Here is a 72,089-nt window from a genome sequence, read left to right on the forward strand (position 1 = left end):
TGCAGAAAGTGATCAAAGAACACAGGCTGGCTTTGCTGAAGGACTCTAAAACTTGAATAGATGTGCCTTTTTGGTCTTGCGGTCATTTCTTTGTCATTTTTTTAATGCCTTCTCTTTTCGTAGGCCAAATGACAGACCTGATATTTACAGAGAGGGAGCTCGTCCAATCCCTGAAGGAGTACATTGAAGCAGAAGAGATGAAGCTTGAAGCTGTGAAGAGGTGAGTCTTTCTCTAGAATATATGACTACACGTGAACCCGTGACTCAGTCATTTGTGTGTTTCTGTCCATCTTTTGGCTTCAGCTGGGCTAATAAACTGGATATGTTGACCCGTGTGTCCACGTTGGACCCTGAGGGTTTCCTGGCTCACCCGGTGAACGCCTACAAGCTGATGAAGAGACTCAACACCGAGTGGTCCGAGTTAGAGAGTCTGGTGCTGCAGGACCCGTCAGATGGTACAGCATTAAACCAATCAGCCCCAAGAATTTATAACCGCTAGGGGCGTTTTAGGCAACAACACCTCTTAGCTGTTATAAATTCACTGTAAACCACGTCTTCACTGGGTTTTTATTGCTTTTATAAAACGGTTATTCCATATACATAGTACGGTTTCACAGAATAAAACAGAGCAAATAAAGTGTAATGATATTTATAAAAACAGTATTCTTCCACCAAACAATGTAGTTCCTCAGAAACAGTTGTGGTTGCAACTAAGTGGTTGCCGAGCAACACACAGAAGTAAACAAAGGTGTATGTTACTTTGTAGCATAATTTACAACAGCTTCGAACACGGCTCAGCCAATCAGAATCAAGGACCGGAACTCTCCGCTTTATAAATCAGCGTTTATCACAAGTCATGGAAGGTTTAACGTTGAGAAAGTACTGAGGAATGTTATAGTCCAAAAAAAAAAAGAATTCTGGATTGGACAGTAGATTTATTATAGTATGTTTTTTTTTTACACTAATTTTGTGGAATGTTTGGTGTTTTACAGTTTTATCTTTTGGCACTATCTGTTAAGCCTCCTTTTAAGATATGACAAGAGTTTTATGCTGAACAAGTGTTGAACATGTTTGATCCAGTGTAAGGTAGAAATCCCAGAAAAAAAACCTTATAACTATATAAAAAGTTGTATAGATTATTTGTACATAGTTTGGAACATTACGATTTTTTAAAAGAGCTGTTTTCGATTTAATATAGTTTAATATGTTTTATTACAGTCTTCATGTGTAAGGTAAGGAGTAAAATATCTCTTAACTCTTAGGATCTGTGTTATCTTTTAGTCTACTTAAGATTGAGACCATTGTACCCCTCACCCCGAGATTATTCAAATGATACCAAACATGACTGTAAACTTATTTGCATTCATGTAAAACATTATACTATTGACCATTCTGAGTGAACCAAGTGGAGGGAGGAAGGGGACGAGAAGGAACTTCTCGAGAGAGGCGTTTCCTGCACCTCCACTCTGTGGGGCGTCTCGAAGATGCACGTGTATGTCTGTATTGTCTGTTTCCACAAGCAGTACTCTATAGGAAATCTGTTCGTCGTACAGTTAAACTCATTATTCAAAAATATTTGACACATGATACTGCTGTTGTCCGATGAGAAAAAAAACAGTGTCTCTAAAAAAAAAAAAAAGTAATCAATTGTTCTCAAGTCTTTATTTTCAGTGAACACCAGATGCCTTGAAGTCATGTGTAATAAGAAGCTCTTATTTTTGTCTTTTCTTCCGAAGGCTTCATTTCAAACATGTCTGTGCACAGACAGTATTTCCCGGATGAGGAGGACGAAAAGGGGGCAGCCAAAGCATATCATACGCATGCACAACAATAAAAAACACTACTAAAAAATTCTCTCCAAAGGCAAACTGCCAGGTCAGAGGCAGTACTCCGGTAACTCCAACTCTTGTTTTCATTTCATACAAGGCTCCTAGTCCTAGTGATAGCAGTTCAAGAGATAAACTGTCATTGCAAGACTTTCAAAGGGGAACGAATCAAACACACCATCACTATCAGTGGGTTTCTGAGACTTCAGTAAAACTGAGGCAGTTGTTTTGCATTATATTTGTAAATGCATGTGCTTATTTTATCAGTTGTACTTTTTTGTAACTTTGAAATCGGAACGCTACCTTGATTTGGGATTAGGGGCCAAGCACTATGTACGTAGGCACCTGTTTTCTTTACTGTCTTCATGTTCTTCCTCCTCCACCATTGCTCTTGAGTCAATGGCAGCCCATAGAAGTGCTTGCAGGCAAGTTATGAAATTTGGCGCACTGATATAACACAGTCTCAGCATTAATCACAGCAACATTAAAAACGTATGAGCCATAATTCCTTGATTGAACCTGATTCCTTGTCTCAAGATGATTCGATTGCATTGACTTAATTTTCCATTGCAATTGCACTTTTTTTGAACTCCTCCTAGAATGTCGGTCCAATTTTTGTGAAAATCGAACCAGATTATCTTCAGGCCATGCTGACAAAATGTGATCAAATTCAATTTGATTAGTCAAAACTGTTTGTGAATAACACTTAAACAAATTTGATACATTTGTTGGATGTGAAGCTATATCTCAGCAACACTTCAGTGTATTCAAACCACACTTGGTGTGTGATCTGACATCCGTGACCTGGGGGTGTAAACTTTTGAATTACAGTTTGTTTCAGAAGTTAAATTAATATTATCTTGCACATAAACTATTAAGTAGAATTGTATGTACCCCAGTGCTTCATGTGAATTGTCAAAGTGATTGTTAGTTAATTGTTAGCTTTACAATCCGGTTAAAACTTTATTTTTAAAGTTTTTTTTTTTACTCAAATTCTTCAATTCTTTTTTATGGAAAATTGCATTATTATACACAATTTATCTGTGTACATCATTCATTTTTCAAGCTTTCATGTGCCATCAGAATAATTTCCCTTCCCTCCTGCAGTGACAGTTTTCTTCTTTAGATTAAGTTGAAGCACTAAATAACTAAAACTAAACAAACTGATGCTAAAATTGTAACTTAATAAATACATAAATAATAAAAATGACAAGCAACATAATTACTACAACTTTAAAATTAATGAAAGCATTTATTTCTTGAAATAAAATAAGTACTAGCTGAAATGTGTAAATAAGTATAATATATATATATAAATATAAATTATTTCAGCTAGTTTAGTTAGAAAAGTTTAAGTTAAGTTTTGAAGTACTAATATAATTAAGATTAAATAAATGGACACTGAAATCGAATTTAATAAGAAATATGTAGACAGAATGTATATGAAGTATTTTTTTTTGCCGTTTGTCCATTTTTAATGAGCTTTGACTGTTGTACAGTTTGACATTAATGACAACAGACCTCACAGTGATATGGCTGGGATCAGGTTTGTACAGTTTGACAAGCAATAATCATAAAGGACCATTATAAATCATATAGTGTGCACATGACTGTCCGATATGATATCCATTGTAAAACCTGTGATAAATGAGGTGGCGTTGTGTCCGCAGGGGTGCGCTACAACGCTGAGCTGACAGTGGATGACTGCTTTGACATGGGCAAACTGGCCTACAATGAGAATGACTATTATCACTCAGTGCTGTGGATGCAGCAGGCGGCGTCAGACAGATGGACTCGGGAGAAAGACGCCAAGACCCCAAAGCTGCTATATTCTGGATTATCTGAGTTACTCCGTCTATCAGATGGGTGACCTGCCACGAGCCATCGAACTCACCCGACGCTTGGTGGCCATCGGTAGGCCATGTCTCTCATGATCTTTTGATGACACTAGATGATCATTAGGAAATATAATAGCCACATGAAACTCTCATATACAGGCTATTCTACTGAACTGGTGCAAACTGCTACCCCACAACCAAAAAACCCATTTAAAAAGCATTTTTAGATGTTTACAAAGATCCTTCTATTATGTATTGAAACACACAGTAATATTTAAAATATTAGTAAGCTTTTTATATATAAAAAAGTAAAGCTTAAATATTGACGTAATATTTTTTATTTTATTCCATTGTTGTTTTTTAAAATTCTTTTTGATATTATTATTGTTATTATTTTTTTTTTTTTTAGTTTGGTTATGGTGTTAGGTTAAGAAAAAAAAAATTAGTAAATCATGAAATTTTTGATGTCACTACCAAAACTGATTTTGGCCAAGATTGATTTTAATTACACCCCTTAATTAGTGATCAGGAAATATTCCTGTGACCCACTCTCTCATAGCTGCAAGGTGTGAGTAGATGTGATCGTAAATGTGTTCAAAAGTCCGAAAATTAGTGTGTGGCTTTAAGGAATGTCATTACCGAATACCTTTTGTCTGCAGTTAAGCACACTTTTTCAGTGTTATTCCATAGCATTTAGTTTTTATGTGTACAACTGTTCAGAACTGTACTAGAAAATCATGTGCTCATGAGCATCTTTGAGCTAGGTTCAAAAGTGTCTGAAATTGTCACTACCTAAAAAAAAAAAAAAAAAAAAAAAAAAAACATTTGGAAAAATTTCGGTAGTGAACATCGTTTTTTTTTTTTTTTTTTTTTTCGGGTGTTTGGTTCGGTTTGTTATTCCCTAAACAGTCACGACCGAAGCATGTCATCATTGTTTCAGGAGTGAAAAAAGGGATTTTAGTACAGTTATGCAAATTTTTAGTATGTTTTAGTATGCGAGTTATATGATGTGGTCGATACCAAAGCATTACTATAACGACTGAAAATGTGCAGTCAGTATGGAAACATGGGGTGTTTTGTCAAAAATAAAGTAGATGGAATTATCAAGATGTTATGATAGTGTTTGGTTCAATGCATATTCAGACTAATACATCCTTAACTTTGAAATCAGTATGATCAACTTAAATCACACTTGAATCATAAATCACACTTGCAATATTGTTAAAATTGATTTACCTCTAAAAACTTTTTAATAAAATAGCAAAACATATATTTACAAGGTAGATGTAGACAAAATCTTAATGTAAGTGTGTGTGTGTGTGTGTATATATAAAAATATTCCAAAACGTTCTAAAAAAATCACAATGTGATCCTGGACCACGAAACCAGTCATAAGGGTCAATTTACGAAATTGAGATTTATACATCATGAATAAATCATATTTCCATTGATGTGTGGTTTGTTAGGAGGACAATATTTGTCTGGGATACAACTATTTAAAAAATCTGGAATGTGAGGGAGCAAAAAAATCTAAATTTTGAGAAAATCACCTTTAAAGTTGTCCAAATGAAGTTCTTAGCAATGCATATTACTAATCAAAAATTAAGTTATGATATATTTACAGTAGGAAATTTACAAAATATCTTCATGGAACATGATCTTTACTTAATATCCTAATGATTTTTGGCATAAAAGAAAATATTATAATTTTGACCCTTACAATGTATTGTTGGCTAGTACTACAAATACACCCCAGAGACTTAACACTGCTTTTGTGCTGCAGGGTCACATATGAGAATTAACTGCACAATTACTAGAAATGTGTACCTTAGATATTTAAGAATTTGTGTACACACAAAATTTGTGGAAAAAATCAAGATGTTTCCAACTCTGACTTTAAATCAGTTCTGTAGAATGGTCCATATATATATTACATGGAATCCAAGAGAAACATCTGATGCTTTTTTTGTATTGTTTTTTTTTTTGCTGTATTTCTCAACCTTTTCGAATTGCATATCCTGTGCTGTGCATGCACTTGCAGACCCCAGCCACCAGAGGGCAGGAGCAAACCTGCACTACTTTGAGCGGCTGCTGTCTAAGGAGCTGAGGGACCGGGGTCAGGGCCAGCAGGAGCCCGCAGACGAGAAGCCCATTCAGCTGGACACTTATGAGCGCCCCAAAGACTACCTGCCCGAGAGAGAGGTGTACGAGGCCCTCTGCAGGGGAGAGGGAGTCAAAATGGTGAGCGGAGCTTACATCCCAAATGCACAGTGAGGGAATTTATTGCCCTTTTCACTTGATTGCTTTTGTAAGCCTTATCATTTTGAGTCATTTACAGTGTCTCTTCTCTTAAAGTCTCTTCTGCTCACAAAGGCTGCATTTATTTAATTAAACATGCAGTAAAAATAGTGAAATATTATTACTCTTCAGAATAACTGTTTTCAATGTGAATATATTTTATAATATAATTTATTTCTGTGATCAAAGCTGTATTTTCAGCAACATTACTCCAGTCTTCAGTGTCACGTGAGACTTCAGAAATCATTCTAATATGCTGCTTTGCTGCATTTCTGTTTTATTATCAATGTTGAATACAAGGTTTTTTTTTTTTGTCTTTTTTCTTTTTTCTTTTTTTTTCCTGCTTAATAATTTTGTGGAAACTGTAATACACTGCCGTTTATAGGTTTTGGGTATGTTTGATTTTTTTTTTTTTTAAGGCATTCATTGAATTGATCCAAAGTGACAGTAAAGATATTTATAATGATGCAAAAAAATAAAAAATAAAATCTATTTTAAATAAATGCTGATTAAACTTTTTTCAACAAAAACGTATCACAGTTTCCACAAGTATATTAAGCAGCTAAAACTGTTTTCAACACCGAAAATAATAAGAACCATTGTTAATAAGTTTAAATGCTAATATTTCACAATATTAGTTTTTCCTGTATTTTTTTTTTAATTCCAAAGACAAATGCTATTGTTTGTACAGAGCTTCTTTTATTTTTAGATTCGTAAACCCTCCCCAACCAACCCAAAACAGACTGTCTGTTATAGATAATAATAAAAGAAAATGAAAATAAAACAAAGCTGCAGTAGTTGAATAATGACAACAACAACAACAACAAAGAAAGTATTTGGATACTACATTCAGGTATAATACAGTATCATTTCATTATAATGAACAACATAAACCCTACATAAGGGAGGGGTGAGAATAAGAAGAAATCACAATAACAATATAAATCCCATTACTCCCCAGGAAGTACATTTTATATTAGAGAAATATGATAATAAGGGTTGCCAGAACACAAAAGAGAATTGATGGGAACCTTTAATTGAATATTTAATCTTTTCCCAGTGTAGGTATAACATCATCTCCTGAAGCCATTGTGATGCTTTAGGCACATTTGTAGATTTCCAGAGCTTTGTTCCTCTGAAAATACCACTCCGAGCTCTTTCTCCCGTCTTGTCTGTGCCTGCACTTTTTAAAGATGTGATGGACTTTGGCAGAGTTCCTTGAGATAAAGAATGTTCAAACATATTGAGGAGGAGTGGAGATAATTTAGCAGAAAACTTATATATTTTGATGGGAAAGCGATCGGGGCCCGGGGCCCTGCCGCTCTGCAATGCTGATATGAACTCAGATGTTTCCTGCAGCTGAAGGAGTGTGATCTAAGTTCTAATGAAATAGTGGGGACATTTATTTTATCTAAAAACTCTACCAGTTTAGATTGATCCTTAGGTGTTTCCGATGTATAAAGACTAGAATAAAAGTTCATAAAAATGTTGTTAATTGTAAGGGGATTTAGATTGATCACACTAACATGTTCACACACTCGTGGCTGTAGTTTCGAATCGTTGTGTGTTTTAATGTTGGTTTCAGATGCAACATAGAAAACATAGAAATGTATTTATCTAAATAAATACATGTAAATATAAAAATCATCATAAATAAGGTAGGCTGTTATACAAAAACGTTTTAATTTTTTTTTTTATTTCTCTTAATTTCCCTACAGACTGAAAAGAGGCGTAGCCGACTGTTCTGCCGCTATCAGGATGGCAGCAGGAGCCCGCGGCTGCTGCTCAAGCCGATGAAGGAGGAGGACGAGTGGGACAGTCCTCATATCGTACGCTTTCTGGAGGCCCTCTCTGATGAAGAGATCGAGAAGATCAAGGAGCTGGCCAAACCTAAGGTGAGTGTGCAAACCCTAGACGGACAGATGGACTGTATATGTGACCCTGCAGCACAAAACTTAAGTGTCAATTTTTTCGAAATTGAGATTTATACATCATATAAAAGCTGAATAAATAATCTCTCCATTGATGTGTGGTTTGTTAGGAGGACAATATTTGTCTGAGATACAACTATTTGAAAATCTGGAATCTGAGCGTGCAAAAAAAAAATCTAAATATTGAGAAAATCACCTTAAAGGTTGTCCAAATGAAGTTCTTAGCAATGCTTATTACTAATCAAAAATTAAGTTTTTATATATTTAAGGTAGGAAATTTACAGAATATCTTCATGGAACATGATCTTTACTTAATATCCTAATGATTTTTTGCATAAATGAAAAATGGATAATTTTGACCCATACAGTGTATTGTTGTCTATTGCTACACACACATATATATATATATATATATATATATATATGTATATGTATATATATATATATATATATATATATATATATATATATATATATGTAATATGTATATATATATATAGTATGTAATGTATACTATATCTAATATATATATATATATGTGTATATATGTACATGTATATATACTATGTGTGTATATGTATAATATATATGTATATGTATATATATATATATATGTGTATATATGGTATGTGTGATATGTATGTGTATATATATATGTATGTATATATATATGTGTGTATATGTATATGTGTATATATATATATGTATATGTATATATATATATGTATATGTATATATGTGTATATATGTGTATATATGTATATATTATATATGTGTGTATATATATATATATATATATATATATATATATATATATATAGATATTGTATATGTATGTGTATGTATAATATGTATGTGTATGTATAATATGTATGTGTATGTATAATATGTATGTGTATGTATAATATGTATGTGTATGTATAATATGTATATGTATGTATATGTGTAGTGTATATGTATGTATGTATATATGTCTATGTATGTATGTCATAATGTATATATGTATATGTTATGTATGTATATATGTATGTATGTATATATATATTATCTGGGTATATATGTATATGTATGTATATATGTATATGTATATATATGTATGTATATATGTATATGTATATATATATGTATATGTATATATATATTATCATCACACAAACCATATAAGCCTATTTGTGCTTTTATTTCTTTTTTATTTGGCGCCAGCTAAATCGTTTGTTCTCAAATTATTATTTATAATGTGCAGTAATAGGCTGTTTTGAAAAAGCAAGCTGAGTGTTGATTAGAATTTTAAGATTGAGAAATGAATTGCATGCATTTGAGCACGTCACAGAGATAAACAAGATGCTGTAAAATAAAATAAAATGCATGAAAACAATTGACAAAGGAGCACTATTTACAAACAAATCTAATTTTCTGTAGTGTGTAATCCATAAACTTAATTTTTCTTTTGACATTTGGTCTTAAAGGGAACAGCAGCATTGATTTCCTAATAACCCCACTAAGCTAAAAATCCACTGAACCTCATATAAGGTCTTAGCTGATAGCTTATAGATTAAAGTTGCTATGAAACAAAAGTAGTGACAGATTATTTTTGCAAAGCTAAATTCTGAGTTGTTCTCTGTAGCTTGCGAGAGCCACAGTGAGAGACCCAAAAACAGGCGTTCTGACGGTCGCCAATTACAGAGTTTCCAAAAGGTGAGCACATCTCACACACCGCTGTTCATTAATGCTGTTCACGATCATAAGGTAACAAGGGCTGGGCTGTATTGTATTTGCAGTATGAAGTACATGGCAGTAGATATATATGCATGAATATTGCATATGCTGTATAATATTGCATCTTGTTCCCAGTTGCTGATATTTAGAACAATCATTTCATTGAATTTCCAGCAAAATAAGTATATTATGATATGCCTTTACTGTGATGTAAATGGTTTCATTCTGTGATTTGGTCATAGCTCTCTCCCGTAGGTAATGCATTAATAAGTGCACTTATCTGCTATTGTAATGCAGCTGTTGAACAGAATTTGTTTTCATTATTTTCTTATTTTCTGGTGTGTCTGCAGCGCGTGGTTAGAAGGGGAAGATGATCCAGTGATCGCTCGGGTCAATCAGAGAATAGAGGACGTCACTGGATTAACTGTAGACACTGCAGAACTTCTACAGGTCACTCATCCAAAATACTCCAGAACATCACACACACGAGCCGCGGTCTTCATAGGCTTTAGTCTCATGCCACATAATATGATATGATATAATGTACTGTAATATAATATTGTATAGTATAATATAGTAGGCATGCAGGATATTGGATTTTTGCCGATATTCAATATGCCCATATTTGTCAACTCCTATTGGCCGATACCAATATATTTCCTTTTGTTTGGAAACAGCACAAAATCTCTCCTGTGCAGAAATTACAAACAAAATATTTTTAATTTTGGTTAGTTTTTAACAACAGCTTATTTGTTAGAATTAAATAAACAATAATGAAGGTTTTTTGACAGTACATTGAAGCTTTGAAAATAACTATAAATAAACTATATATCAAATGCTGCATTTTTTCCCCCCAGAAAGATGCAGTGTTAACCCTAAGATTTTATTTTAAGATTTAACATTTGTTGATGGTCTAATCACTAGCACACCCTGAGCACATGTGAGTTGACATATTCCTCTTATCGGCAAGACATATCGGCATAATTTTTAATATCGGGCCAATGCCAATATTTACATTTAAAGCCATTATCGGCCGATTATGATATCAGTCCGATAATATCGTACATCCCTATAATATAATATAATACAGTAGAATGTACTTCTCAAATGAATAATAATGCCATTTTTAAAACTAAATTTCAGAAATACTCACAATTTTCTGGTAACAGTAAACATCTGTTGTGCAGTACTTTGTTCCCCAAAAAATTAAAAGGAATTTTTACATTTTAATTTGATTTACATTTAAGAAGTTTAAATTAATCATACAAGTAGTGCTGTCAAATGATTAATCGTGATTAATCACGTCCAAAATAAAAGTTTTTGTTCATATAATATATGTGTGTGTACTAGGGCTGTGGGATTATTCGAAATTGAATTGCAGTCGTGATTTGAGACATTGGGGTTTTGCTAATCGCAAAGCCTGAGATGTGGATGCGATATTTCTCTGTTCCAGAGCACATGCATGACTGCAGCCTTGAGTGACAGCTTTACTAACCAATAGAGTGAGAGCATCTCCGTTCTCCCCAATCAGCTCTGCTCTAGCCGACTGCGTAAACACCCACCATTAAAAAGACAAATCAGAAAGCAGGAGAGAGAGAGTGTGTGATTATGGCGTCTACAGGGTCAGAATGATAGTTGGTAAATTAATACTAAAGAAAAACTTATGTAATATGAGATTACTTTGGCTTCGAAATGACAGACATCAAGCTAAAAAGGTAAAATTAATTTGCAAGAGCTGCGCCACAACACATCAAGAGCTCCCTTATCGGTTCGGGTTTTCAGTACTGGAGAATAAATAATACATTCTTAGATGTTTTTATTAGTACATGAACATTATCTTGCACATTTTATCTCCCCAGCAGATTCTAATTTGAAAGAAGTTTATAATGCATGTGCCTGAGTCTCTGAATGCTTCTCATATTCGCTCCTCTGTGCCGCGTCTCACGGAGGAGCCGTTTACACTCGCCGCACACACGCAGCCTGTCTCGTAATGCTCAGTTTATACTCCCGCGGCTCCACGAGCGCATCTGGCAGTATGGACGAGATTGATGCACGCGTGCAACCTGTGGCAAGTCGCGCCAGTGTAAATTCAGTCTAACTGCTTTGCTAATTTCACTTGGATGAAATGAAACATTCAGCACACTTGTTCTTAAAATCCCAAATGCTTAAAAAATTATAAATCAACCTATGTAATACTTTAATAATTGACTGAAGTAAAACAATTATTTATTTGCACAAAATAAACTCATCTTTTCTGTGAAATTTAGTGATTAAGTAAATTCTGTAAAAGTAGTAATACCATCATAATGTAATAACAATAAAACAATAGAACCCCTCCCAAAACACAATAGAAAATGTAATGGATTTAAGGGTTATATATACTGGGAATTATATTGGCTTTAAAGTAAACTATGATGGTGTCTACTGGTATTTGATGGATTCTATTGGTGGGATGTAATATAGCAGATGGGAAACAATAGAACAACAGTAATTCCTCTTGAAATAATGCCCAAAACACACTACAAAAAGGAACGGATAATGGGTAACGATACCCATACTGTGCTGCATACTTGACAAATTAAGCTGAAGCTTAACTTAGCAAAATTAAAATCCCCAATCAAATCGCAATATGTCAAAAAAATCACAATTAGATATTTTCCCCAAATCGCACAGCCCTAATGTGTACTGTATATGTATTATGTATATATAAATACACACACACGTGTATATATATTTCAGAAAAATGTTACATATGTTTTATGTTTATATAATGCTTATATATTAAATATATACATGTAAATATTTTCAAAATATATACTGTATGTGTGTTTATATATACATAACAAATATACACAGTACACACACACACATTATGTAAACCAAAACTTTTACTTTGTATGCGATTAATCACGATTAATCGTTTGACAGCACTAAATATAATACAATATAGATTTTAGAGACAGTATTCCATATTATATTATAATATGGAATAGTGTATATAGAGTAATACACATTACAATAACAGCAATAAAATTATGTATAAAACATTTGTCAATTAACAATTTGGATTATTAATATTCAGTCATATCTCCATGTCCATTTTTCTCACTTTAGTCTGGGGATCAGTTCTCACTATTAACTAACTATTAGCTGTGACTTTTTTCCTAATAAATGTCTAATTTGCTGCCTATTAATAGTAAGGTAGTTGTTAAGTTTAGATATGGGGTGGATCTAAAATATGATCACGCAGAATAAGGCATTAATATTTGCTGTGTAAGTACTAATAAACAGCAGATATGCTAGTAATATGCATGCTAGTTAATAGTGAGAATTGGTTCTTGATATGTTACAGATTTTTGATGCACATGATTTACTTCGCACTCAATGCTTATGTGAATAGTGAATTGTGTCTGTGACTCTGTAACTGAATTTGTGTGAAAAGGGTTTTCTTATAACTTCTGTTCCTGTAGGTGGCTAACTATGGCGTTGGAGGTCAATATGAGCCACATTACGATTTCTCAAGGGTAAGAGCTTTGTGCAAGAACTGCATCATTCCATCAATCCTGTGGCATGATATTTCACACCCGAACAATCAGTGGCATGTGCATGAAGAAATATTAGTGACAGTTTTCATTAAGAACAATACAATGTCATATTGATATTTCTCTGATAATTAAGAAAACTTTTATATCAGTGGGGCGTTTTTAGTGTCAGTTGACACACAATATCCATTTCTCAATTTTTTCCATATTTTGTCTGTAAAACAAAAATAATATAATATAATTATAAATCATTATTATATTATATAATTATATAATGTAATTTAAATCATTAGTATACAGTCTGTGATATCTCCACATGTCAGTTATTTAAAAAACTGATTATTTATAAACAGTGTTGGGAAAGTTACTTTCAAAAAGTAATTAATTATTATTACTAATTACATCATCAATATTGTATTTAAATTACTAATTACTCTGTCTGAAAAGTAACTTAGTTACTCAATAATTAACGTAATTATTCAAATCGCTAATTAGGCTACATCTTAAAATCCCTATAAACCTAAATAGAAATTAAACTCTTTATTCTTTCAATTTGAGTCAAACATAGAATAGTTTAGCCTTTTAGATTTAAAACAACTGTAATACTTAAAACATTTTTTAACCTTTTTTAAAATATTATTATAAACATGCATATTATATATATATAAATAAAAAAAAAAAAAATAAATAAAAATATGTAACCCTCTTTGGTTAACAAATAGAAATACTCTGAATAATAACATATCCGAATAACAAAAAAGCTTAAGAAATGTTAAACAATACATTTCAGTTTGGCAAGATGTTCAGGAAAAGCCCAACTAGTAAAATCTGTAAAGGTTAGGGCTGTGCAATTGATTCAGATTCAGATATCTTTATTAGTCCCCAAGGGGGCAATTCAGTTCTACAGCCAGCCCATCCAATGAGGGTTAAATTAGAATTATTAGCACACTCGTGAGTTCATTAACATCATTACAATAGCATTCGATTGTCATGCGCATCTCGTCAGTAAAGCCGGTCCCATGATTAGTAGTAAATCTCCATCACCTGCTTTCAGATTGAGCAGCTTTCACTACGCAGAGCCGTATTTCACTGACAATTAGGCAAAATCGCCCTCATAATCGTAGATGAATCGCATTCGATTTCGAACGCAATATCGCCTAGTTTGTAAGTGAAAGCCGCTCAATCTTACAAAATGCATTCAAATATTTCTAGGATTAACTGTATTCACTATATAATTACAATAGTCAACATTATGTACAGCCTTGCTCTGAGCGGGACTCGAACCCGCAGCCGTAACATAAATAGCGGCCATTCCGGCGGTCTTATGTAAACAAATGACGATGCAATTTTGAGGCATTTCTAGGTACGCATGCAAATAAGCATATAATCCACATAACGGGTCTGATAAACATATAAACAGCTGTCGTAAACTATCATAATCACATTAATTCACACAAAGGAATAGCAATTGCTGAATCTTTGTACACACGCATACAGTATTGCCATTTATATCTGAAGTCTGTGATTAACTTAAACCGCAACAATACACAAATGTATTAATAATAAAGATAAGAACATTTGAACTTACTTCAAGCTGCACGCACAAACTTGAAATAAACTTGTGGAGAACACTCATTAGCTCCGCACTGAACTTTCTGACTTCTTTTTCCTTTGGCGGAACTACTTTCAGATGAAACTAAAGCTTTACTGATTTGAAGTTTCAGCTGTCAATTAAAAAACCCACCAGTAGCATTCACTGTCCATTGTTTGTTATCACAGTCCTTTACAACACTGTACATCGCTTTAGTTTCTTATGGATTACATAATCAGAGAATATTTGTTTTAGATTTTAATTTGTTCAATTTAAAAGTAGACACCTCAAGCTTTCCGATAGGCCTACGGGAAAGACTGTGACTACATAAACATTCATACGGATTACATAATCAGCCAAAATTCTTTTTCGATTTTAATTCGTTCAATTAAAAATAGACACTTCAAGCTCAGATATGGGAAAGACTGTATCTCGCTTTAGTTTCCTACGGATTACATAATCAGATAATATTCATTTTCGATTTGAATTCGTTCATTTAAAAGTAGACACAAGCTTTCTATAGATACATTTCTCATGTCTTTGTGTCAAATATTCGCTAAGTTTGTGACGTGTAGAAAGTTGCTCACGGAGATATAGACGGCAGAAATTGCACCCTGTTTGTTTTATTTTGCAAAAGCACAAAGTTTTGTTGTTATTGTCAGTGTACACAAATAAAAGTATGTCCTTTTTAGTTTCGATTGATTTTAGTCTTATCTGTATCTGAGTATTTAAGGTTTCTCTGTAAATCAAAAAAACAAAAAGAAAACGCTCTCGCGCACAGAGTTAAAAACACTTCACACAAAATTATTATCTTTAGACGGTAAATTTAGATTTCAAATTCAATATTGATTTTAGAACTTTTTAAATGATTTACTGTATGTAACACAAACACTTTATAAGTAACTGTAATTAAATTACCTAAAAATGAGCAGTAATCCCTTACTTTATTTTTTCAGTGGATAAGTAATTTAATTACAGTACACCCAACACTATTTATAAATAACAGAAGCATGGAAGTGGGTAAGGCCAAAATAAACTAAGTTATTATTGAAAGGTTTATTCTATTTAATGTTTTATGTGGGGTATAGTGTGTCACTTAATGGTGAATATCCCATTTTAAAATGTGTCCCAAGGGTATGTTTACACGACTGAAAACAGAAGTTTTTTTCCATTTCGCATTCTTGAAAGGTTTGCATGCAGATGATAATGTTGTCTAAATGATCCCTGTTCACACGGATCCACAAAAATGACTAAAACCACTGTATTATTCATGCCAGGCCAGTAGGTGGCGATGCCACTTTGTAAAGAAACACTACGCACATATGCATTCCTGTAGACCCAGCACGTAATGTGCATGATGTCACTGTTTTAACAAATTAGCATTTTTGTAGTTTACGCAGAGATGATAATGCCATCGTTTTCACAAATGAGCATTTTTGTAGTTTACGCAGAGATGATAATGCTATCGTTTTCGCAAATTTGCATTTTTGTAGTTTATGCAGAGATGATAATGCTGTCGTTTTCAAAAATTAGCATTTTTGTAGTTTATGCAGAGATGATAATGCTGTCGTTTTCAAAAATTAGCATTTTTGTAGTTTATGCAGAGATGATAATGCTATCGTTTTGAAAAATTAGCATTTTTGTTGTTTACGTAGAGATGATAATGCCATCGTTTTCGCAAATTTCCATTTTTGTAGTTTATGCAGAGATGATAATGCTATCGTTTTCACAAATTTGCATTTTTGTAGTTTTTATGCAGAGAAGATAATGCCATCATTTTCGCAAATTTGCATTTTTGTAGTTTATGCAGAGATGATAATGCCATCGTTTTCACAAATTTACACTTTGAAGCCTGTTTTCAAAATTTGCATTTTCAGGCCCCCAAAACGCTGCTGTCGTGTAAAAGAATGGCCAGAATGCATGAAGTTTTTAGTTGAAAATGATGTCGTGTAAACACCCCCTAATGTAAAAGGTTGGAATAGCAGCTGACAGTGCACATTTTTATTGCTGGTGGTAATAAATTTCCTGATAATGTCATAGGGATATTTATTGTTTATCCATTAGGCATTAGGCACTTCATAAACCACTGGAGCCAAAGTATTCTCCTAAGAAAATTATTTAAAATTGAGTACATGTTTGTAGATTGATTTGACGCCTAACACTTGTCATATTGAAGGTAATGTTGCCTCAGAGGCGGAGATATTCACTGCTGCAGTTCAGTCTGGTTTAAAAGTTATAAACGTCTGTTGCAGCGTCCTTTTGACAGCAACCTCAAGGTTGATGGAAATAGACTTGCCACCTATCTGAACTACGTAAGTACATGTGTTGTGCTTCTGCCTCTCTGCCTGTAATACTCTAAAATTTTATCTTCATAGAAAGATGAACCTGATGCTTTCAAATCATTAGGCACTGGAAATCGTGTGGCTACTTTTTTAAATTATGTAAGTATGTGTATCCCGTGGTGCCTGGCATCAGGTCTGGTCATCGGCTAACATGAATCCACATCAACACTACACCAGTGGTTCTCAACCAGGCACAATAAGACAAAATAAGGTTTAAAAGAAGCCAAACAACTCAAAATATACAGTTCTAATTAGAATCCACACCCTTAACAAGGGTTTCCATTGAAGAACCAGGATTTACACTGTCCTGGAAAACCTGGATATATGAGGTGGCCACTTTTTAAAACTGTGATTTATAGCCCTGGAAAAGTGGGTAGAAATTATTAAACTAAATAATATAGGCATCTTGGAGTCAAAAAGCTTGCGAACCACTTCACTACACTTTTACAGCACTTTTAAGACCAATGTGCATATTTTGTGACAATGTAATATCTCTGAATAGCTCTCTTGAGCAGATACATTTAATCTAGAGTGTTTCATAGTACATTAAAGTAACAATGATAAAAATAAAAGACTCCCTCTCTACTTAAAAACAGGAGAAATATAAAAAAAGGTAAAAAAACAACACACTAAAGAAATACAATGATGGGAATTGGTTTCTTAGTATTACTTCTTTCTAATTTTCTAATTTCTAATTTTTTCAGTTACACCCATTTTTTAATTTTTTTTTTATTTTCTTCAACAAAAATATGAAATGCTGATCATACCATGTTGTTCTGAAAGGAGGATGTTAATAATCTTTCTTCATTACAGATGAGCGATGTTGAGGCTGGTGGGGCGACAGTTTTCCCTGATTTTGGAGCTGCTATTTGGCCTAGAAAGGTACGGACAACCTTTTTAAACATTTCTTAATAAAACATGTATGAAATCATTACATCAATGATGATGGTACTGCAATCACTTTTTTGTTACATATTCCAACTAAATGCTCTATATCATATGTAGTAGATACAGTGTAAGCTGTATTTTATTTTTATTTATTTATTTTTTGTTAATTGTTAATTTTATCCCATTGATCACCCTGATATGTAAATATTGGTATCAGCATCAAGTTTTAAATCGGCTTGTAGTGTTAAGTTGATAATTTAGTTAGGTCACAGATTATTTTTAAGGTCCAATTCTCACTTTTAACTATAACTTTTGCCTTCAACTCCTAATTTGCTGCTTATTAATCATTAGTAAGGTAGTTGTTAAGTTTAGGTATGGGGTGGATTAAGGGATCCAAAATATGATCATGCAGAATAAGACATTAATATGTGCATTCATAAGTACTAATAAACAGCCAATATGTTGGTAATATGCATGCTAGTTAAGAGTGAGAATTGGTCCTTAAACTAAAGTGTTGTTATTAGTTATTTTTCATATGTAGCATTTATTTTAAAAAGCTCCTGGTCTCTCTGTAGGGAACAGCGGTGTTCTGGTACAACCTCTTTAAGAGTGGAGAAGGAGACTACAGAACCAGACATGCAGCCTGTCCTGTTCTAGTAGGCAGTAAATGGGGTAAGTGAACTAAATAGAGACTCATCATGTGAAGTATTGTCTTTAAACACTGTGAATAGTTGCATTAATTGCATAAATCCCACGTTCTTCTGAGAGAGAACTACTACTCCTGTTGAAATGAACATGGCATAAGAAGTAGGTTGTTTTAAAGGCACTGAATGTCCGTTCCTGTCTCATCCTCTCGTTTGGCAGTTTCAAACAAATGGATCCATGAGAGAGGTCAGGAGTTCAGACGCCCGTGTGGACTGACTGAAGTGGACTGATCTTGAGCTCGGTTCTAGCCACAGTGCCTCGAGTCTGCAAACAGAGAGACAATCAGAGAACTTATGAGTTCCAGCCAGCACTCACTGCTGGGGTTTGTGAGCCATTCTGTGTGTAGGGGATTTCTCTTTTATTTGGAGTGTTTTCATTTACCCCTTGCTTAACATTTCTTGGCGGATTAAACTGGAGTATCGTGTCATGTCAGAAATATCATTGTGTTCATATAATCCATAAATTATTGTCCTGTTCCTCAGTGTTTATTTCACATTCTTATATGGTTTGCAATAAAAATGTCTAAATATGAATTCATGTTTCTTTGTCTGCCTTTTGCGGAGCTATTTACGGACTATACATATACATACTGAACGGTAATGTAAAACAAATTGCTAATCAGCCAATCACATGGCAGCAACTCAATGTGTTTAGGCATCTAGATGTGGTGAAGGCGATTTGCTGAAGTTCAAACCGAGCATCAGAATGGGGAAAAAAGGGGATTTAAGTGACTTTGAACGTGGAATGGTTGTTGGCACCAGGCCTACTATTATTATTACAAAAAAAACTGATCAACTACTATTATCACCAACAACAACCACCACGGTTTACAGAGAATGGTCCGAAAAAAAAAAAAAAAACAAATCCAGTGAGCGGCAGTTGTGTGGAAGAAAATACCTCGTTGAGGTCAGAGGAGAATGGGCAGACTGGTTAGAGATGATAGAAGGTAACAGTAACTCAAATAACCACTCGATACAAACAAGGTATGCAGAAGAGCATCTCTGAATGCACAACATGTCGAACCCTGAAGCAGATGGGCTACAGCAGCAGAAGACCACACCGGGTGCCGCTCCTGTCAGCTAAGAACAGGAAACAGAGGCTACAATTCACACAGGCTCACCAAAATTGGACAATAGAAGATTGTAAAAACATCGCCTGGTCTTATGAGTCTGGATTTCTGCTGCGACATTCAGATGGTAGGGTCAGAATTTGGCGTAAAGTACATGAAAGCATGGATCCATCCTGCCTTGTCTCAATGGTTCAGGCTGCTGGTGGGGGTGTAGTGGTGTGGGGGATGTTTTCTTGGCACACTTTGGGCCCCTTAGTACCAACTGAGCATGGTTTAAACGCCAGAGCCTACCCGAGTAATGTTGCTGACCATGTCCATCCCTTTATGACTACAGTGTACCCATCTTCTGATGGCTACTTCCAGCAGGATAATGCACCATGTCACAAAGCTCAAATCATCTCAGACTGGTTTCTTGAACATGACAATGAGTTCACTTTACTCAGATGGCCTCCACAGTCACTAGATCTCAATCCAGTAGAGCAGCTTTGTGATGTGGTGGAACGGGAGATTCACATCATGGATGTGCAGCCGAAAATCTGCAGCAACTGTGTTATGCTATCGTATCAATATGGGCCAACATCTCTGAGGAATGTTTCCAACACCTTGTTGAATCTATGCCACGAAGAATTAAGGCAGTTCTGAAGGCAAAAGGCGGTCCAACCCAGTACTAGCAAGGTGTACCTAATAAAGTGACCAGTGAGTGTGTGTGTATATATTCAGTTCAATTCAAGTTTATTTGTATAGCGCTTTTCACAATACAAATCGTTTCATAGAAGCTGTACAATATAGGTTTCTACAAAATTTAGTAGTAGCTTATCAGTGGTGACTGTCAGTAAATGTACATATGACAGAAATGTATGGAAAAATCAATTAAAGATGTAATTAAACAGACTATGAACACTATTAACAGCAATTATTATATGTTGCAATCAAACTTAAAAATAAATATGGCACATCCCAATATATCTACATATATAAATAAAAATATACAGACCCCCTTAAATGTTTCACTCTGTTATATTGCAGACAGTGGGTATGGAAAGTATTCAGACCCCCTTAAATGTTTCACTCTGTTATATTGCAGCCATTTGCTAAAATCATTTAAGTTCATTTTTTTTTTCGTCACACAGCACCCCATATTGACAGAAAAACACAGAATTGTTGACATTTTTGCACATTTATTAAAACAATAAAACTGAAATATCACATGGTCCTAAGTATTCAGACCCTTTGCTGTGACACTCACATATTTAACTCAGGTGCTGTCCATTTCTTCTGAACATCCTTGAGATGGTTCTACACCTTCATTTGAGTCCAGCTGTGTTTGATTATACTGATTGGACTTGATTAGGAAAGCAACACACCTGTCTATATAAGACCTTACAGCTCACAGTGCATGTCAGAGCAAATGAGAATCTGATGAGAATCTGGTCTGAATAGTTTCCGTACCCTATATATATATATATATATATATATATATATATATATATATATATATATATATATATATCTATATATAGATATATAGAGAGAGAGAGAGAGAGAGAGAGAGAGAGAGAGAGAATACATTTTATTACAAATCAGTTTTAATTCACACAAGAGTACATATACAGCTGAATTTTTTTTTTAAACTCACAATATGTTGTTAAAAATCAAAGTATTATTAAATATATTACAAAGAACACCTTTTATACACCATCTTTGCTCAAACAACATTAGATTCTTTGTTGCACTGTAATAGCGGAAATCAATTTGAATTCTTGATTTCAACAGCATTGAAAAGAGCAATATTACATCTGTATCAGAATCTTTTTCAATTTTACTTTTTCTGCTTACATAAATTGCCATTTTTGCTTGACCCAAGAAAAAGTTAAACAACTGACATTCATAAGAACGTTTTTTCAAATACTTAAAACCACAAATGAAAATCTCCATTGAGAAGACTTCATCAAACTGTTTAAATACATCTTGTAAAAAAATAAACAATGGTCTTAGTCTTATACAATGCATAAAAGTATGAAACACAGTTTCTCTTTGTGAACAAAATGGACATTCCTGATTAACTTCATGATTTATCACTGAAACAAACGTAACAGCTATAGTACCATGCAAAACTCTCCATTGCAAGTCCCCTGTTTTTTTAAGCAATGGTGACTTATAAAGTGCCCCCCATTTAGGTCTTGTGTTCTCACTTAAATGTAAGACATTGCGCCATGGTGTATCTATTTTACCATCAAGACTCTTCTTATTTAATGCTTTAACACAACACTCATACATAGCTTTACTGGATGCTTTTTCTTTTCCCAACAGCCTTAAATTATTACTCTTCAAAAAAAAAAAAAACCACACATTTCTAAATCAGGACTTAAAGACACATTTGGAAAAAGATCATCAGTCTTTGGTTGAATCCACCCTTCTTCAAAGTTTTTTATCATTTTTAACTCCTTTGGTAATGATTTCTTTCCACTTAGACAACAGCCGAGTTACTACCCGTGTTGACCTCATCTTCAACTCTTCTTCCATTGCTTTAGAGTCAGATAAGTCATGTCCAGTTATACGAACTAGGCTTCCAAGAGTGATAATATGGGATTTAATAAGTAAGTCTCTCAAAGCAGGAAAACATCCCTCATTTGACACATCCAAACGTGATCCACCAATCAAAGGTTCTTGAAGAGTCCAGTACAAAGAGTCTTTTTTTTCACTTCTCAATACTTTAAAAAGTGACCATACTTTGAATAAGTTACAATAAAAAATTGGTAACTTAGATACAGAAAACTTCTTAAGATTCATCCAGAACAAAGACTTGTCTAGACCCAGACCTTCAAAAATTTTTAAAATAATGAAAGCAACCAAACTCCAATTCTCGTTCTCAGAACTTTCAAGAAACCTTTGTATATATTTTAACCGAAAAGCTGCCACTCTACTCTGTAGATGAATCAAACCTTGTCCCCCTTCATTTTTAGACAGATATAAAACACTTTGTGGCACCCAATGTAAATTATCCCCAAAAAAATTAACTAATATAGATTGAATGTTTTTCAAAAGAAGTGCTGGGGGTCAATACATGCTAACCAATGCCAAAGAGTAGAGGCTGCTAAATTGTAAATAATTAAAACCCGCCCTCTATATGACATATTAGAAAGTAAAAACTTCCATTTATTCAAGCGCCCCACAATTTTTCCTTCTATCCCCTCAAAATTCTTCTTTACAGTTATATCATCTCCCAAATATACACCTAAATATTTAAACCCATCTCTACTCCATTTTAACCCCGCAGGGAGACTAGGTTGTCCATTCGTCCACTTTCCAACTAAAATAGCCTCACTTTTATTCCAATTTACTTTAGCGGAGGAAACAACCAATAAAATCACTTAAAATCTTTGTTAACTTTGACACATCACTTTGTTCTTTGATGAAAATGACAATATCATCAGCATAAGCTGATAGTTTAAAAACTTTATCACAATTTGGAATAGTTACACCCTTTAAATCTGCTCTAAATTTCCGTAACAGGGGTTCAATTGTTAAACTATATAACATACCAGAAAGAGCATAACCTTGCCTGATACCCCTAAAAACACTAAAGGGGGCACATAAGTCACCATTTACCTTCAACAAACTTTCAGCATCGCAATAAAGAACTTTTAACTCATCAATAAAAGTTTTATTAAACCCAAAGGCTTCTAAAACCTCCCATACATAGTAATGTTCAATTCTGTCGAACGCTTTCTCTTGATTGAAATCAAACCAAAACAAAATCCACATCAAAGAGCTTGCTGATATCAAACATTTCTCTAATAAAAGAAATGTTATCAAAAATTCTGCCTTCCTGGCACACAATAGGTCTGATCAGCATGAATGACTTCTTCCAAAACCCCACTCAATCTATTTGCTAATGCTTTGGACAGGATTTTATAATCACTACATAACAATGACACAGGCCTCCAATTTTTTATTTCACTCAGTTCTCCCTTCTTGGGCAGTAGAGTCAGCACTGCTCTACGGCAGCTCAGTGGTAACTTTCCATTGTTTAGACTTTCGTTGATGACTGCAAGCAGATCGGCACCAATCTCAGGCCAAAAAGACTTATAGAAGTCTACAGATAGGCCATCTATTCCTGGTGCTCTGCCACATTCCATGCCTTGAAGAGCTTTCTTCAGATCTTCTAATGTTATCTCTCTACAGAGATCGGCTTTTGCCTCTTCAGTCACCTGAGGAAAATCCTCCATAAACCCATTAGTGTTTGACCCGTGTATGAGTTCACTGCTATATAGTTCTTTATAAATTTCTACCGCTCTCTTCCAAATTTCCGCATGATTTGACAAGAGTGCACCATCCTTAGAACGCAGAGCATGTATACATCTTTTCTGGCCATATTTTCTTTCCAGATTAAAAAAGAATTCAGAAGATACATCCATCCACTCCATATTTTTAAAACGGGATCTGATCAGAGCCCGTTGTGCTTTCCTGCCAATTCTTTGCTTTTTCGATTTAAAACTTCAATAAGCTCTTGATTCTGTTCGGTTCCAATAGATTCTTGTAATTTCTTTATATCATTTTCTAAGTTTACCATTAAAATATTTAATTCTTTAGTGATGTTGTAAGCATACTGTTGACTCAGTTGTTTAATCTGCGTTTTTCCAAAATCCCACCACTGCTGCAAAGATTGGAAATCAGATTTAGTGGTTCTAAACTCGCACCAAAAAAACTTAAAGATATCTCTAAATTCCATATCAGTTAAGAGGCTGTTATTAAAATGCCACATTGCACTCTTTGGTTTTATGGATCCTAAAGTTAAAAAACACTGTACTAAACTATGATCCGAAAAACTAACTGGAATAATAGAACAATCTCTAAAAAGATTGAGTTGATGACTAAAACCATAAAATCTGTCCAATCTTGCTAAAGACCACCTATTATTATAAGAATGAACCCAAGTATATTGTCTCTGTGTCTTATAAAAATTCTACCAAATGTCTACAAGATCATGCGTCTCTATAAATTGAATTAGCCTTTTTCGAGAAGCCATATGAGGCTCAACATGATTTCTATCGGAGGCAAATTCAGTACAATTAAAATCACCTCCAACTAAGAACAAATCCTCAGTATTGCAATCACTTAATGCTTTACATAATATATTTAAAAAACCCATTCTTTCAACTGCATTGGTGGGAGCATAAATACAACCGAAACAATAAAAAGCATTGTCAAATTGAGCCCTTATTTTTAAAAACCTGCCCTTTATGACTTCTTCTACTTCATAAGAAATTGGAATGGAGTTTTTAGAGAATAAAATAGCAACAGCGCCACTAAAAGATGAATTATGACTAAAAATGGTTAACCCATCAAATTCTCTTGCCCAATCTTCTTCATTGGAAACATCACTATGAGTTTCTTGTGCAAACAGAATGTCTATTTTCTTTATCTTGATTAACTCATATAATTCAAACCTCTTCTTCCTTTCCCGTGCCCCATTTAAATTAAGGGAAGCAAAATGAAATTCTTTCATTAAAGAGAAGAAAAGGATAATCAAGACACAAAAAACCCTCATCTCATAAGTGTGAGTTTAAAACTTTTCGGCATTAATTCCTAATTGAAAATTTACTTTTGTGAGAATTTTTTTCAGTCTGTAAACCTCTTGATCAGAAAAAAGACCTTCACTCTTAAAACCCTTTGCTTTTTCCTACAAATTGCTCCAAATCAGGAAAGTACTGTGTAATGCGCACATTTCTTGCATTCTTTGTTACTCTCAAAAAAAGCTTAACATCATCTACACTGTAAGACTGTTCTGAGGAATCATCCTTTGTTTGATCAAGAGTAACACTACACTCTGAAAGGTCAGTGTCACTCTCAGTATCAGTTTGGCTATTTTCCAATTTTTTTGATTTACTGTAGTGGCTCTGTTTCATTCTCCTCTTTTGTGGTGTTTTAAAAACACATTTATCTTGTTCTCTCCCAGAACACCAATCCCCTTCCAACTCCATATCTTGATTATTTACCGAACTCTGCATACCTAAACCATCAATTAACTGATGCCTTTCATCAGAGACAGAAGCTTCTATATCTGCCACTGCCACTCGCTCTTTCCCCTTTTTCTTCAAAGCTGCAGCATCACCTAATAAACCTACTGAGTTTGCATCGACAGGCTTTTGTACAGTGTTCTCCTCAACTACATCCACTGTTGTAGGCACCTCACTCCTAACAACTTGTACTACCCCCTCATCCTCACCAACTTTTTTAACCGAGACTGATGAAACTTTTTCCTTTGATTTCTCTTCTTTTTTTGGACAAACCCTCACGAGATGTCCTACTTCACCACAACTAAGGCATTTCATGCTATTAGTCGTAGCATACACTACACAGTTAAAGTCATCATGATTGAAATTAAACGTCAAATCCAATTCCTCTTTATTGTCCTTTAAAACCATGTACACAAACCATCTGAAAGACACTACGTGTTTCAGCAACGTCGATTTACAACCAATCTGGAGCATTTTGATTGGGGAAACCACTCTGCCATATCTCTCCAACAATTTAACCAGCACCTCATTTTTTATGAAAGGCGGCACGTTTGATAGAATCACTTTTTTAGACGGAGTAGACAACGGTAAAACTGGAACAAAAACATTGTCAATAACAACGCCACTTTCAACCAACAAGTTTCCTAATTCAATGGTTTTCAAAAAAACAACAACTGCGTTGTTCATTCTCGATCCCCACACAACATCACAAAAACCAACCACCTAACATACAGCTAAACTACACTCTTCCACACTAGCGTTCAAACTTAACTTCACCGCATGACGCTGTGTGAGGAAATCTAGCATCCTCGCACCTGAAGTCATCCTGCCAGTTATAAAAACTGGCAGACAGACAACAAACCACTACACCTTTTCAACAGTATACCACAAGTAATAAAGGTAAAAGCTTCCCACTCGCTCGCTCAACAAATGCTCACGCATGCGCACAGAGAGAGAGAGGGAGAGAGAGAGAGAGAGAGAGAGAGAGCTTTAGAAGTATTTAGATTTTTTTTCAGAAGCTGCATCTGAATTGATATTTAAAGATATTTACAGGCAGTTAATTGCAACTCAGATGTGGCATGGATGCATTTACACTGCAATTAAAATTGCAAAAATAATGCCATGAGATAAAAGGGTATTAAAGGTGGTGTTCACCCAAAAATGAGAAATTCTGTCAATAATTCATTATTCATCCTCATGGTATTTCATACCTGAAAGACTTTCATTCTTCTGAAACGGTTTTGTTACCAACATTCTTCAAAGTTCATGTTCCACAAAATAAAAAAAGTCAAACAGGTTTGAAATGAGATGAGGGTGAATAATCAATGAATTATGCCTTCAGTGGGTGTTTTATTAAAATGTAAATATAAAATTATAAAGAAACTAAATGTCTTAATGAGTAGGCAGTGGGCTGCATCTGAAATTGCAATTGCATACTTCCCTACTATATTTTGTAAAGAATGTGACAAAAGAAGTGTCTCAGAATTCACAGTACTCGCAAAAGGTAATCATATGACCTACTACTTCTGGCATGATTCTGAAGTGTGCATCAGATGGATGCTTTACTACCCCATGAGGCCACGGGAGAGGATTTATGCAGGTCACATGACAATGACAACATGGCAAATGTAGTGTGTTCAGATTTTATCCATACTGCACACATTCATACTATATTGAATTTACTCTTTTAGAAGACGCAGAGTAATTACTTATTCAAAATAAGTATTTACTTGTGAGAGTATGCGATTTTGAGTTATTGAGTCATTCATTCATTTGATTTGTTCACACTGCTGATTCATTCAAGGAATGAAAAATTGCTCTCATGAATTGGCCGCTGAATCATTGCTTCACCCATTCATCACAGATTCAATCAGAAATGGAATGGCAGTGTTGCTCGGAGCACAGGTAAACAAATAAAATATTTAATTTTTTTTTGTTTTATTTTCATTGCTGTTATTTAAAAAAAAAAAATTATTGTGATTTAATGAATTATTAGCTGTTCATTAAACTCATAAAGCCCAGTTTGGGAAACCCTGATGTAGTGATATAATCTTAAATGCACTTCATGTTGTTCACAATCACAATGACTGGAATACATTTTCAGTATGATACAAGATTATCTTACTTAAATCAATGTGATAAAGGAGTTAGGTTGAAAGTAATCAGAAACTAGTCTGATTATATTATCTAAAATGTGTAATGAAATGGATTACGCTACTAACTATAATTTTTGTCATGCAATTTGAAATCAGTAACAGACTACAATTTGTAAGTAATCTACCCAACACTGATTATAAAAAAACAGCTGGTCACTGATGCAGTACCATCTTTACTTCTTTATCCCTAAAGGTTTCATAATAGCACACTATGAAGTTAAGGGTAACATATTACTACTCTAAGGAATGAACTACTCATATGAACCCTTTAGGGCCCACAAAATATAGGTAAAAACTTTGGAATAATTAGGATTTCTTGAGAATCTTCTCTGAAAATTTCTCGGAAACACTGTTTATGGTGAAACCTGTCTGTCTAGGATGCACAAACACAGAGAAGTTAAGTAAAAAGCCCCAGAGAAGTCAAATATACGGAACGGTCATTCAGAGTGAATACAGAAGCTCTTTTTTTGATTAATTTTGTCAAGTAAAGTATATCAGAACTCGGCTTACTAATTGCCAGCTGATTCAGAGGAAAAGAAATCTGTACCAGTAGTCAAAACTGTCATGATTAAAAATTGCAACATGGGTAGCACATTGCGTGATGCAGGGACAAACATCTCATAACACCTTGTCAAGCAAGAAATACCAGGATGTGGTGCCACTATGAATAGCATATTTTGTGAGGTCGCGCTAACCCACAAGCCTACCCACTTAACCCAAGAAATGGGATATTTATATTAGTTTTAGTATATATAGTGCACACACATGTGATTTCAGGAAGGCCCGAAGCAATGATCTGTATAAGCATCCCAGAATCCCTAGCGACGTTCTTCTGCGAGACTAGTTTCTTGTGAGCCGTACGCCCGCTGAAGGAAAGAGTTTTCATGCAAAACATTTTTTCAATTCTGTCCTGAAGGTATAGGCACAACCAAATACACACTAATGTATGCTAATTCCTATGCAAAAAACAGGTCCTCTCAGGAAGAATTATGAAAATGTCTGACGTGTTCAGTCTGTTCTTTACTTTCGAATTCAGTCTTATAGGTGTGATGCACTATAAATTAAGTCTGACGCACAAATTGTTTGTGATTTCTCTTCAGCATCGACACAAACACTGTGTTTGGGTCAAGTATAACAGTTGTAAGAGGCATCTAAAAAGAAGGACATTTATCTGTTTTTGTCTTTTCATTTTTTTTTCTCTCAGAAAATGGCCAATTTAAGCATGCGCTATTTTTTCTCTTCATCATCTTCTTCAGCTCGAAGCAGTGTTCAAGATAATGTTGAAGACACTGACAATTCTTTAAAAGAAAGGCTAGTATACATTTTATTTTGCTTATTACTAATCTAATAAATATTTTTATATGAATTTACAGACCTAGTTTACTTGTTATGTGCTCTAGATAATAATAAAGCAATGTGCATTTAAGTACAAGGCAACTTCAACTACAATTAACACAAATACCAATTATAAAAAATAAAAAAAAAAAAAAAAAAAAAATAAAAAATTAACAATTAAAAAAAATAAAAAAGCAATATGTCTGTATAAAAGGACATACGGTGACACAAAATTACAAATAAAATGTACATTTTTTGGTTACATTTTATTTTAACTTGTTACAGTGCAATTATACATTTAAGTACTGAGTAATAACTATATGTACTCTATGGTTAGGTTAGGATTAGGGTTTGTCTTTTTTATGTATAATTTATTGTTAATATAATAGTTAAAATCAAGTGTTTCCAATTTTTGTATTTTTATTAAGTCATGGAATGAAGGGTGAGGTTCACCATCATTTAGAGGAGAGCATTCGTCCATACATTGACCTGATTGACACTCTGCGCTCGGTTGGCATTCAGAAGGACTTGGCATTGCCGACTATCGTAGTGATCGGAGACCAGAGTTCTGGGAAAAGCTCTGTGCTGGAAGCACTGTCTGGAATTGCATTACCAAGAGGAAGTGGTGAATTGGAAATTCATATGTGTGTGTGTGTGTGTGAGAGTGTGTAATAGAGTGTTAACATTAAAATAATATTTTGTCAACATCTGTTTTTCTACTGATTTTTGATAGGATTGTCACTAGATGTCCATTAGAGCTGCGGCTGAGGAACGTAACAGGGGGAGTCAGCTGGAAAGCTGTTCTGTCTTACCGTAAGAAGAAAACTGAAAAAACTGCTGAAGCAGGTTAGTGAAAAAACTAACAATCTCATTTTGTTTTCCTAACTGGTTCTAAATTTTTACACCTACAACTAAATTTATACCATGTTACAACACATTTTCAAGTGTATAACCAACTGGCAAGTTCCGCAAGCAAAAGGCCACGTTTGTCTTATGAGGAGAAGATGATTGAATTCGGGGATCCTTCATTAGTTGAAAAACATGTTGAAGAAGGTTAGTAAAACTCTTAAAATCTAGTGTCCTTTCAGTGTTATTGATACATAACACGCAAATTGACAATCAGTAAATTCATTTCACAATATAATAACAGCTTTGTTCATCAAAAAGAATTGTTTTTATTGCATAAGCAGTGATGTGCAGAATAATAAGCAATAATTCAAAGAGTGTTAACAACTGAACTTAGTAACGGGTTTATTATAATAATGGTTTAATGACAGTTTATGTTCTTAGTATTTTCTTTTTATTGTAACCATTTCATAAAGTCATGATGGGAATTTGACCTTATATCATTCCTTCAGTTGCACACAGAAGCCTCACCCTTTGCTGGATAAACTGGAAAAACCAGTTCACTCTGACTGGTTACAAAACATGATCCATGCCCAGACACTTTTGTTGCTTACAGAGCTGTCACAAATACATTATATGTGAAATTGATAAAAAAAATTAATATTTAAAAAGCTATTAAATGTCAATCAATCAAGCGCTTGCTACATTCCTCTTTTGGAAGTCGCTTTGGATAAAATCATCTGCTAAATGAATAAATGTAAATATTATTAAATTGGCTAAATGTAAAAACTATAAAATGTTCAAAATTTCTCATTGCCAGTGTGGGAACAGCTTGTAATGAAACTTAAAAAAAAAAAAAAAAGGGTTGTCGGTGAAAGCCTTTTATGTATAGATTTTATGGATTGTAAATATACTTTATAATCAAACTATCATAACAGTGCCATTTTAATTGCCTCATCTGTTAGGAGCTGGTGCAAACATATCCATATCTCTGTGATCAGATGCTTTCTTAACTGCTGTTTTCTCACCGCTGTCATGTTTGTTGTGTGTTTATTTTGTTACTGAGAGGAAATTACGCAGCACATGCATGCATTCATCTAAACGTTACTCTCAGCAGCGTCTGGATGTTCTTTAACAAAATATTGCTGCAACAGTGTTTACAGCTTCTTGGTACTTCTATACAAAGAATGAAACCAAATTTTGCTGTGAGTATATCAGGTCACTGAATCTCAATCAGCCTCTTATAAGTTACACTTAATGGCCAGCGGTGCATTTTTTATTAGGATAGGACAGTATAGGAGACAGGAAGCAATGTGGGAGAGAGAGAAGGGGATGGGATTGGGAAAGGTCTGCGAGCCGAGACTCGTACTCTGAAATGCCTGAAGCGCAACGGCGCTATATGTCAGTGTGCTTCCCACGAGGCTATTAACACAGTTTGATGTAATATGAGCTAAGTGATCAATAGATTTAATCAACATTGTTAGCGTGATTTATTGTATTTTTTTTTTCCTGAGTTGGTCAGAACAAAAGTGGCAGACTTTTTACTTGTTCAGATGACAATATCCGGTGAAAATACTTATTTGGGTCATACTTCCAAGACGTAGGCTAGAATCTGTGATTCCGAAGTACAATATCCACACCGGTGCGGTGACTGACAGCCACACATACTCCTCAAAACATTCAACTGATCTGCGCTGGAGCCATGCCGGTGCACAACCCACGTAATAAAGATAATTGTGCAAATAACTGCAATTGCAGGTTTCAAACAGAGATGGCGACAAAAAGCTAAAACTTGCAGACTGCAGCTTTAAAATCAGGTGCATTGTCAGGAAATCTGGGCCCATTGCACAGGTTACTGCTTTAGGACCCTCCTCGATAGAAATTGCTAGAAATGATCAGGCCCGTCCCTTTTTCTAGTAGCCCCTCCAATATCTCGGGGCCCCCTGTAAACACCCCCCCCCCAATAGCGACACCCCGATTAGAATCCTTGGGCCATAAAATAATGGTGCGACTGAGATCTGTTATCTACCATCTGTAGTAAAAATGGCCTTAAAGGACTTAAGTATACATTTTTATATTCATGTTGAGTATAAAATTACCTCCTGACTCATTTGCATACACATTCAGGCTAAGACAAATCTGTTTATTTATTCACATCACTTTAATGAAGCCCCAGGCCATCGAGCAGTGTGATCGTGTTGAGAAACACATGGTTAATCATGCAGTGTGTGTTTTACAGCCCAGAATGAGTTGGCTGGAAAAGGGGTGAAAATCTGTGATGACCTCATCACTTTAGAGGTCAGGTCAGCGGATGTGTGTGACCTCACACTGATCGATCTACCTGGAATCGCTCGAGTCCCAGTGCAAGGACAACCACAAGATATTGGAAACCAGGTATGCATTATAATCTGATTTTGCACTCCAGATTCAGTACCATATATATCCAGTTTTAAAACTTCATGTCTTGTCTTCATGTCTTATAGATCAAACGTCTGATCATGAAATTTATTGAGAAGCCAGAGACTATAAACATGGTAGTGGTCCCATGTAACACAGACATTGCAACAACTGAAGCACTGAAAATGGCACAAGAAGTAGATCCTGAGGGTGTAAGAACTTTTGGTAATGCAGATGATTATTTGCACAACATCTCATATCTTTCAGCACTTTGTCAGCAAACAGAACATTTTAGAGAATAACTGTTTTTCATTCACACAGCTATTTTGACCAAGCCAGACCTCATAGACAGAGGAACCGAGAAGAATATTCTGGCCATTGTCCAGAACAAAGTGATTCCTCTCCGCAAAGGTTACGTCATGGTGAAGTGTAGAGGACAACAACAGATCGATGAGAAAGTTTCTCTGGTGGAGGCGACACAAATTGAGAGAGATTTCTTCCAAAATCATAACTTTTTCAGGTTACAATCTAAAAAAAATATAATTTGACTGTTGTTGACATGTTTCATCTTATGCAGTATGCACTAGTAAGTATTTGTGCATTGCACAAATTGAATTTTCGGCCTTATAAACAAAATACTGTATTTACAAAAGCCTCCATCCAGGGGTGCGTTTCCAAAAAAAGAAACCCATGGTCTGTGTAATTACATCCACCTGACTAGTGACTGTTCTTTGTGTGAATGTCCACAAAACTGGAAGACTTTCTTAATGTATAGCCTATAACCGGTAGGCTATTTTAGAATGGAAAATTGAAACAATTATAAAGAATAATTAATGAGAGTCAATAAATTACAAATAAATACATTTTAATTATTTGTAGAATAATATGAAATCAATAAATACGTTACTGTGATTACGAGTAATTTAAAATGTAATAAAGTCTAATAACAAGTACTTGTTTTTTTGTAATCTGTTTACGTAATCCAGATTACATGTAATCAGTAGTGACCAGCAGTGACTACTTTCACACAAACGCATTTTTGAAGCCCTGCTGTGTTAACAGAAACAGACTTGACAACTGGTTGTCTGTCACTCCATACATTCTAAGAAAGCAGCTATGCCCTGCAGACACACGCTCCTCGTTTTCATTGCGTGTTTTCATATGTGGTTTTGGTTACTTACAAAGAAGAGACAGAATTGAGTTGTGTATAATCTGAAGGTTTTTCTTACACGGTGCCCTACATATTGTATAAAAGCTGATGACTAATAATGATGAACTTCTGCATGTACTGGACTTCATGTCATGAAGACTATCCAGTGTTATGTATGTCACCATCTTTACTATGTACCTTGTGTTTGTCCAATCATTTACATGACAACAGCATGCAAACTTTTGAAAAGAGGTTTCAAAGTTTTTATGATACCATTATTGTCGCTGTGTAAACTACGAAAACAAATTTTGTGAAAACGATGACGTCATGCGCACGCGTATTACATGTTTGGGGTAAAAGCACATGTGCACAGGCATGCGTAAAAATGCATTTTAAAAATATTGAGCATGAATCAAAACTTTAATCACATTTAAAGTCATATTGCACAAAACAGAAAAATGAATGCAAACCCCCCCCCCCCAAAAAAAAATAAATCCTTGGTTATATTTCGGTTTTCAGACATTTTCTGCCTATATTTTCAGAAAACTCAGAAAAAGTGTGGAAGAAAAAGATGCACCACCAACCGAGAGAACCGCAGCCTTTTTTGTATCCTTATGCTCTTTTCTCCTTAGCTTCCCTTAGTTTCCATTTTTTTAGTATAGTCATTGATGTATACTTCGGTATGAAGGGCCACAAAAAATCAAACTTGACTGAGGGCTGTGGGCCGAAATTAAATGCTGCATATATCCAACTATATCATTATAAAATCTAAGATTTAAAAATATATTTTTTAATCAGATTCACTTATATTCTCTACATATTAATGCCACTTTCAAAGTGTTCCTTCTGTTTTTCTACAGACCCCTCTTGGATGAGAATAAAGCGACTATTAAATGTCTTGCCATCAAACTCACTCAAGATCTCGTCAGTCATATTAAAGTAAGTTTGTAAATGCCTGTTTATATAAATATCAAATGTATTGAGAGACCATGATATTACACCACTGCAGACTGAAGAAGGTACAAAAGCCAAAACAGTTAGGTGGCTCACTAATTTTGAGCCCAAATCCTATAATCATGCACATATTCATATTTTCCCTCTTATAACAAGTGTTGAGGAAAGATACTTTTAAAAGTAATGCATTACAATATTGTTACTCACTAAAAAAATTACACTTTCCTCTCAATCACAAACAAACAAACAAACAAACAAACAAAACAAAATACAAACAAAGGAAACCAAAATGTTATGTTTATCTACAGTCATATTTTTACTTATTAATATGGTTGAACTGGATTATTGAAGACCAGCATGGAAGACACTGGTTAATAAAATGGGATTCAATACATAAAGTATTTTTGTGTTAACATTATTGCAGGTTTGTGTCATATTCTGAGTTTGCGTTTAACAGTTTTTATTATTTTTATTTTTTATTTTGAGGCATACTGAATCTGTTTTTTTTTCTTCAGTAAATTCATGTTGACATTTAGTCTAGAACTACGGTAAGATCATGTTCACACAGCGCGCACAACGCCTCTGCACTTACTCCTGCTTTCTTTCAGTATGGGGACAGGAGAATTGTCAGTCAATACATGGGGAAACAAAGTAACTGGTACTTATATAAAAGTAACGTAAAAAATTAATGTAAATTAAAAAGTAATGCTACTTACTTGAAAATAGTAATCCGGTAATGTAATTCGTGTTACTTGTAATGCATTATCCCCAATGCTCCTTACTATATCCACTGTGCATATGTTGGGTTTATTATATCCATTTTTTATTAATCACTGTCAGAAATCACTGCCAAAGCTTGATGAGCAGATAAAAAAGCAGCTGTGGGAAGTGAGGAATGAGCTGAAGAAGTGTGAAGATGGACCACCACAGGACCTGAAGGGAGCCAAACAGTTCCTCATTAAAGTAAGAATTTAATCATCTTAAGCCTCTTGAGTTCATGCTTCTCAGAATTATTATTAGGGCTGAAATGAATTCAGAGTTAGTTAATAGTGAGAATTGGACCCCAAATTAAAGTGTGACCATTAGATAAGTTCTGTTTATGCAACTAACCATATAATAATAATAATAGTAATAATTTCAAAATAATATGAACATTTCCTCTAAATGATTTAGTATTGTGAAATTGTCAAATCAATAACAAAATTTCTCAAAAAGAATGAAATCCACACCAATTTGAAATGTATGAAAACCCTCCTAAAATTATTAATTTTCTTAATTTAATTGGCCTGTATGTTGTAAGCACAATGTTTAAATGTCTCAAAACATTCTGAAGACATTGCAAAGGTAACCCAAATATCTTTATTTGAATAAACCATTCGTATAAAGAGTTTTGGGATACCTTTGGTATGAAGAGTTGTATTCATACTGTTTGATGGGTTGAGAGTGAATAAAAAAAGTGTTATAACGTCACCTAGCACAGAACATTTGTAAAATGTAAAACAATTGAGAATTATAATACCAAACATTGTCACATTAGACATGGTGCCTCCGCTGTAGATGTCATCTGTAACCATAAAAATTATGGTATTATATCTGTGTTGTCAATTCATATTTTATTTATTTTTTTTTTTTTTTTTCAAATTAACATTGCCTCCTTTATACCTCTTCAGAGGTACAATGCTAATATAATTTAAAACATGCTCATGTAACAAATATTATTATTTCTTTCTTACAGATATTAACAAAATTCAATGATAAAATCAAGTCCTTATCATTAGGAGAGCTGATCATTAAGGAAAATTTGTTTGTCCAGCTTCGGTCTGAATTCAAGAAGTGGAATGATGGTCTTAATGACACAAAGATGTCCTGTCAGTACATTTTCAAATTTAATACTTGCTGATATTCAGACCAACAGCACAACTGTGAAATGATATTGTTTAATAAACAAGTTAATATTGAGTTACTTACATTTCAGACTCAGTGACACAATTTCTTTGCTCTGACAACAAAGTAAAAGCAGATACAAACAGTGAAAAGTGCTGTTGGACTGAACATCAGCACCCTTTGAACCTTTTCAGCTTTTATAAGAGTTTCATTTTCATTTTTATATGGAAAAAAAAAATAAAAAAATCCCTCTTGCTCCCAACAAGTTGACAGTTCGAAGGAGCTTAGCCAGAATTACAGAGGAAGAGAACTGCCCGGCTTCAGCAACTACAGAATTTTTGAGATGATTTTGCAGGACCGTGTGGCTAAACTTAAAGAGCCAGCCATCAAATCGCTCAATTCCATTAAAGGTACTCTTACACATCTTTGTTCAACTAGAACCTAAAATCAAAGCATTACTGTACACTGAATACACTGAATGTTGTTGTAGTATCATATCTGAATTATCAAGCCTAAATTATTTGTGGCTGTTTGTCTTTTTGTTTTACTTTTGGACATCATTCTCAAGCAATTCACTGACGTGTCTCACCAGTGTTTCCAAAACTTCCCTGTTCTTCTAAATACCACTATGGTAAATATTGCTCCATATTTGTGTCAAAGGCCATGTACACACTGTAAAGTTTAAGGAGTGACAACCGCATTTAAATATGGAAGTGAATCTGAATCCCCTAAATTACAGTTTCATGTGTGTTCGGAACAGAACTCACTCTCAAAACTGCGATGATTGACATCATTGTAACCGCTTTTTTGACTAAAGTAATATAACAGTAATTTTACAATGTTTTGTTAATGTTAGGAACGTTGTTCTGCAGAGCGTGCTCTTGAAAGGTTGCCATGTCCACTTATTATTAGCATCACTTATTAACTTGTGTCTTTGGACTGTTTTGGGCTCAGCTTATAAAGTGATGAAGTAGGCAAATGCAGGTCACTGTATTTTGGTATGTGGCTTATTTCCAAGATAACACATTTGGATTTGAGTTTATTTTGAGTGTTCTTGTTTGTTGTTGCTGTTGTTTTGTTTTTTTAGCAAGATCTTTCAACACTAGCGAGTCAAAGTGTACCCTGTGATTTCTTGCACCACACATACAGAAAATATAACTCTTATATGCATTTAAATACATCATTAACTAGTTGTTTAGTTTGGTTCCGTACACACTTCATAGAATTAAAAAAAAAAAAATATGTCACTAGCTGCATTTTTCGGGAGTCAATTCGGTTGTAGAATACATAACCGTAGTTCACTGAGATAAACAAAAAAGCAATTTCACAATATATGTTATGGGGAATCTCCTGTTTACTCTGAATACTGAACCCTCATCACAAAAATCTCATGTAGCTGCATGAACACATGGCACTTCAGCCCGCCAAAAGTGGTGGGACCAACTGCTGTATAAGTTTGCTCTGAGCACCATTTCATCAGAATCTTTTGACTGATGTGACAGTCATAGACAGCCTGGAGCTGTAGTACTGAATACTAAAGCCTGATTTGTTCACGTTCGTGAGTCATCTCTGAGTGCCATTTCATCAGAATCTTTCGATTGATAGTGACAGTCATCGACTCGCGTGCAGCCTTATAGCAAGGCAGCATACACAAGACTTCTTCCTTTATCCCAGGGAACCAAGGTTACAATAGTAACCGGAGTGTTCCCTTTAGAACAATCTCTCCCATTGCATCAAGGGACGCTATGAGGAATGCATCCAATAGTGCCGTGCTATAAGCTACAGAGGGGGATTAAATTAAGTGGACAAAATCTGTGCCTGGAGGGCAGGGAGATCCAAGTTATAAGACCTGGTGAATGTAGACAGCGAAGACCAGCCAGTTGTCAGATATCACTGATGGAAATTCTGCTGGCTCAAGCCCAGGAGGAGGCCATTCACCTGATGGAATAGGCTCTCACTCAAATAGGACACTGTGAGCCCACTGAGGCATAAGCGAGGACTATCCAGTGAGGTAGTCTCTGCTTCATGACTGGCAGCCTTTTAGAGTGGCCTCCGAAGCAAACAAAGAGCTGCCCTGAATGCTGGAAGTGGATAGAGTGCTGTACATACACTCTAGGAGCCTGAACTGGGCAGAGTAAATTCGGAGTTAGGAAGAGCCAGAAGGGCTCCCCTCAGGAACTTAACAAAAAGGTAATTTTTCATCGCAAAGAGAGCCACATAAACTTTATGTGTGGAAGGAAAGCGACCCTTATCAGGCAGCACTTGCAGGAGGGTTAACATGGATGACATTTCAAAAGAGGACAGGTCCCTACTCCGTGTTGCACACCAGTCAGAAAAGACTGACCATTTAAGGGTGTAGAGGCATCTTGTCGATGGGGCTTCTGCCTCCAAAATGGTGTTAGTCACCCTCACTGGGAGCTTTAAAGATTCCTGTTGAAGTGCCAAACATAAAGAGAGGAGGTCCTTCCTCAGTGGAATTGGCCAAGGGGCTGCCGATAGCAGCTGGATCAACCCAGGGAATGAGTTCCTCCAGCTTGTCTGCTCCTTTGTTCAGTCTGCCTGGCATGTGGACTACACTCAGTGAGAGTAGGTTGCACTGTGCCCATAGGAAGATGTTTTTGGCCATCCTGTAAAGGCAGGGTGACCTCAAAAGAGCTTCCTACTCAGACCCACTGAAGGAATTCAAGCAGCTCGCTGCAGATGAGGGGAATTTATCTTTATGTGTAAAATACCCCGGTGAGTCGACGCATTGCGGGGAGAGTGAAACATGCAGGTCTTGTGCTGGCATGAGTTCACTTGAGCCCAAAAAGTCAGTGTCGTTGCCCCGCTGTAATGGAAGAGTGGACGAGTGAGGATTGCCTTCATGAAAGAAGCCGATCCACAAGTGAAACAGGGTGAGACTTATGCTCTCGCAGTGAGAGCGGTCTGTCCCGGTGAGCACAGCATCAGTGTGAATGTTGCCCAGGCAAGCGAGGGGTTACCTGCACAAGCCTCACTCGCCGTGCAACATTTGAAACAGAGTTGCAGTGAAAATTTGCTCAGGAAATGCTCTTTTAGGCCACCGGAATGCTGCAGGGGAAGAGGCGAGTAGGCTTCAAGCTTCTTGCTGCTTCTTCTCTTCAGAGTCCAGCGAGGAGATGATCTTCGCGCTGAAGGAGAAAATTCGATGAAATGGCACTCAGCTAATTTATATAGCAGGTGGCCCCACCCCTTTTGGCGGACCGCTACACAAGCGTAAACAAATCAGGCTTCAGAATTCAGATTACACAGGAGTTTCCCCATAGCATGCCTGGACACAACATTCTAAACGGAATTTTAACAAAAGTACAAAAATTCTGTCAGTTCACTTCTTGTTTCTCTGTACTTCTTCACTTGATGTTATAGAACAAAGTCGACAATATTCAGTCAAGCCAGCAAGCCAAAACAGAGCAGCGGATCATGGATCAGTTTGAAATGGAATGCATGATCTACACTCAAGATCCCATCTACTTGAAGTTCTTGAATGAGATTAGCGGCGAGAAATTTTCAGAAGCGCAATTACCTGTCTTTGATATAAAAAGCAAGTACAGTGAAATGCTGCAGGCATATTATGAGGTACATCTAGTCTTCAGTAATGAATTTGAAGCTTTGTTCAGAGAGAAGTATCTTAGTGGCTCTTTGTTTTCTTTCAGATTGTGGTGCAGAGGATGGCTGACCAACTTCCAATGCTGATCTCCTTCTACATGCTAAAGGAGACTGCTCAGCTCCTGTGTACTGACATGCTGAGTATACTGGAAGCGGCAAATGTGAGCGAGCTCTTGTTTGAGGATTCTGACGTCAGCAAAAGACGCAAAGACTTGCAGTCTCGTCTGGCCCGTTTGACTGCTGGTCAGGAAGCACTTAGTGATTTTATTTGAGAGATCAAAGGATGTTATCTTACATTATACATAATATAGCCTATTTGACAGCTTGATCCATGAAAATATTTTGAGCATATGAATACACAGTATCCTAACCACCAAGTTACAGTTTTGCAATAATGTTAAATAAGTTGGTGAACTTTTTAATACAGCCAACAACTTAATACATAAAACTTTATTTAGCATATATTTTTAATATATTGCTTGATTTCTGCTATTTCTTTAAACCAAATACATGCAGTGTAACCCTTATACTGTAATTAATGACTAATTATTAGCCTTTAGCCTTGTAAGTGCATAACCTTGTATTGAATTCTGTATTTGGCAGAATACAAATACTTTTGATTGTTTTCATGTTGGCAATAATTTTTATCCAAAACAACATTAATGGGGCTAAAGGTCTGAGTGCCTCAGCTGTGTTATGTGTTTTTCTCATTACTTCTTTATCTATTGAATATTAAAAATAAATAAATTCTTATTGATTGACTTTTTTTTGTCAACATAGTTATATACATAGTTTTTTCTAGTGCTGGGTGCAAATTCAGTTCCTGGAGGGCCATACAGAGGCCTTACAGAGTTTAGCTTCAACCCAAATCTTGATAACTTTTTAAACATTCAAATATCCAATATTAACTATGGACGTGAGAACCAATGAGGTTTATGTGCAGTTCCGTCTTCTATAAATGGCGCTCAAGTGCAAGTTCTTGTGTGTGTGCCAGATTCAAATAGGGAAGGACATGATTTTGATTTTCAAAATCCAAAAGAATTCCAAAAGAATTGGATTAGTGCACAAATGTTTAGGGATTTCATGGTACTTTTAAGGATAATTCAGACTGCACAGACAAACACCAACAAACATTTTTTGTTGAATCAGTGTGTTACCCTTGTTTGTGTCTATTGCTGTTGGTCCGAGTTTATTTTCACCCGACTGAACATGTTCAGTCAGCATATGCTGGTGTCTGTTGGGGCATTGTGAACATATAATTGTTCATACAATTCTAAATCCAGCGGCAAACTTGTTTGTTGGTGTTTGTTTGGCATTTTTGGGTGTGTGTGGTGTGAATTTGTCTTTATGTGCAATTTGGATCTTACAGATGCATCATCCTTGTGTTTCTAGAATGAAGAATGGGGTTTACAGAGACGTGAGGGCATGTAAATGACAGAATTATTATTCAAATATTATTTGCATATTACTCCTACAAAGCAGTTTTGCTTTTTATGTATACATTTATTTCAGGATATTGTAACAGCCACATTTAAAGGCCTATAGCCTGGTGACTATGGGAGCCAGGTCTTTCAGTGTTGTGGCTCCCAGGCTGTGATGCTCTTCCCCAAGACATCCGTCAAGCATCCTCCCTTCTCTCCTTCAAAATCCTCTTAAAAACCCATTTTTATGGGAGATCACGTGACCCTTTGGCAGCAATGCATGCATAGTTCTTCGCTCTGCTCACTTTGTCTGAAATTGTATATATATCCTGTCAGTAAATTGTGAATCACTCTTTACCTAGCCCATTATGAGTACCCCAGCAGTCAAGGACGTTCGGAAAAGAGAGATTGAACAATCACCAATAATGAAAAAATTCAAAGATTCTGCCATCTCCAGGGAGGATCTGGATGCTGCTACCTTAACGGTATTAAGCTAGCGCTCAAAGAGCAACAAAGTACACTCGATTCGGTTGTGGCTTCGACTGTAAGAGAAACAATAGACTCTGTACTGACCCCAGCACTCCGTGATCTACATTTGGATATACAAATGACCAATGATACTGTAAAATAGCTAAAAGCATTAGTTGAAAAGCTAGCCAACACAGCAAAACACACACGAGACCAGGTCGATTCTGTTAAAGCAGCTGCACGTGAGGATAGGAGAACAGTCACAAACTTAAGAAATCATCTGGAACAACTCACCAAAAAATGACAGACATTAAAGATAGGAGCAGATGAAATAACGTACGACTGGTGGGGTTGCCTGAAGGGGCGGAGGGCTCCGATGCAGCTGAATTCCTCAGAGCTAATCTTTCCAAGTGGTCCCTTCACTGAAAGGCTGTGACAACGAGATTAACTGGGCCCATAGCATGTATGACAGAAGGAAAAACTCAGATTGGCCACGTACTCTCATCTTCCGTGTACTAAGATGGCATGACAGGTCGGCGATCCTGAAAGGTGGTCGGCAGGCATATCCGGTGAAATATACGCAGGACAATGTCATGCTACTATTGTTTCCTGACTTAAGTCCAACCACAACTACCAAGAGAAAGAGCTTTAATTCAGTCTTGAAGAAGATGACAGCACTCAGTCTCCTGCCCTTCCTCACATATCTGGCAGTAATGAAACTACGGCACAAAGGTGAGCAGACAATATTTGACTCTCCTCAAAAGGCGGAGGATTTTGTTACTTCACTGTCATAGAAGACGTATTCTGCAGCGCTACAAAGCAGCGGGAAGGCAACGGCTTCCCTCTCCATCCTTTCAACTCAACGAGATGAGGTCTGTGGTGATCGTAACTGCCCTGAAGGGGACAATAACAAGGTGGCCATGGACACTTGTTAATTTTGCAATGTAATTTTGCACCGTAAATTGATTTCCTGTGCCCTGATACAAGAGTCCCATTTAAAATGTGTGATGTGGCACATTTTCAAAACAAGTATTACAAACTGGAAGCCTTCTCTTGTGCTCGTAATAAAACTAAGGGGGTGCTTATCTTAGTCGATAGGAGATTACATTTAACTATTGAACATACCGGGAATGATGATGAGGGTAAATTGTTTTTTTATACGCTGTAAAATACATAATGGCAGGTTAACATTGGTCTCCATTTACTGCCCAAATTAGGCACACAGTGCATTTTTCACAAATATTTCAAATATATTACTTGAGCAGATTGATTGTACTTTAGTGATGGGTGGTGATTTTAATGATGTCTTTAAGGGATACTCTATGCCAAAATGAAAATTTTGTCATTATTCACTTACCCCCATGTTGTTCCAAACACGTAAAAGCTTTGTTCCTCTTCGGAACAAAATTTAAGATATTTTGGATGAAAAACCGGTAGGCTTGAGAGTGTCCCATAGGCTACCAAATAAACACCACTGTCAAGGTCCAGGAAAGTATGAAAAGCATCATCAGAATAGTCAATCTGCCATCAGTGATTCAACCGTAACGTTATGAAGCGACGAGAATACTTTTTGTACAAGAAGAAAACAAAAATAATGACTTTATTTAACAATTCTCTCCTCTGTGTCTCTCCAAATCAGTGTAGTGCCATTTTGGCCATTCTGAGCAGTATGCAGGTGGCGTATGCTCTTCTGTGTCAGCCGCGCTGTGCTGATGCGCTCTTGTCTTACAAACCAAAGCGTTAATACATGTAAAAGACGTATCCTTGTGGCACGGCTGATACATTCTATATCTTTTTCTTCTGCTCTTGCCAAAGAGAAAACCCACTAATTTACACAATTAGAAAATAAGATCAAATCATTAAAAAATGTTCTGATCAACAAGCTACACGATTGTCCTCCTTGAAAGAGGAATATGACTTACTTTCACAATCAAAGGAAGAGTTTTATTTTACATAGGACAAGGCAAAAATATTATTTCGAATCAGAGAGACCTAGTCACTTATTGGCCCTCAGGCTGAGGGAATGTGAGTCTAAGGCATACATCAGTGTGATACAATCTTCGGATGACCAGGTGACCACAAATCCTATGTTAATTAACAACATATTTAAAGGGTTTTACACAAATCTGTACAAAACTGAAAACTGATTTTGATGAGTCAGTTTGTAGAAAGTACTTGGATAAATCAGAACTGTCTGGGATAAAACAGATGGATAAAGACTCTTTGAAGGCCCCATTAAGTTTGGATGAACTCCATGAAGCACTAAAAAGCTTTCAGAAGGGCAAGTCACCCAGGCCTAGATGGCCTTCCTCCTGAATTATATCTAGAAATATGGGATGTGGTAGGGACTCTCATGCTTGATTCCCTTTAATTTTGCAATCGAGTATGGTACATTTCATAGAGACCAAAAAAACAACTTTGATATCTCTGCTTCTTAAAAGGGGTAAAGATCCGTTAGATTGTTCCAACTAAAGACCAGTATCACTTTCATAGAGGACCAATCCGGTTTTATTAAGGGGCGTCATGCATCTGATTTTTTCATTTGATGCAGAAAAAGCCTTTGACAGGCTAGAGTGGAACTATATGTGGGCAGTTCTGCAATGTTTTGGATTCGGTGAACATTACATTTCTATGATTAAGACACTCAATCTACTTAACAGCGTGGAACGAGGCAGGGATGTCCACTTTTCCCTTTACTGTTTTGTTTATCCCTTGAACCACTAGCACAAGCCATTAGGAAATATATATGTTCCACCAATTAAGATCATGACCAAAATCATATTATTTCGTTGTACACTGATGACATTATCTTATATTTGATCATTTTGATATGTCAATAACCGGTATAGTCTATCGGGGTACAAGATAAACTGGACAAAATCTGCTTTAATGCCAATTAACAATGTTAAGGTTAACTCTCCTATCCCCTCATTCATTCCTATTAAAGATTCTTTAATTTATTTGGGTATTACCATATATAAAGACATTCATAAAATTGCTCTAAACAATTTTAATAATATTTTAGTCAAGATCAGAAGTGATACTCAAAGATGGAATAATCTTAAAGTCTCTTTTCAAGGCAAAATTTCCACTGTCAAAATAAATTTGTTACCTTGGCTTAATTTTCCTTGTTCTAGAGTATGTTGCCGCTTTTCCCTCCTCCAGGTTATTTTAAGGATATCAATTCCATACTTTACCAGTTTATCTGGAATGGTAAACGACCCAGAATAAAACGTGCCACGTTGCAGCGTCCTATACTTTCAGGAGGATTGGCTGTGCCAAATTTTGAATTATATTATTTGTCATTACAACTTAAGGCTCTTCATATTTGGGTTAAACTCAATCTAAAGCTTCATGGAGAATAATCATAGTTGACAAGGTTTAAACCACATAGGCTCCAATATATTTTATTTGCTGGCACTGGAAATAAAAATGATAAATATAAAATTGGCCCAGTTGTGGCCAATTCTATTAGGATCTGGAAAGGGTGGAACGTCTAATGTGAGGACCATTCAAATTTTGTAACAACACACCCTTATGGCACAATTTTAATATTTTATGTGGAAATCAGCCATTTTGTCCAGCCCTATTGGTTTTACAACTGGGCAGGGGGTACCTTAAGATAACCAAAGGTCCCTGTGCTATAGTACAGGTGCTGGTCATATAATTAGAATATCATCAAAAAGTTGATTTATTTCACTAATTCCAATCAAAAAGTGAAACTTTGTATATTATATTCATTCATTACACACAGACTGATATATTTCAAATGTTTATTTCTTTTAATTTGATGATTATAACTGACAATTAAGGAAAATCCCAAATTCAGTATCTCAGAAAAATTAGAATATTGTGAAAAGGTTCAATATTGAAGACAGGGAGGTGCCACACTCTAATCAGCTAATTAACTCAAAACACCTGCAAAGGCCTTTAAATGGTCTCTCAGTCTAGTTCTGTAGGCTACACAATCACGGGGAAGACTGCTGAATTGACAGTTGTCCAAAAGGCGACCATTGACACCTTGCACAAGGAGGGAAAGACACAAAATGTCATTGTAAAAGAGGCTGGCTGTTCACAGAGCTCTGTGTCCAAGTACATTAATAGAGAGGCGAAGGGAAGGAAAAGATTTGGTAGAAAAAAAGTGAACAAGCAATAGGGATAAACCGCACCCTGCAGAGGATTGTGAAACAAAACCCATTCAAAAATGTGGGGGAGATTCACAAAGAGTGGACTGCAGCTGGAGTCAGTGCTTCAAGAACCACTACGCACAAACGTATGCAAGAAATGGGTTTCAGCTGTCACATTCCTTGTGTCAAGCCACTCTTGAACAACAGACAGTGTCAGAAGCGTCTCGCTTCAAAAAGGACTTCCTGGACTGCTGCTGAGTGGTCCAAAGTTATGTTCTCTGATGAAAGTAAATTTTGCATTTCCTTTGGAAATCAGGGTCCCAGAGTCTGGAGGAATAGAGGAGAGGCACACAATCCACGTTGGTTGAGGTCCAGTGTAAAGTTTCCACAGTCAGAGATGGTTTGGGGTGCTATGTCATCTGCTGGTGTTGGTCCACTGTGTTTTTCTGAGGTCCAAGGTCAACGCAGCCGTATACCAGGAAGTTTTAGAGCACTTCATGCTTCCTGCTGCTGACCAACTTTATGGAGATGCAGATTTCCATTTTCCAACAGGACTTGGCACCTGCACACAGTGCCAAAGCTACCAGTACCTGGTTTTGAAGGACCATGGTATCCCTGTTCTTAATTGGCCAGCAAACTCGCCTGACCTTAACCCCATAGAAAATCTACGGGGTATTGTGAAGAGGAAGATGCGATATGCCAGACCCAAGAATGCAGAAGAGCTGAAGGCCTGTTGGCGCTGCCATCTCAATTAGAGCTAGGTAACCGGTAATACATGACGAAGGATTAAAAAAGACTTACAACTCAGACATTATCTGGCGTTTAGCCTGCACACCCTCACAAGAGAGCAGCGGCCATTTTATTGTGATGATTGCAAACCTGTGTATGTTACTCCACCCACTTCATGATTACTGTCAATTAGAGAACATATACAATTACATACGTCAACCACCCCCACTTGTTCTTAAATTGACAGAATATAACACAGTGCATCACATACTAATGCATTTAGATAATTCTTCACACTCAAATAAAAAACACATAAATTTATCCATTTTAGCTTTAGACACAGATTTTGTTAAAATGTCTGCCCCCATATCAACTGTAGACAATAATGAAGAATATTTTTGCCATCATTCAGTACAGATCGGACAAAATGATACCTTACGTCAATATGCTTACTCCTTTTGTCGACACACCGGATTCTTTGTAAGTGCAATGCACCCTGATTGTCCTCAAAAATAGTCACTGGTGCATATTCAAGTACATTGTCCATAGCCATTGCTTAGAGGGGGGGGGGGGGGGGGGGGATTGGTCAGATACAAGCTTTCTTGCGCAGTAGCTGATAAAGCCATATACTTCGGCTTCACATGTGAGATAAACGCAACAGTTTGTTGTGTTCGTCTTAGACTTCCCACGAAAAATAACAGGCCCATTCTTAGACAAACTGAAACAGTATCCAGTAATACTATGCATGCCTGTCCATTCAAGTCTGCTGCCCATCTGCATCGCTATAAGCCACAAATTCAAGATTTACATCACTTCTATTACAACATAATTCCAAGTCTTGCTGTACCTTTCAAATACCTCAACACATGTTTAGCAGCCACCCAATGTTGTGTCTTTTGGTGCCCATTAGATATTGTGACAATTTACTAACAATGAAGCTCAAATCGGAGCGAGTACTTGTCATCATATAGATTAAACTGCCAAATCACTTCTCGGTACCTCTCTTTAGGTCAACAGGTTCACCATCATTGTCAAATTTGTACTTTTGATTTCACATGGGGGTTGATCTTGTTAACTTGCAGTGAGTCATATCAAATCTCTCCAAAATTGTTAAAATGTATCTTTCCTGATTCATTTTTACGATTTACCATGTTCTTGCGTAAAGTCCAATGCCTAAGGAAATGTCAAGTTTTCCCAGATCTTTAACTTTGAATTTAATTCCCAACATTTCCTTCACATCTCCGAGTATTTGATCATACTCGCTGCAATATGAGAAGATCCACCAACCAAAATAATCAGTATGACTCGATTCTTTGTCAGTTTGTTACTGTAACAACACCATAATCTGCTTGAATTTTGAACAAAATCATTTTCATTAAGAAAATCATGCAACATCCTGTTTCAATTTCGTCCTGATTGTTTTCAAGACCATACAGTGATTTATTGAGTCTTACATACAATTCTTCTCCTGTTTTTGACGCTCAACTTCAAATCCTTCAGGTTTGCTTCATATAAATTTCACAATCTATAGGAGCATGCAGATATGCAGTTTTAACATCCCATCTGCTGGTAAATTCAAATTATATTGATGCTGCCAAGCTGCATCAAAAACACGTACTGAAGTTCATATCGGCAGTAGGTGAAAATATCTCATTATAATCAATACTGCCACTTTGACTATAACCCTTTGCCACCATACCTGGTTTATATACTCTCCCATCAGGATTTCCTTTTATAGCATAAACCCATCTTCCCCCTTAACTGCTGTTATACTCTCTGGTAGGGTTTGTTACTGTGAAAGTATTATTCTCTTTCAGAGAGTTCATTCATCCTCCTAGCTTCAACCCACTGCTCTGATTTTAAAGAGCCCAAGGCTTCCTTCAGTGTCCGGGGAGCAGCACATGCAACACGATACGCAGTAGTCAATAGTCAATGGCTGATCGTTCATGCATCTTTAACGTCATAATCATAGTCCTGCAAAGTACTGAGGGGGTCTTCTTTCTCTTTTGGGATATCGAGTACCTAGATCACTCTCTTGTTCCTCACTCTTTGTACTGACTTTTATCTTATATTTTATATTTGATCTAGATTTCTAGGCTCTACTGTTAGTAAGTATATCTGTATGCACCGGGGTCTGAGAGTAACGCACTTCGATTCTCTGTATGTATGTACTGTACATGTGGGAAGAATTTTGATACAAAGCAGACTTGACTTGACTTGACTTGATCCATAACTCCTTAAGCAAAAGCAAGGTTTAAAATAAAACTGCAATCGCCTATATCTATAGAGATAGATTAGTCTCTAAATATAATTCACGCAAAAAAACACGATTCACACATGCGTAAAACAATTTACATGCATGAAACCTAATTCACGTGACATATCAAAAAAAATTCACATGGAAAAAAAAATATATATTCACAAAAAGTACTATACAAGAGAAATAAAAATTATATATTCATAAAATACATTTCTACAAATGCAAAACACAATCTGTAGATATACAACTGTGCACAAAAAACCTTTTGAATGTTTAAATGTAACGAGGTCTTTGAATGTACAAATCGCCATTTACTACCTAATCCACTGGATTTGTGTGTGTGTGTTTTGAGACTTTCCTGGCAGAGCTTTCTTTCCACGCAGGGGTCTGTCGCACTTCTTAGCCAATCAGATGCGAAGCTACCATTCAACCAATCATATCATAAAGCTCACCGAGAGTGCATTCAAGGAGCATCGCATTCTGGCGACCTTGACGCGCAATATGGATTAATTTGAAGTCCTGAAATTAAGCTTTTACATCAGTAATCCCATAGACAGTAAAAGTAAAATGGACACAGCGCACCCAATTGGAACCTCAACTGAGACAAGTGGAAGCCCATTTTTAGCTGATTTTTAGCACTTCCGCTTCTGACGCCAGCAGACTCAAACTAAGCTTGATGACGCCAGCAACCTGTCTGAGTCAGATGTAAATCTTCTAGTAGCTGTGCATGCGCAAACTGCCATCGCTAATCTTGCAGAGACGGCGAGCTTGAGCGGGAGTTCTTTGGCGGAGTGAGCAGGAGGAAGTATTCTGATTAATTATTTTGTATAGTATTTTAAAAATGTAACGCCAGGGCTTTTCTATGGGCTCTCTCTTGACGCCTCCCCCGATTGCCTGCGAAGCTTCTGAATGCACTCTCAGTGGCTTATGATATGATTGGTTGAATGGTAAGCTCAAGATCTGATTGGCTAAAGAGTACCGACAGACCCACGTGGGGAAGAGAGCTCTGCCAGGAAAGTCTCAAAAACACACACACACAAACCGAGTGGATTCAGAGTAAATGACGCATTTGTACATTCAGACACTCTCGCACATTTTAAACATTCAAAGGTTTTGTGCACAGCTGTATATCTACGTAATTGTGTTTTGCATTTGTGAAATGTATTTTATGAATATATAATTTTATTTTATAATGTGAATTGCTTTTTGTGAATATATTTTTTTTTCACGACGCGGAATTTTTTTTGTGTGTATGCGGAATTAGGTTTCATGCATGTGAAATTGTTTACGCGATGTGAATCGTGTTTTTTGCGTGAAGTATAGTGAGACTAATCTGTCTCCATATAAAATGCACTATCTGGACCAACTGTATCATCAGGTTTCTTTTCCCCCACATGTTTTGGGGATGTCTATTGGTTGTCAACCTATGGACACGTGTGAATTCTGTTGTTATCCTTTTTTTAAATACTCTTGATTTAGGCATTTTTTTTTTTTTCTTGACAAACCACAACATGTACAGGGACAAAGAACAAGGGGCCCACTATGGGATATTATAAACAGTGAAACTAAAATATATAAAATAAAGTACCTAACAATTGTTACGCTTCCAGTTTATATTGCAAACCATTTTGACCAGCACTTCTTTTCTATATAGAATATATAATATATATAATATATCTATATATATATAGTATAGATAATATATATGTCCTGTGATACGTAGAACGTAGTCAACGTCTCAAATGGAGTGTATACTCCTCCACTATTTCTTTTCCATGTGTGTCCGTCCGCGGTGGGTCATATCTTTAACCAAGGAGCAGAGTTGATAGCTTTTTTACATGCAATCATTAGAATATTTTTTAAAAGGATAGGGTCGTCTTTTTGCCACGCACTATAACCCGGTAGTAGACCTAAAACGTGGAAAATACTTAGTGGTCTTCTTAGGATGACCGAAACCCCATTACTCTTCCGAGTAAGGTAAAAAGGGATACTGTCCCAGAATTGTTTCTAACTTTGGGCACATCCAAAACTATTGAGAGAGTGATTGGCCCTCGGGACTATCATACAGTGATCTGACATACACCTAATAAATTTCATTGTTAAAAGACCAAGATCGCTCTTTTTGGGAGTACACTTGTAATCAAAAGGGCCAGCTGACCCGTGGAAGGACTTTCTCTCCGCATCGATGGTGACTATTAAGCAAAAACTTAGTGTTTGGTTCTTGGCTTGGTCTATGACATGCAATGTCCGTTCTTATGCGGTCGTCATGCGTTTAACAGACTTTTATTGAATCCGTGTTGGATCCTCCATGACCTAAGGTCTATAAGAGATAATTACTCCATTCTTTTAGAGATTATCAGAGGTAAAAGAGTTTATAATGCAACATTCCGTATTGAAGGTATCTGGCCGGTATGACATCACAATATTACGTATTTGTTCCTATCCTTAGGGAGGAACAGATACTTACAGCCTCTCTCCATGATGTGCTGGTATCTCTGCTTACTCAGAGTTCCAATTAAAAGGACTCCAGTAGAAAACGCGGCACAAGCTCCTCTTTGAAAAGTCTTATACCACTCATTTGGAAAAACCCAACGCTACCTGGTCATGTGTTAGTTTTCACGCTTTTCCAATAGCTGCGTCCAATTCTTTTTGGAAACTGATTAGGGGACAGTTAAAACTTCATGTTGTGTTAATCCTAGGGAAGGCAGGTCTAATTCTGCCAACTACTGTGTAATAACACTTTCATTCGCTGGTTTTGAAGGAAGTGATAGTGTTTGATAATAGTTTTCAAAGATTTTATGAATTTGATTATATCATAAGTTAAAAACTATCAGTTAAAGGCGTCTCTAATTTTGGTAATCGAGATGTGCCTCAATTGTGCTTTTGGAGGCACCCCCCCTTCTAGAATTCTTGTGGCTTTTGGGACCAGATTCGTAAAAAGTCTGTTTTGAAAATCGTTAATTTTTCTCTATCTCCTCATGTATCATATTATTGATATTATTTTTAATAACGGTTATTTGTCCAGTCAATTCTTGATCATTAGTACGTTATTGTTGTTTTAGTTCTAAAACTCCTAAACATCTTTTCCAACTCATCATATTTTAATCGTTTTATCTTCTTCAAATAGTCAGTTCTTGAGATAAGTCTGCCTATCATTACTGCTTTAACTGTATCCCAAACCAGAGCAGGATTTACTTGACCATTGTTCTTATCCTCTACACATTCTGCTATTTCCTTCTTATGTCATTCATTGTGGTTTCCCTGTTGAGAATGCTTATATTAAGCGCCATAGAGTTGTTTTTGGTTGATTAGATAAATTAATAGACAGATAGACCACATTGTGGTCAGATATATCAGATGTTCCAATTTTGCTGCCTTCCTTCACCCTAAACCTGTCAGTTATGTTCATCAAAAAGAAGTCAATCCTGGAGTGGACTTTATGTGTAAGAGAATAATGGTGTAAAATCGTCTCTCTTTCATGTGGAAATCCCTCCAGACATCATACATACCCATCTCTCCAATTAAAATATTTAAGATCTTTTGACCTGCCAGTTTTTTGTTTTTTGAAGCTGGTTGTATCCATAGAATAATTTAGAATTGCATTCCAATCACCAGCACAAACTAAAATCCCCTCACGTACTGAAATTATTGTATCGAAAAATGCATTTTTTTAAATTTCCTGTCACTTTCCGGTGGACGTAAATGTTTGCAAACGTAATCACAACATTATCAATTCTCCCTTTTATAATAATAAATCTGCCTTCTTTATCAGCCTTTTCAGAAATGAATTCAAAGTTTAAAGAGTTGGAAATGAGAGTAGCCACCCCCCTTCTCCTACTATTTTACCACCAGCTATGAAATGTATTTGAATACCCTAATGTTTTAAATTGATCATGTTCTTGCTTAGACATATGCGTCTCCTGTAGAAAATCTACTTGTAACCCATCTTTCCTCAATTTAGCTAGAACTCTTTTTCTTTTCACTGGACTACTCAAGGCCATTTACATTCAAAGAAGCAATTTTTAAATTCATAAGGGACACTGTTATAATAACAAAATCCCTTACATGATATAGCGGCCCCTAAAAAACAAACACTGAACAATAAAAAAAATGAACCTTAATGAACTGACTTCCAAACGAGGAGAAAAGGATTCTTCCTCCTCCCATGTAACCCCCGTGGGCAGGTTGAGGGTTAAGTCTCTCTAGATGAGAGGCCCCGAAAAAGACAGTAGATGTGTCAGTATGTAAAAAACACGTCCATCCTATTAGTCCAACATAAATGATAAAGTGTGACCTCTCCCACGTAGTAGATAATCAAGCCCTAGCCTGAAACAACATTGTGTTGTAGCTTGATGCCTGCTTCTTTTTAATTGGATTGTTCGCTTTGGAATTCTTGCAAACTTGGCCTTCGCTCTGAGTGCCACGATGGGCCCGCTGCTGGTCGCTGGTTGCCAGCCCAATAGCTCCCGAAGACGAGACTCTGTGCTGTTCCCTTCGTCGGCTATAACCGGCTCCTCCACTTGAAATCCACGTCTCTTCAACTCCTTATAGGCTTCCTGAGCGGCTTGGAGTATGTGAGCACGCCTGTCTCCCAATGAATCCTCATGTAAGTGAACGGCGTTTGGAAATGTATGCCTTTGTCCTTGAGTATTTTTTAAAAAAAAAAACAATCTTAACAATCTCGGGTGCGTAGTCATGGTCGAAGTGTTATAAATGCGGGTTGCCCACAACTGTATCTTGCCTTTTTTTACACACTTCCCTCAAGATCATTTCTTTCGTAGAAAAAAACTCCAGAAAGTTTACAATTACAGCCTCGGCGAGCTCCAGGCGATCCTCCAGGCAGGGGTTTACTTGCAAGAGCCCGATGTGCGTGTTGTATTTTAAAAGTTAAAATCCTCCGGTAGTTGTAGCTGGCTCCGCAAAAAACTTCTCAAATAAACTGCATTACAGAATACCCTTCTTGTCCTTCTGGCACCCCCAAAGACACGCATGTTATTTCTTCTGGATCGTGATTCTAAATCAAGCACTTTAATCTGGAGTTTCCTCTGCTGTTCAAGGGACAGGTGGCACAGCGCCTCAGTCGCCTCCTTTGCCCAGCCCTCCGCGCCTGGGTCACGGCGGGCCTCCGCCTCGTCCATCTGCTGTGATAGGCCTTTTGTACGTCGGATGGCAATATTGTACAGTTTACCGCTGATTTCTTGTCCCAGTTGGCCAATAATCCTGTTTTGAGCTTTGTCTCCTTTTAGATCAGATTTTAAGTCCTCTATTGTCTTAAGTACCCCGGCAGTGTCTGCGTTTTACTACAACATTGATTACATGTCTAATCCATGTTTGTCTTCTCAATGACATATATCAAGTTCATTAAAGAAAAAAAAAAATATGTTGTTTGCTGATTTTACAGCTGCAAAGAAGACAATAATACAAAAGAGGTTTAAGTCCGCATATGTGCAAAAACATTTTTTTAGGCATCAACAGCCTCCTTAAAATAGTGACTGTGAAGGGAACAACAGCACGGGATTGAACAAGGCGTAAAAAACTAGTACCATCAAGGCAGGCAAATGTTTTCTTTAAAAATTTTCGGACTATATAAAGAATGACAAAGTTTTTTTTTCTTTTTTTCAGATTATAAAATATTGATGGTCTGTTGCTACCCTTTCCTGTTGGTTTGTTTGAATGGATGTGTTGTGTTTGAATTAAAAACAATAAAACAAAAAAAACACATTTTTTTAACATTTTATCTATGAATATTTATTCTTCAGTTACTCAGTCTGGAGGAATGGGTTACCCTGGCTGGACCGTTGTTTATCTGACTAAATTCTCTCTGAGATCTTAATTAACGTTGTAAACGGGACATTGTTTATTATAGTGGCAGCCCTTGGTATGTGCTTCAGTCCCTGTGATGTGCTGTTTCTTTGTTTCTGTTCTTAAAAACCTGGACTTGTAAAACAAACTTGGGTGTGTTGGAAAGCTGCTATATAAATAAAAACAGTACGGTTATTAGGAGTATACCAGTAACTTATTTAAAAGTTTTGTTCCTGTATGTTTTGCAAAAAAGCAACTATATACTAGAAATTACAAATTAATGTTTCCATAAAAGTGATTTTTAAACAGAGTTGGAAACATGGGTGATGTCTTAATTTTTGTGTTGTTACATGAATTGTTAATAATCTAAAACGCGTTTTGCGGATCGCTAACCAATAGAGCCATCGGAATGCTGCCCCTTCAGTGTTACTGTGAGAGCCGCCCTCCGGCCCCTTTTTGGTTTTGTAGGGCCGGGGGCTTCGCACAACAGGAAGACCAGTCACTGTTGCAATAGCACTAACAACTCAGTCGAGATTGGGATAAACACGGGGAAAAAACATACCCATACCACTTGGACAAAAGAAGTTGCGGAAGAAGCCCCATCCTTCTGCCAAAGGGAGGTTTTGGACCGCACTTACAACATAATGAACAAACCATTTAGGACCAGTTAGGAAGATTAGTGATTATAACCCGTCTTGGGACAATGGCAGAAGTCTGCCAGGGATGAAAACCTGGTCCCTGAATGAGACTACTTCTTATACTGTGTGACTCTTAACAACTTATATGGGGTAATCACCCACTAGAGTTATGTCTGAGGCATATGAAGCACCGACATAAGCCCTAGTAACGGTTTTCTCAAGGAGAGTCATCGTTGCAAAGAGGGCTGCACATTCTGATGGCCACGGCGATCTGGCGGTAGAGGGACAGCGGAGCTTGAACAGGGCTCTATCAGTAATGGACACTTTGGAGCAGTGTCGCACGCTGACACTAACACGGGGCCCTGCTCAGTATGCCTCTTCCCGATTTAGGGTCGAAAACAAGGGAGGATAACAGCTCCACAAGAACGGCTTTCAAGGAAGTTAGTGACGAGTTGAAAGCGCTGTTTTGACCACAGCTTTGCATGCTCTTCAACTCGTCTTCAGTTGCGAGTCGTGCATGTGATGCAGTATAGGCGCCATTAGCTAGTGCACAGGAGGACCTGTCAGATCGTAATTCTGCGATAGACGTGAGCGTCGCCCAATGCTAGAGAAGGAAGGGCACACCTTGCAGTGCGCCTGATTACAGGTCACGCAGGGTGTGGGGGTCTGGCGACGGCCTGATCACTAAGTCCAGCAGGGGCCGTATCCATTTGGCGTATCTGATTAGCGTCCTCCCTGCCATTCCCATTCTACCGGCCGCTTTGGGATCCAGACAAACCCAAGCGCCTAGATGGTCTTTGATACGGTTGAGTTGGTACTGGTGCATGTAGAACGTAGTTCTCAATAGCTCGGACGGGACCAACATGCAAACCAGTAAAGGGGCTGGGTCTTTGTCTCCTCCGGGTTGCCATGGCAGCGCTTGATGGGCTCAACACTTGATCTCTGAAGGGAGATGTGGGAACATTGTGCTCCTAGCCAGGCACCTCAGGATAATTACCTGTGCGCGACGGGGGGTCGGATCTCGATTGCCCACAACTTTAGGAACAAAGTCGTTGACCTGAACCGACTCACTGCAGGTCCCCCTGCCCCTCTGGAGGCGGGCCAGTGGAGTGCAAAAGTCGTAGGAGGTCGCTTTGCCGAGAGTTTTCATGACTGGAACGCTTCGCTGACCTGTATGTAAAGGCTTCTCAAATAAGTCAGTAGTATCCGTCTCCAGAGGGATATCTGCCCGAGGGGCTTGGCTCACCATGAGGAGCCTTATTAGGTCGGGACGAAAAGAAAACAAAAGAAAAAAAAAAAAAAAAAAAAAAAAAACAAAAAAAAAAGGAAACAAAAAAAAAAAACAAAAAGGTCAGAGCTTCAGGGGGGGCCAAACACGGCGCCATGATGATTCAAGCAGTGATGTGATTCCAAATCGTCCTCCCTGATGGCCTTATGTCCACAGGTGGGATCTGTGCAAAAAAAGCCTCCCTGGGGCAAATGGATACTCGCAAGGGCGATGGAGTACTCGCAGCCCCCGTGGCCAACGGTGTGCCAACACGGTTACCGAGCCCGAGTGTTCCGTCGAACAAACGGCCAGTGAAGAGGGTTTACTGGGAGAAGCAAACAGGTTCTACCTACCGATTGGACTACCAAGTCAAACCTGCTGCGAACAAGTATAGGGAAGGAGGTCGCTCAGTCCCTCTTCTCCATTCCTCCTGCGGGAGCATAGATCGTGACAGCTCTACACAGCCATACCGGTAACACGCTCACATATATGAATGGCACGAAGGTGACCACAGAAACCTTCGCTCCCAGGAGGGGGAGGGGGTGAGGTACGGGTTCTGGCGGGCGAGTTTGCAACCTGCAGACAGGAAAGCTATTAGACCACCCTTGTCAGTTGATTGCGATATCTAACCCCAAGGTCGATGTGTTGTCCGGGGTCGGGACCGCTGCAGCTGCCAGTATTGCCCCAGGAGGCCTCTGAAATTTGTTCAGTGGGACACGCACGTACCTTAATGCCCCATGTGAACTGAATTCAAAGGCCATTCAGTACCGACCGTAAACCCTCGGGACGCGCACGTTTGGCGAATCAAAACTGCCATAGCGAGGAATAAGAGCTTCCTCTGTGGTCACGAGTAGAGTTGTCGTCTTTTCCCAGTTGACAGTCTCGGAAGACCCCCAACAGGTGTACTAAGAGTGTGGAAGAGCACACAGGTCTTCTGTGCTAGCATAACTTGCAATCAGAGACTGTTCTTAGTAGTAATCCATCAAGATAGTTCAGGAATGCGAACACCTTGCTGTCTGAGGGGAACACGAGCCTCCTCCCGCAACTTTCATGAAGACACGGGGGGGAGCCAGGGACAGCCGCTAACCGAAGGCCAGTAACTTGTCTGTATATGCATGTATATGTGTGTCTCGGAACAAACAAACGTCACAGAGACATGGGTGATGGGTGTGCGACGCATGGGAATGGATACGACACCATGAAGGTACACAGCCTTTCAGGTTGATCGCGGATTGGTCGTAAACCACTTGGGCGCACGTGTGTAGAAGTACGCCCAGTACGGGTGTGGGCTTTGTAAAACGCTTTTTGTCTTCATATCAGCTGGAGGGGGGGACCGCCAGCTACTATCGCAATCCCTTCACCAGTAGGAATGCGATCTTTCACTTTCGAAGACAGGGAGCATCTCTTCGGTCTTCCACTTCATGCCGTTGATTCAGATGGCCACTTGAACTTGGGGACTGTGATGCAGGGTGAACACTGAATTGCATAGCCTAGAGTCTTGCAAGTTGTGGGTGTCAGCAGCAAGAAACAGAAAGCCAGCAGAGACGGGGGCTTGGTCGCGCGCTAGCCAGGGCACTGCCCCGATACCGTTGCAAGCATGGCACCAGTTGGAAACAAACCACTCCGGGTAAGATGCAACCTGCTGCCAGTGCGGGGCCGCTAATGAGCATGGAGGATGGGAGACTCTCTAACGCACCGTGTTACTGCCCCTGATTGACAATGCAAAGGAGGGATGACGTGTTTGTCCGGTGTGTGGTTAGTCCGTGACGTCTCCATTGCCCTCAGCCCGACGCTGGTAATCTCGATCAGGGACAAAAAAAAACCACACTCTGTCAAATCGTGCAGGGACCTGGGAGGCTCTGTTTAGGTTACATGGCGACTGTCCGATTGAGTTGATTGGTACTCAGTTCAATTCATCTCTTAGCGATGATGACGTAGAAGATTACTAATTAAGTTTATAGTCGGTTGCAAGTCCACTCACACATGACAGTCAGAGTCGTGACGTGACTAAGAAAGAGGAACCAAAAATTTACTTGTTTGGTGTACTTAAGCACTTTTGGTACTACCTTTTGGTACTCTTTGTACTTTTACTCAAAAAATCTGTCTTTAACAACTTTTCTTTTAGTGTAATGGGGAGTAATATTTGACCAGCAGTATTCTGTACTTTCACTGAGAGTAATGGAAGTGTGTGTACTTTGATACATGTCAAAGCCTCAATGCTTCTTACGTTTGTTCATGGTCTGTTCTTTACTTTGCGTATTCTATTTTAGGGGGTGGGTGTGTGATACACGTATAAATTGAGTGTGACACACAGATGTGTTTGTGATTCCTTCTTCCCGCCGCACATCGATCAGAAACAAACACTGTGTTTTGGTCAAAAGTAATAAAGTTTATAGGAAGACATTCTAAATTTATTATTTGTCTTTTTTCATTTTTTTTTCTCTTCGGGTTTTTCGACTTTTTTCCCCCAAGAAGAAATGGCCAATTTAACGAGAATGAATTATTTTTCCTTCTTCTTCTTCAGCTCAAAGCGGGGTTCAAGATAATGTTGGAAGACACTGATTACATTCTTTAAAAGAAAGGCTAGAGTATATATTTCCATTATTTGTTATTACTAATCTAACTTTGAATATTAATCAATGGAGATAAATATTTTTTGATTAAATGAATTTACCACGACACCCTAGGTTCCGAGTTGTTATATGTGCATCTAGACCATGATAGATAAAAAAAAAATGATACGCGTAAAAATACCTTACAAAAAAAAATCGAATCAACAACAATTTATATTTAAGCCCAATAGTTACATTTAGTTCACAATACTAATTCAAAATGCTTTTAACTTGCATAATAAAAAGATAGAGAGAGAATAAAAATGTTGAATTAAAAAAAATAAAATAAGTTGTCTATTTATAAAAATGGTTTTTTATTTTCGATAAAAATAAAAACAGTAATAGAATGTCCTGTTAGTAGGAAGAGGACAATAAATTGACACAACACTTACAAATAAAAATGTACCATTTATAATTTTATGTCTAGTCAGGGGCGAGAATGAAGGGTCCGAGGTTTCACCATCATTTAGCAGGAGAGCATTCGTCCGATTAACATACCCTGATTGACCTGCTCCTGGCTAAAAGTTGACACTGCTGCGCTCACAGTTGGGCATTCAGAAGGACTTTGGCATTTAGCCGTCTATCGTTAGTGATTGGAGGACCAGAGTTCTGGGGAAAAGCTCTGTGCTGGAGGAGAGCACTGTCATGGAATTCGAAGTGTTATCCAAGAGGAAGCGGTGATGTATATTGGCTATTCCATTATAAGTAATGTGTGTGTGAAATAGGAGTGGAATCAAACATTAAAATAAATATTTTGTCAGCATCTGTTTTTCTACTGATTGTTGACAGGAATTGTCACTAGATGTCCATTTAGAGCTGGCGCTGAGTGAACGTAAACAGGTGGAGTCAGCTGGAAAGCTGTTCTCTGTTCTTACCATAATGAAGAAAGAAAATTGAAAAAAAAAGTACCTATCCAGGTCAGCAGGTTAGTGAAAAATCTTGCAAATCTCATTTTGTTTTTAATCCCTAATTGGTTCTATAATTTTAATTCCTGACAACTAAATTTAAACTCATGTTACAACACCTTTTCAAGTTTTCTAAACAAATCTGTCAAGGTCAGCGAGCAAAAGGCACCACACGTTTGTCTTATGAGGAGAAGAATGATTGAATTCGAGGCATCCTTCATTAGTTGAAAAACTGTTGAGAAAGTTAGTAAAACTCTTAAAATCTATTGTCCTTTCAGTGTTATTAGTGATACATCACACACCATAGCAAATTGACAATCAGTAAAGACATTTCACAAATATTATAACAGACCCGTTCACCACTAAAGAATCAACACTGGCTATGTTACATGTGCAGCAATTGGACTGAATTCATTCTGATTGATGAATCTGAATGTAGTGTTTACATGAACACTAATATAGTGATGTTCATGCTGATGTGTGTGCTTTCACTATGTACAGTAACAAGCTTACATGGATGCAGGTAGATTTTTATTTTTTTATGGACATGCACACACTGCACAAATATAATAAGAGTTTCTCACTGTTTTTATGCTACCACAGCAGAGGCGATTCAAGATTGAATGCAGTGGGGGCCCCCAGGCCAAGAATTAATAGATGCCGACGGACCTTCTAAAACAGTGCAGATTAACAAATTAGTTGAGTTAATATATCTTTGTTACCTAGATATATAGGTTTATCAAAAAGCAATATCTATAATTAAAGTACACGTAAACAGTAGTTAAAAAGACAAATATAATTAGAAACATATAAATTCTTAATTTTTTAAAACAAAATGCTCTATCTATCTTTAACAAAATATCAATCTTCAATCTTGGCTACAGCAAATACTGTCACTATGTCCGTTCAACACATTTTGTTGTTCCACTTGAAATTTAGTGCCAGCTGTTGACAGCCTCTCTTGGCTTAATTTTTGACCCGAGGTATGTTTTTTATCAGCTTTACTAGTTTTATTAGTTGACACTCCATTATGTTAACTCATCTAATATAATGTAGACGAGATAAATAATGTCAAACTAAGTAAATGTATATTATATTTATGTTATATTAATCGTAGGCTCCTAGCATCCCCACTCGGCAGCAGAGAACACAATACCAAGGGAATGCACTAAATACAAATCATGAGTGACATACGAACTAAGAGTCATTTTACCCCCCTCCCACCCCCCCAAAAATACTCACTTGAATTCACGTTTAAATGTTGCCGGGGGGCATTGCCATTGTCAATACTGGAGGAAGAAGCGTGGTGGTGGACGAAGTACACAAAATTCAAGTACTTGAGTAAAAGTACAGATACGGTATAGTATCAAAATAATACTCCAGTAAAAGTTAAAAGTACTCCTTTTTTTTCAATTTGTACTTGAGTTGAATAGTACAAAACGTACTCGATTTTTTATGTACTTAAGTAAGTAAATTTTATAAAATAGGTCCTGGCTACTTAAATTTTATATTAGGCGACATATTTTTTTTATACTCCTACTGCCTCAAAATAATCTGGAATTTTTCTCAAAATAACCACTACATGGAGTCAAGAGAGTATTTTTATGTTTGTTTGATATGGACTTACGCTGACCTAGAGTGATGTTGAGGTAATGTTTTCACTGTGAAGTTACACTTGCGATGATACCTTGAGAGAGAAAACAGATTTTGTGACCCTGGACCACAAAACCATAAGGGGTGCATTTTTTTGAAATAGAGATTTTAGGCATCCATCCGAAAGCTGATTAAATAAGCTTTCCATTGATGTTTTGTTTGATTAGGAAAGGATGATATCTTATTGGAAAATTCTGGAATCTGAGGGTGGGTGAACAAAAAAATCAAAACAACACTGAGGAAAATCACCTTTACAAACTTGTCTAAACCACTGAATTCCTTAGCAATGCATATTACCTAATCCAAAAATACGTTTTTTATATATTTTACAGTGGAATTTAGAAAATATCTTGCATGGAACATGATCTTTACTTACATATCCAAATGGTTTTTGCCATCATAAAAGAAAGAAAAACAACTAATCATTTGACATCATACAATGTATTTTTGGCTATTGCTACAAAATACCCCAGCGACTTCAGACTGCTTTTGTGCTCCAGGGTCACATTTGATCATCAGATTTTCACCATGCAAGAAAAAAAAGTGTTTTTTAAAAAACTTTGTTGTTTTGCAGAACATCACCAGTTATATAATGACATGAGAATAAGGCCTGACAGTTTAGCAAAGAAACATTTTCTCCAACCTGTCTGTCCTGGCCAAATACCCCAGAGGGCATCACTTCCCCTTTGATAATTACGTGTAGTTACCCATGTTCTGAACATCACAGCCTTTTTCTTTTTCCCCCAGATATAATATATCTAGGGGTTGAATGAAAATATTTGGACTTTATTTGTTAAAAATACCCCTTCAACTTAGGCTACCAGCAAGCTTGTTTAGCTTAGACAGTTAGCATCAGCTAGTGACAATATTTACTTATTTTGGGCAGTCTGGTTATGAATAAACATTCATATCTGTCTACTTGGGTGGTTAATTCAAACAATAATATTAACGTGTATACTGTGGACAAACAAATATTAAAACAGACGTCACATAGGGATAAAATGCGTACACATTTTAATCCACCTGTTTATTTTTATGGCAGCGGGAATTTTGACGTGCATGTTAGTCATTTTATTTAATTTTGCTGTGTTAATTTTAAGGTTTTGTTTTTTGACCTAAGAGGCACCAGATGCTGTATGTGTTGTGCATTCAAGCATTTCATGTGGGCACCTTAAATAGATCACCCTTTACAGAAGATTTAGTTCACAAACAACTGACAATTTGACCCTAAATATGATTTTCAGTTACAATAAGACATCTTATCTCAAAATTCGACACTTAGTAACTTACTCTTTAGGCAGCATCAGGCCAAACACTTGCGCGCTCACAAGATCTCCCGGTGTGTGAATTGAGTTCATCTACTAGATCAGACTCGCACTAAACGGTTCATTTGAATCAGTGAGTATTGTACAGACGCGAGAACAGCTGCAATCACGACTCATTTTCTAAATTCGTGAGATGAATGAACTGTTTGGTGCGATTTTACGCGAACCGCGAAGAAAGAATCAGTTCGTTCTTGAATCAGACACAACTAATGCTTTCTGCTGCGTCTCAGAGCACGTGACATATTATAAAGGAGTAACGATATGTTTTATGAAATGTAGTGAAGTAAAAAACGTACGAAATCTTATAGGGGGCTTTGGAATGTAGTAGTGAAGTAAAAGTAAAAGTACTTAAAATAAAAACGCGTAAGACTCCAGTAAAGTACAGATACTGGAAAAATTGTACTTAAGTTACAGTATCGAAGAGGTAAAGCTACTCCGTTACTGTCCGACTTTACTGAGAAGAAGGTGGAAAACAAAGTGACCTGTAAGTATTAAAAGTGACATGAAATTCTACCATTATATCTCAGTAGGTGGCCAAGCAGAGGAATCACTCATTAGCTCAGTTGCCATTCCAAACTACCCTAGTTTTTTCTCACCATGTTGCTTTTTTTGGATTTATTATAAAAACGAGTAAGTAGTTAAGAGAGCAGGAAGTCACAAAGTCTCTCTGTTCATTTAAAAAATAAGTAAATAAAGAATATAGCCCAGACACCAAAACAGCCTACTATGGTTAATTTATTTAATACTGAACTAGTTAACTACACACTTAAGTTATTATTAATGGTATATAAATAAATAATGCATTAAAATATTTGGCTTTTTTTATTATTATTTTTTTTTTTTATTTTTAAAAATAAAAAATGTTCAAATAATCTGCCTGAAAAAAGGACACACAAGTGCTTTAAGTTAGTCTTTACCTGTAGACAGCTGCTAAAGGCAACACAGATCCCTTGTTTACGAGCTGCTGTAGTTTTGTTTACTCTGAATTACTCTCGCCATACTAAACCTCTTGGGACCCCGGCAAAAACATTTAGTATTTTTTCATGTCATTGACATTGTTAAGAGCATTAAAAAAAAAAAAAAAAAAAAAAAAAAACCTTATCTCTGACCTATGTTATAACCAGAATGATTTTGATTCATTATCTCATTGTTTTCCTTTTATGCAAAGAATGTGTGTGTAAAATGGCCATAAACAGGTTTTTTCATTATATATAACTGGTATCAATAAACTATAATATAATTAATGTTTTTTTGGGTGGGGGGGCAACATGTAATGAAAAAAGTATAATAATGTGGCGTAATAATTGACAAGATTTTCATAATAATATGCCAATATTTTTATAGGAATATTTGACATAAAACCATTTTAATTTATTTCCCTATTCATTTGTTGTGTCTCCCAAAATGGCGTAAGAAACATGCTTTATATCAGAGCCCGGTAGTAACATATGAGGACATAGTATGAAATTCAACGTCCCTGTTTTTAAGCAACATAAAGTCATATTTTGATTTAAAAATATATACCATGCGACATTTTCTGAGATGTTGATTTTTGACGCAGTGTTTAAGTTTAACAATTAGCACAGAATTTTAAAGTTTAATTGCAAAATATTTATCATTTTCCATAGAGTGTCACTAAAATTAATATTAGACATTTTGCTATGAAGACCAAGGAGAGCGGAATGGTCGTGGTGAAACCATCCAAACATTTAGTATTCTCTGAAAAGCCCTGAATGTGCTTTTGTACAGGACATCCCGACTTAAAACTGTGGCATGTATAATCTCAGAGAAATACACTATACATAATAATTGTCTTCACTATGAGGAGGCCGGGATCTTAGGAGGTTAAAGCACACGCTCTGTAATTTGACATCGGATCTTGCGTGTCGGATTTTTAGTCTGTGAAGTATTTACCTGTGAAAATTACAAATTTATTTAAGAGAAGTTTGTTGACAGCTCTTGCAGTCTCAGCCAAGCCAGCCCTTGAGCCCAGGCTTTATTATAAAATGACTCTGATGTATGAGCACAGTGCAAAGAACACGAGTATATAAAATTGACTAAAGCGATCATGGTGACAAAACACCTCGGTAAATCAAGCAGTGGGATCTTTTACACGGGGCACCATGAACTGAGTTGGCTTGGAAAAGGGGTTGAATCATCTGTGATGAGACACATCATCACTTTAACGAGCCTGTCAGGTCAGCAGATGTTGTGTGACTCACACTGATCGAACTCTACCTGAATCGCTTCGGTCCGCCAGTGCAAGGACAACCACAAGATATTGGAAAACACAGGTATGCATTATTAATGCGATTTTGTACTTCTGCAGATTTCAGGTACCATATATATATCCTAGTTTTTACAAACCTTCATGCGTCTTGTTTAGATTTCAAACGTCCTATTCATGAAATTTTATGAGAATGCTCCAGAGACTATAAAACATTGTAGTGGTTCAAATGCCAACACAGACATTGTTTCAACCATACTGAAGAACTGAAAATGCTACGAAGAAGTAGTATGTGAGGGTGATCAGAACTACTCTATGGTAATGAAGGAGATCAATCGTTCACAAGACATCTCAGATCTTTCGCTGCAAACAGAACATTTGTATGAGAATAACTGTGTTTTCATGCACTAACACAAACCCTTTTTTGTACCAAACGCAGACCTCATATAGAAACAGAGTGTAGGACTCCAGGAAGAAGAAGTATTCCTGGACGTTTGTCCGTAACAAAGTGATATCCTCGCTCGCTGAAAGGTTAGTCATGGTGAAGTGGTAGGAGTGAACACAACAGATCGATGAGACAAAGTTTCTCTGCAGTGGGGTGCGAGTAACAAATTTGAGGAGAGATTTTCTCCAAAATCATGAACTTTTGTTCAGGTTACAATCTAAAGAAAATATACCTCTCTGTGACTGTGTTGTTGACATGTCTTCAGTTACGTGCCCGTATCGCGCGACATACTAAATATGTGAGTATTAACACAAATTTCGAAACATAGTCCCCTATAAACACAAAATATTTATTAGAATAAGTCTCTTCGGCTGGGCCCGACCAGGTCAGGTGCCGTTTCCGTGACAAAAAAGGAGGAAATCCTATGGTCTGTGTAAATTATCATCCATCTGTACTATGGACTGTTCTGTTGCTGTGAATGTTCCCACACAAACAGAAGACTTTCTTAATGTATAAGCCTATAACCCGGTAGGCCTGAGTTTAGAATTGGAGAAAAGAAGATATAAGTAGAGAGAATCAATGAAGAACCAAATAATTTATTTGCATATAATGTGAGAATAAAAATGTGCAATCAACAAAAAAGTATACTGTTGATTATGAGCTCAGATTGTTAAAACTGTAAGTACAGATCTATAATGAACAAGGACTTTTTTCGTTTTGTATTCTGATTACGTAATCCAGATTACAATGTAATCGTAGTGCCAAGCAGTGATCTATATTTCACCGCAGCACAACGACACGCTTTTTGAAGCCCTGCTGTCGTTGTACAGAAAACATTCCGTTGGACAATTGTTTTGTCTGTTCAACTGATTTTGGCCATTGCACTTTGTTTGCCGCCATACTTCTGAGAAAGCTGCTGTGCCCTGCAGACACACACGTCTCGTTTTCATTGCATGTTTTCATGTGTGGTTTTGGTTACTTACAAAGAAGAGACTAGAATTGTAGGTTTGTGTGTAATCTGAAGGTTTTTTTTGTTTTTTTTTTTTCTCACACACTGTGCCCCTACATATTGTATAAAAAGCTGATGATAAATAATGATGAACTTTTGCATGTCATGTCATGAACGACTATCCAGCTAGTGTTATGTACACTGTTTACAACACGTTTTCAACAAAAATCCTTTTTGTGCGGTTGGCTAATCAGTTTACTAGCAAAGAAACAGGCTGCATAGGTTTTCAACAGGCTGCCAAGTTTTTAATGATACCCATCGAATAAATTAATGAACTACCAAAATGTATACCCATTGATTGGTCCTGCACAGGGTGTAAACTACGAAAAAAAAAAAAATTGTATTAAAAATGACTGACTATCTATTCAATGCGTATTACATGTTTGGGGTCTTTAACCACATGTTGCACAGAACATGCGTAAAAATGCATTTTAAAACATAGACAATCAGTGAGATCAAGACTCTGTTAATATCACATTTAAAGTCTATATTGCACAAAAAAGTAACATTAATGCAAAATTATCAATGCAAATTGGTTTTCCTGAGAGTTAATATTTATGTTTGTAGCTCCGCAGACAGTTTCGGGTGCTGGGCGATGTTCTTTTTTTTTTTTGTAAAAGTCCTTGTATGCTGAATTGGTTCTTCCTTAGACTTTTTGTCCTTAGTTTGCCATTTGTTAGTATCTGGTGTCGGTTGACATGTGTGTGCGTCTAATATGAAGTGGGGCCCAAAAATTCAAACTTGTACTGAGGGCTGTGGGGCCGAAAATGTAAATGGCTTGCCATATATGCGGAGCTTATATCATAATAAAATCTTAAATTTAAAAATAGTATTTTTAAAAGTCAGGATTCACGGTTATAGGTTGCGTTCTTCATATTAATGTGATTTGTACAGTACAGTGTTCGCTTTTCGTTTTTTCTAGCCAGGGGGACCCCCCCCCCCCCCCCCTTTTTTTTCTTGGATGAGGAATAAAGCGACTATTACGATTCTTGCCATTCCCCCCCCTAAAAACAACTCCGCCCCCCCCCCAAAACTCAAGACTCTCGTCAGTCATATTAAAGTATAAAGTTTGTGAAATGCCTGTGTTATATATCAGTAAATATCAAAATGTATTGAGAGACCATGATTATTTACACCTGTGCAGTCTGAGAAGGTAGCAAAAGCCAAAAGTCAGTTAGGTGGCTCACTAATGTAATCTTTAAACGCCTAATATCCTATATTCACATTCTCAATATTCAATAATTCTTTCCTTTTATATACAAAAGTGTTCTTCAGGAAATGATAGCGTTTTTAACATGTATAGCATTCCAAATTTGTGTTACTAACTAACGAGAAAGGAAACCGCAAAAATGTTAGTCATCAAATTTCAGCCTCTGTGGGCTCCCACTCCGATCAAGCATCCCAGAGGGAAAACCGATCGATCGGAGTACTCGTCTACCTGTTCGGACCACGCTCCATTCCCTGTCTGCTGCCTGCCCTGACCCCTCTCACAAACTCTCTGTACTATAATGAACTGCTGCCTGCCCTGACCCTGCTTACGAACTCTGTTTCCGATTCTGCCCAACCTGTGTTATATCTGACGCCAGTACTGATCTCTGCCTCACTGAACTGCCTTGTTATTTAATAAAGCAGCACATTGATCCCAACGTCACTGTCTCGGCATTACAGAAGACTTCACCAGAAATAGATCCAGCAGTGTTCTATCATTTCAACGCCGAGGTATCTGCTCAAGCATCCGTTCTGGCCACACACCAGCAACAACTTACCCAACTTACCTCACTAACGGAGGAGATGGTAAAGACTTTGCAAGCCCTTCGTTTGCAAGCACTGGAAGGTCAAGCTCCCTCTTGGAATCCACAGCCTCAATCTCCGGTTGCCACTATCTCCACTGCCAGCCCTCGGTAGGCGTTCCCTGAGAAGTTTGACGGCTCTCCCTCGAAATGTAAGGGCTTTCTACTTCAGTGTTCCAACCAACAACACAAACAACACACCACATACTACACACACAACCCACACATCGAAAACACCTGTTTGCTGCTCACTGGAAGAGCATTGGAGTGGGCTACCGCGGTGTGGAGTGAGACTGGGACTGTCTTTCCTTCCTTCTCTGCCTTCATCCAGCGGTTTAAGGAGATTTTCGAAAATCCCGCTGATGGAAAGGAGGCAGGCGAGCAGCTGTTATCTTTATGACAAGGAAGGAGATTGGCGTCAGATTTTGCTTTCTCATTCCGCACTCTCGCTGCACAGACAGGGTGGCCGGAGGATCCACTCAAACTTCACTTTCGCAGAGGTCTGAGCATGGAATTACAGTCTGAATTAGCCTGCCGAGACTAGGGGAAATCCTTGGATCAATTAATTGAGCTGGCCATTCGGATCGACAACTTCCTACGCTCTCGTCGTCAACCTCAGTTCTCCTCTGCTCCAGTCGGCACCACATCGTCACCTCCTGTCTCAGAACCCATGTAGATTGGCTTTACTCATCACAGTGGAGAGGAGAGAGAAAGACGTATTCATCAACATTTGTGCCTATACTGCGGATTACCTGGACACATGAGAACTTCCTGCCACACTCGTCCGCCTCGCAATCCATCTGCGGTGAGTTCGAATTCTAGTTCTTCCACTGCTTTAGAGATTTCATTCACTTTAAAGATAATTGGGCAGATCACAGAGGCTACAGCCTTGATTCACTTGGGGGCTGCAGGAAATTTCATTGACGCCGGTTTTTCAAAAACTCATAACATTCCACTTATTCCTTGTGTATCTCACTTGGAAGTGGCAGCGTTAGATGGCCGACCGCTGGGCACCGGCCTAATTCAATTCACCACGAAGGACATACAATTATGCACTGGAGCTCTTCACATCGAGTGTATCCGCCTCTTCGTCTTCCAATCTCCAAGAACACATATCATTCTGGGACTGCCTTGGTTGGAGAAGCACAATACCTCAATCTCCTTGTCCGAAGGACAGATTATGCAGTGGTCAGAGTTCTGCCTACAGAATTGTCTCAACGCTACTCCAGTCAGAAGGGAGAAGGAGAACAAGCCTGTGTTCCAACTGCCTGCTGAATATCATGATCTCACCAAAGCTTTCAGTAAGACCAAGGCATCTGAACTTCCTCCTCATAGAACAAGTGACTGTGCCATCGATCTCCAACCTGGTCCACATCCTCCCAAGGGAAGGGTTTTCCCCTTATCACAACCTGAATCTGAGGCTATGAGGTCTTATATAGAAAAGGAACTCTCTAAAGGATTTATTCCTCAACCCCCATCACCTGCTTCTGCTGGGTTCTTCTTTGTAAAGAAGAAAGAAGGAGGTCTTCATCCCTGCATCGATTACTGAGGACTCAATAACATCACCATCACGTTTCGCTTCCCCTTGCCTCTAGTCCCTGCAGCTCTGGAACAGCTTTGAAAGGCAAGGTTATTCACCAAGCTGGATCTGCATAGTGCATACAATCTCATTCGCATCCGAGAGGGTGACGAGTGGAAGACTGCATTCTCTACTATGACTGGGCACTATGAGTATCTGGACAGTCTGTCAGTATTCCCACCAGCTATATCCCAAAGCCGAAAAGTGTGAGCTCCACCAGGAGACTGTATCATTCCGCTTGTACGTGATCAGTCCGGGAGGGGTACCCATGGATGACAAGAAGGTTCAAGCTGTTGTCAACTGGTATCTACCTGTCATTTACAACTTCAGTACCATATCAGCTCCCATAACTCTGAGATTCATTCGCAACTTCAGTACCATAGCAGCTCCCATGACTTCAATGGTGAAAAAGGGTACTCAGCGCATGCCCCCGAATGGTTTTCAGCAGGCCCGTTCCGCCTTTCCTCACTCCAGCACACTCAGTCCCACTGAGCAAAATTATTGCGAGATGGGTATTGAGAACTTCTGCCGAAGTCTCGGAGTATCTGACAATCAGCCAGAGACTCAATCACGACAGGCAAGGTGGTCAGCTGTCTTTTACTCGATTCTCCAGCCAAAGATCCATCCTCCATATACATCATTATCGCCACCCATTCAATGGGACATGCATAACTGAGCACAGACGCTTAAACCCACCGAATACCACACAGCCGGAACACTCCACCTAACCTCACCTTCGTACTGATAGCCCTCACGACAAAGAATCATAGTAGTTCACTATGAAAATCTGCCCAGCCTTTTTCTATCTGCCCGCCGTAGTGATACGATCTATGCCTGTCTGAGCCTACGTTGTTATTATAATAAAGCTGCACATGGATCCAAACACACACTGTCTCTGCGTACAGTATGTTATTCTAAAAGTCATTTTTATTATTAATATGGTTGAACTGGATAATGAAAGTGTAAGCAATAAAGGACAATAGTTCAAAGAAAAGGATTCGAAAAGTTTTGTTTTGTGTTAACATTATTGCAGGTTTGTGTCATTCTGATGTTCTGCCTTTAACATTTTTTTTTATTTGTTTATTGTGATGAATACTGAACAAACAGTTTGTTTGTTCTTTCTCTGTAAGATGACATGAGATGACATTTTAGTCTAGAACTACAAACCCCGATTCCCAAAAAATTTTGGGACATCCTGTACAAATTGTGAGTAAAAAAAGGATTGGAATAATTTACAAATCTCATAAACTTATATTTATTCACAATAGAATATAGATAACATAAGATCAAATGTTGAAAGTGTGAAGATCATTTCTGCGAAATCGTCATGCCAAATATTGGCTCATTTTGGATGTCATGAGAGACTTACACATTCACCAAAAAACAGTTTTGGATCATGGTACCAAGTATAGAGGTCACGGAGATCAGCTTGGAGGACCAATTGACAACACTTACGTAAGGTCAATTGGCAACATGATTAGGGTAGTAAAAAAGAGCCTCTCAGAGGTGGGCAGTGTCTCTCAGAAGTCAAGGATGGGCAGAGGATCCACCATTTCCCCTAAGGTTTTGGTCGCGGGCGAAAAAATTGTGTGTTGCTCAATATCCAGAAGCTGCGAGTTTCCAAAGAAAAAAAGCAAAAGGAGTTATGAAGTTATCATCATCTAACATAGTGGCATAAATATATCACTCCAAAAGATTCAAAGAATTTCTGGGTTAACGA

At 37.1% G+C, this 72,089-nt stretch overlaps 1 protein-coding gene and 1 pseudogene across 1 annotated transcript; both read left to right on the plus strand.

Moving 5' to 3' along the window:
* The window catches only part of LOC109079428, a 21,636-nt pseudogene extending 2,426 nt beyond the window's left edge, over window positions 1-19,210 (plus strand).
* Window positions 19,211-29,665: 10,455 nt separating this feature from the next.
* On the plus strand, window positions 29,666-40,813 carry LOC109073821 (interferon-induced GTP-binding protein Mx3-like). Its single transcript, XM_042747870.1, has 13 exons — window positions 29,666-29,901; window positions 29,991-30,103; window positions 30,203-30,310; window positions 32,343-32,497; window positions 32,587-32,725; window positions 32,822-33,020; window positions 34,511-34,589; window positions 35,445-35,567; window positions 36,340-36,472; window positions 36,755-36,899; window positions 37,044-37,119; window positions 39,873-40,082; window positions 40,160-40,813. The coding sequence occupies exons 1-13, from the start codon at window positions 29,693-29,695 to the stop codon at window positions 40,382-40,384; spliced, it is 1,914 nt and encodes a 637-aa protein (XP_042603804.1). The 5' UTR covers window positions 29,666-29,692; the 3' UTR covers window positions 40,385-40,813.
* Window positions 40,814-72,089: the final 31,276 nt, after the last annotated feature.

This window comes from Cyprinus carpio, chromosome B21 (assembly GCF_018340385.1).
Source record: "Cyprinus carpio isolate SPL01 chromosome B21, ASM1834038v1, whole genome shotgun sequence".
Classification (NCBI taxonomy): domain Eukaryota; kingdom Metazoa; phylum Chordata; class Actinopteri; order Cypriniformes; family Cyprinidae; genus Cyprinus; species Cyprinus carpio.

Coding starts and splice junctions, on each gene's coding strand:
- LOC109073821 (XM_042747870.1), top strand. CDS start 29,693: ATGAAGGGTGAGGTTCACCATCATTTAGAGGAGAGCATTCGTCCATAC. Junction 29,902..29,990: donor GGTGAATTGGAAATTCATAT/GTGTGTGTGTGT, acceptor GATTTTTGATAG/GATTGTCACTAGATGTCCAT. Junction 30,311..32,342: donor TGAAAAACATGTTGAAGAAG/GTTAGTAAAACT, acceptor TGTGTTTTACAG/CCCAGAATGAGTTGGCTGGA.